This window comes from Grammomys surdaster, unplaced genomic scaffold, assembly GCF_004785775.1.
Source record: "Grammomys surdaster isolate TR1022 unplaced genomic scaffold, NIH_TR_1.0 126546, whole genome shotgun sequence".
Taxonomy (NCBI): Eukaryota; Metazoa; Chordata; class Mammalia; order Rodentia; family Muridae; genus Grammomys; species Grammomys surdaster.
Window position 1 is genome coordinate 2,814,976 of NW_021621338.1, and position 72,089 is coordinate 2,887,064.

Below are 72,089 nucleotides of genomic sequence, written 5' to 3' on the forward strand. Positions count from 1 at the left end.
ACTTAAGCTATGTGACAAAAATTAGGACATTTTTGCTTCTTGTATTTAGGTGGAGTGCCATCCCTTTCAGAACAATTCCATAGATGGTTTCTTTGTTTTCTAATTTTTTTAAAATTTTTAAAAGTTCTCTCTCTCTCTCTCTCTCTCTCTCTCTCTCTCTCTCTCTCTCTCTCTCTGTGTGTGTGTGTGTGTGTGTGTGTGTGTGTGTGTGTGTGTGTGTGTGTGTGTGTGTATGTGTGTGTACACATGAGTATAGTTGTCCAAAAAGGCCAGAAGAAGGTGTTGGGTCTCCTGGCTCTGGCTCTGGCTCTTGGAACTTGAGCTGTTTTAAGTTGTTTTGGCTATGCTAGAGTCTTTCATGCATATGAAACTTAGAATCAACTGATCAGTTCTTCAAAGAAACCCATTTGGGTTTTAACTGGAATTGGATTGAAATGTGCAGATTAGTTGAAGGTTGTTTATTTCTCTGGGTTTTGGACTGCTTTGTGCACAATGTATTCAAGTGTTTTGGAAATGAGCTTCAGAAATCTCAACAGGAGTGAGGGAGAGATTTTTAGAATTAAATTTTTAATGCCAATTCAAAGGTAATGAATATGCATTTAACATTAAGCACCTGGATGCAGGAATCTCAGGATCTGATTGATAACCAGATTATTTTCACAAAGGAAAATGTCAGTTACTGCTAACTCACTGAATATGATCTATACTCAGAAAGTAGAAGCTACATTTGTAAAATACTTAATTTTTAAATGTTTTATTGATTCTTGATGAGTTTCACATCATGCTCCCCGTCCTGTTCATCTCCTTATTCCCTCATATCCACCCTTTGCCCTTGTGACCCCCCAAGATAACACACATATACACACACATACACACACACCAATAATAGCAAAAAAGCATAAAAAACATCTCATCCTTGAAGCTGTAGTGTGTCACAGCATGTCTCACAGAATATCCCTCCATTCATACATCTTTACTTGCAAATGTTTATTGCAATGAGTCATTGTTCTGATTCAAGATCTCTTATTTCTGCGATACTATCAATATTGGATCCTCATAGGGACTCTTCCCAGTTATCCTGTGTCACAGATTTCCTTTGGAACAACAGGACTGGCCTCTTCATGTGTCCTAACGTAATTTTGGGGTGGGCCGTCTCAGAGCCCTGGATCTGGGGCTGCATGGTAAGAGAGCTTGTCAGCCTGCCGATTCTTCATTATCTGGACCACTAGGGCAAACACTTCAGCACTGCTCTGACTAGGCCACTCAAGGCCACCATCAATAGGAGGCAGGGTCATCTTTCTGTTCTCATGTCTTCAGACAGGCTCGATGACACACACATCTCCAGAGCCAGATCTACTGTGCTGTCCAATCAAAGGAAGTGGTCTACGTTCTCCAGTGCTGCAGTCTGTGAGAGGCTAGACCAGTTCCCCTGCTCACACACCATCTGGGCTGGCTCACCATGCTTTTGCTATCAGGGCCAGCTCCACTCGGTTGCCCAGGTGAGGCACAGGGTTGTTTTCGAGTACTATTACCAGTGATGAGTCGGGGCTAGCTCTCTCGATCTCATGCCCTTGGGGCTACTCTCTGCAGATGACTAGGGGTAAGGCAGGGAGAGAGCATCGCCCCTATACCCATACCACCTCACAGCAGATGAGTGGCAGGGAAATATTTAATTTGTAATAGAAATCCATGAGTTGGCCTCCTCCACCCTGCTCTGAAAATGGGGAAACTGAGGTGTGAAGAAGGTAGGCTTTGAAGATAGTAGTTAGTAGGAAGAGTGCCATTGAAATGCAGTCTTGTTTATCATAGCTCTTAGAATTCCCCTTACCTTCATGGTTTCAGTGTGTACTACTTCAGGAGTACCTTTGGATACTGTTGGAGCCTGGGACTGAACATGTGGTCAGGGAAGAAGTTTTCTTACCTGCTCCCAACAATCCTCTCATGTTTTGTAGAGGTTGGGAGGAAGAAAAAGAAAAAAACCAAAAAACCTAAAGAAACAAAGTCAGAAGCAAAGCAAAACAATGAAAAGGCACCCCTGGTTTTGTACCAGGTTCAGGAATGACATCATTCTGCTGTCTGCTGAAGGATGCTTCTGAGCACCCTGACAGTTTTAAGCCTGTTCAGAACTGCCCAGGGTTTGCACCAGGACAACAAGTTTGCTTTTCCATGGGGCTTTCAACTCCCTTGAGGTTTCAGAACCTCCAGCCTGAGTCTGAAAGCTATCGGTCCCCCTGTGTTCATCAAAGGTGCTGAATCTCAGCCCAGGCTGATGTACAGTGCTTTAGGTCGTCCATTCACCCCATAAAGGCTCAGTTGCTGTACTTGCCAGTTTCAGGGGATGCCTTCTTGGTTCCAGTAAACTCCAGTGTCTCTCAGGCAGTTCCTCCTGGATCCCCTCCTCTCCATTTTCCTCATCAGTCTCACCCTTGGCAGACTCCCTGTGAAATTCAGCCACCTTCATCTTCCCCCTTAGAAGCTGGAACACTTTTATGCTGAATTCCTGATTTTTCTCGCCTTTGCCAAAACCCAAAGGCCCACATCCAACTTGTGCCAAAAAGGAGAGGTTGTTTGGAAGAATGCACGAATGACCTTGAACCTTTATTCAACACTCCAGTGACAGGTTCTCTCCTCCCTGCCACACCCAGCACACATGCTTCGTGTGGGATCAGAGAATGTTTCCTGGCCTCTTTTCCTTTCCCCTCGCTACCACCCTTCATGAACACTATTCAGTTGTTCCCTCCCTGTTACCTCTCTTCTGCAATATTAATCAGAAAGCTGACATCCCAGAGCAGCAAGGGGCTTAAGGAGGACATTTAACCCGGACTCCTGCTTCCTGTCAACAGCCAGTCTTGCCTAGGTAAAGGACTCTTTCTTTCAGAAATATATTTTAGAAATATAATCATTATGAATCTCTGTTTTTCCCCCTTTGTATCTTTGAATTGTAATTTTAAAAATGTTTGCTTTCTTAGTATGTCCAAGAAATAGCATCCCTCCCATATTATTTACAGAACAATTCACAAGAATGGAGATTTGGAATCTACTAGATATTCAAAAGCAGATGAGTAGGTGAGGGAAGTGCCATATGTATATACAATGGAATATCACATCACCTTATAATAGAATGGGATTCTGTCGTTGAAAACAACATGCATACATGGATGAGCAGGAGGATGCTATGCTAGCTGGAATAAGTCAGGTGTAGAAAGAGACATACTGCATGTTCTTACCTATCTGTAAAAGCAAATACCAGAATAGTGATTACCAAAGGCTGGAAATACTGTGTGTGTTGGGAGTGGGAGTGGGAGTGGGGGATGAAGTGAACCATGCAACTGAATGGAGGAATAGCCCTACTCTTCTATCACAGAGTGTAACTACACATGATAAATAAATGATGTGTTTCAAATAAGTGGAATTTTGGATGTTTTCAACACAAGTGAATGACCAATGTTTGAGATGATATTGGCAATTGTCTTAATTGATCATTTATCTCAATTTGACTATATATATATCACTGTATATTCATAAATATACATTCCAATAGCAAATTGAGAACTTTTCAAGGAGTCATTGAGATGGCTCAGTGGGTAGAAGCACTTATTGATAAATTTGATGATCCAAGTTCAATTCCCAGGACCTACATGGTGGAAGGCCTCTGTTAACTCTTGCAAGTTGTCCTCTGACCATCATATACATGTTATAGAATGTACTTGTTCACAGGAAGGAAGGGAGGGAGAGAGGGAGGAAGGAAGGAAGAGAGGGAGGGAGGAAGGAGGGAAGATGAAACTGTGGTACTCACTCTTTTTCTGGCAGATGTTCACGAATGAACCCTTTTCCTGGGTCAGGCAGAGTTCTTGGGGCATCAGATATGACAATGAGGTTTTAGAGGTAAAGACCACAGGCAGCCAGAGGTAGTTCAGCTGTGGAGCATGTGTCATCCTATAGTCGGATGGCAAGAATGGAGGCTACACAGGAGTTGTTGCAAATCTACTATGAGGCCTTCTGAGATGCAAATGGACTCCATGCTTGTAAGTAACATCCTGGTAACTCAGCTCTAAATCCAGCCATTGTAGGAGGAAATAGTTCAGACTGAGAGGTTAATGACTGATTGATTTTGATTTCCTGAGCATTGTTTGATTCTGTATCAGGTAGTAGCCTAGCTCTGCTCTTCTGAGGGCTAAGCATAGACATGTGAGATTCCTTCCCCAACCTCCAGGGATCTAAAGGGATGAAAGGGTCATCTTTCTCTGATGACCTTGGGTTCTTAAGAGAAAAGACACCAAACCCTCTGCCTTCCTTGGTGGGGTTGTCTTAGGGTTACCGTTGCTGTGGAGAAACACCATAACCAAGGCAACTCATATAAAGGCAAACATTTAATTAGGGCTGGCTTATGGTTTCAGAGATTTAGTCCATTATTGTCATGGTGGGAAGCATGGCAGTGTGCAGGCAGATATGGTGCTGGAGGAGCCAAGAGTTCTACATCTTAATCGAAAGGCAGCCAGGAAGAGACTGTCATCCACACTGGATAGAGCTTGAGCACTAGGAGTCCTCAAAGCCCACCTACACAACAAGGGCACACCTATGTTAACAAGGCCACACCCCCTAGTCATGCCACTTCCCATGGGCTAAGCATATTCAAACCACCACAAGGGCATATGTTTTGAAAGCCCTCTCTTTCCTTGTATTTATCCCTTGTAATTTGTCCTATTCCTTTAAGGATTTAGAAGTGCACCTTTCTTTACCATCCAACCACATTTTTAGCATTTCAAGTTTTGTTGTTTTTAAAGATTTATTTTTATGTATTTATGTGTATGTGTGTGTGCATGTGTATATGCCTGTGCATATGTCTCTCTGTGTGTAAATGCATGTACCACATGTGTGTGGGTACCTAAAAAGGCCAAAAGAAGGCCTCAGGTTCCCTGGATCTAGAGTTACAGGTAGTCATGAGCTCCCTGATGTGGGCAAAAGGGGGTGGTGGTAGTGGAGTTTCTCTTCTGGCAAGTGTTTGTTGAATGCTGGGGTAAGCAGGAAGTGGCCAGCTAAAGAATGTCAGGTGATAGACATCTCTCATGGCTGTCCTTTCTTAGATGCCACAGAGCTGGGAAGACAGGAATGTGGGAAAACATGTGGAAATGCAAACTAATATTGTTTCAGAAATTATCATTTAACCAAAATGGACGAACTTTACAGAATACCATAACCCTGGCATGATTTACTTATCCCCAACTTTTATTTATTTATTTTTTGAGCTAGGTGAAAAGTGGGCATAGTTAACATTTTTATATTTTTTTCCTTTTGAATAGGGGTGATGCCATCAGGGGGTATGGCCTTGGAACAGTCACTGGTGTAGGAAAATTTGAAGCAGAAGGATGCTGCAAGGAAGAAATCCGTCTTCAATATGAGGCTTCAGAAGTGTTTTATTTGTCAACTATTTTTATGTCCACATTATTCTCAAGATATGACAGCAGCATGTCCTTGGAACAGGAAGATGGTCATTTTTTTGTTTCTTTTTAGTCTTTCCAAAACTGTGTGATTCTTACTTCTTTCTAGTAGCTGCCATGTCATCTGCATGAAAACGCTTTTTAAAAATAAATCACATTTGATTATTATTTCTCATGTTCTGATGGCCTTTCTCTAAACAGTATAATACTCTCTTGTTTTGTCTGATGAGCCAAACATGCTCTTAAAGGTAGAAGTGGGTGGCCAAATATTCTGACCAGTGCTGTCCAATATGGTAGCCACATGTGATTATTGGGCGCTTGAAATATGAACTATGCAACTGAGAACTGAATTCTTAATTCCATTTAAAAACTGAGACACGCACACTTCATTTTCTGTAGTAGGTATGAAATAACTCAATAGTGTTCCAAGTATAAGTTTTAGAAGCTTGGAAATCAAGCCTTACTAAAGATTTCAGCACTTAAACTGAATTGTTCTCATTTAACAAAATACACACCAGGCTTACTGGGGTAGTAAGAAAGGAAGGACATAAAATATTTTATTAATTTTTAAAATATTGGTTACACACTAAAATAATATCTCATCTCCACTGGATAAAGTCAGATGTATTATTAAAATTAATTTCAATCATTTCTCTTCTTTATGTGGCTACTGGAGCATAGAGAACTGCAAATATGGTTCCTATTATGTTCTGTTGAGCAAGGTTGATCTGGACTCTGTCCTTTCCCTGTTTCATGACTGCTCTGGAATGTAGTCACATATATCGTCTATCTCTACAGCAGGTTTGGGGTTACTATGAAATTAACAGTATTATTCATAAAGTTTGCCTCCAGATCTACATGTGTACAGCAATTGTCTTTGTACCTAGACTTTTCTTGAATGTCTTTCAGTTCCTTGAATTCACATATATGATTTCTGTGGTTTTGTGTTTTTGAAATAGTCCATCTTGGTTGTTCAAGAAAGGCTCAAACAACCTTCCTGCCTCAGCCTCTAGAGTAGCTGAGTGTTCAAGCACGTACTACTGAGTTTGATTTGTTAACGCTCCAACACAGGGAAATAGCAGGACTTCCAGAAAATACATGCAAAGGGTTCATGGGAGACATTCAGAATTGTTACTATAAACTTCTTATTTTCTACAGATAAACACGTGGTTTTTAGATTTGTTCAAGTTAAGTACTGCTCTGCAGTGGTACCCCAAGACCACTGCTTGTCAGTGTTCTTCCTATTATATTGCACTCAAAGTGACTGGGACCACAGACAGCCATGGACATTATGACAGACCATTACAAAGCACCAGACTAGCACATTATTAATGAAAGCCAGATGATAGACCACAAAACACGTCATCCAGCAGTTGATTAGCTGGAATGGAACACACAAAGTTGAAAGATGGCAGGAGCCTGGAGTAGGAGGTAAGACTTGAAACTCTAACTTTGCTCTGATTGGGTTATGTCATTGGATAGGTCATCCCTCACACCCCACCCCTCTGATCATCTATCAAAGGAGAAGGTCAGAGCAGGAGGTCTCTAGGGTTCCTCCCTGTTCCCACAAGCCAAATTTCAATCAGTCTAATCCTGATCTCCAGCTGCAAAAATACCAGGCCAGCCCCCCTGGGTTTGTAAATGCTAATATTACAGGCTAGCAATCATGTCTTGCAGGGTGTGAGGTGAAGCACTTGGATAGCCAGCAGGCATTGTGACTCTGCTTAACCTCACTCCTGGCCAGGGACCTCCTCCCTACTTCTATTGTGTTCCATCACACATAGCTTGGCTGGGTCAAGTGAACTTATATTTTATTGAAACATTTTTCAAAAGAACACCCTATAAGTATATACTAATATCCACTTACAACCGTGCAAGACAAGGCCTATTTCTACATATAGAGCATCTTAACTCATATCCAACTTAACCATAAGTTCATCTCTTATGAGCTGAGAGTGTACATATTTCACCTGAGTATTATTCTACAGGTTCTGTATTACTAATTTAGAGGAGTTTTCTTTACATTTAAATTGTTAATACTTTCTTACCATTTATTTATTTATTGTGTGTGTGTGTGTGTGTGTGTGTGTGTGTGTGTGTGTGCATGCGCGTGCGTGTGGAGGCCAGAGGTCAACCTCAAATACAGTTCTTCAGGATCAATCTGCTTTTTTATTTGAGACAGAGTCTTTCACTAGCCTAACACTTACTGAGTAGACTAGGCAACTTGGCCACCAGTGCCCCAGGGATCCGCCTGTCCGCTGCTTCCTCAGCCTTGGGATTATGCTATTACATTATTATTTTACATGCATTCCGGAGGTTGAAGCTGGGTCCTCGTTCTTTCAAGGCCAGTGCTTTACCAATTTGGCTATTTTTTTCAGTATCTTGTAATTTTTAAAGTAAGTTCCCCCCAGTGTATGACTCACTTCATATTTTTGTTCATAATTTAGCATTTTATTTTATAACAATTGATTCATGTGTTTTTTTTTCCTTTTTACTGAGGGTTGAACTTGCATGTAGGCAAGGACTTATATCCCCAGATACATAGCATTTATTTTATTCTTCCTGGCCACATAAGGTCATACACATTTTCATGTACTTATATAGTATACTTTGAACATATTCTTCACTGCATGTTAACATTTTAAATTATATTTTTGTCAGTCTATCTATTGTTTAAGCCCTTTCTCCACTCCCCATCAAATAATTTCATGCATTAATAGCTTTGTGTTTTTCTCGTTGTGGCCTATGATATTTCATAAATTTAATTTGATGCTTGACTGAGATTGGCTGGTACATGTAGTAAGCAAATAAAAAATCCTCTCTGGAATCAAGGAGAGTTTCAAGGTTGACCAGATAACTTTATCATTGTGTAGACAAGTGGCCTGAGGAGTCTGAATGTGGTTTGGATTATTTCTTCCTGATGCAGATGAGATGGCTTTACTAAGATTGACCCAGGAAACTGAACATACAAGATACATACTCCACTATTGAGCCACACACACAGGTACATATAACTTTAAAAACATTATTATTATTATTATTATTATTATTATTACTACTACTACTACTACTACTAAAAGTTATACAAGGACATATCCATTCCTGTAGTTTTGTGCCCAAGTAGTTTTACTGGGAACACAAAGTCACAAAAGAGGGACAGCCACTCTGCTGGTCTGTGGGTCAATTACCCTCTTTACAGAGAAGGATGCCAGCTGCTTTTCTGATCAAAGCCAAAGTGCTTATAAACTACAAAGAAATGATGGGTCCTACAGATTCATCCAGGCCAGGGAAGTAGGGCTCATAGAACATCTGGCCTACAGAAAAACTCCCCAGTCTTCCAAGTTCAATATGTCTGAACCACAGAGGCTGTACCCTGTGTTCTTTCAAGGTTAGAATTTGCTTTAATTGAGGAAATAAAACACAACACAGCCTACTCACCCAGCACATGGTCCAGGAGGTTCCAAACTACCCCCAATGCTCTCAGAACAGTCTGCAGAGACTTCTGGGATGATGTGGTTGGTATCAGTTGGCCCCCCCGCCCCCCGCCCCTGGACTCTTTTTCCTGGAGCACACTAGCTCCTTCTTGGAGGCACCTAATCGGGTGCTCGGCATCCTTAAGTGTGTTGTTGTTCCTTTGGACTCAGTTTGCACAGCATTTCTTCTATGCCAAGAGATGTAGGAAACTTTGAATCAATAAGACTTGGGTTTGGTGAAGGAAAATCCACTTGATTACAGAGCCTTTGGTTGTGAAAATGTGCCATACTTTGTTTAGCATGCTTTCTGTGTACATCTCCCAACTTGCTCTAATCCTCACTGGTCACAGTGTTCCTTCCCATTCAAAACTCTTACCAAGTAAACATCTAAAGAACGTTCTAGTTTATTTTATTTTTATTTTTATTTTTTTGGCCTTCATGTACATGCCCTTCCTGACTCAAGATTGTATGTGAAAATCTAAAGGGCTTGTACTTATTTTGCATAATATCTTAAATTTATATGACTTTTCTCTGTATAATCTTCTTGGCTACAGAGTTAACATGTAACACACATCAGAGTACCTAGCATGTTTGATCTTAACTATTCTTTTATTCAAAGCACATAGAAAACAGTGAGCAGCCTCATCTTTTTGAGACGGTTTAGTTAGCAATGCATGGAGAGGCAGGAGAATGATTCAGAAGGCATCGACATGTCCTGATAGAGATGAGATGATGAATGGTCTGGAGCAATGGACGGGGGCACTGCAGATATCTAGGGCTATTCTGAGGAGACCTTCATCTCTGATTGACTCTTAGCCTTCAGGATTTAATGATAGAAAGATGGAACCAGGAAGATTCATAGGACTCAAATTTAATTTAAACAACGTGGGGCTGTCTTATGCGGGGTTTCCATTGCTGTGAAGCGACACTGTGACCATAGCAACTCTTATAAAAGAAAGCATTTAATTTGGGCTGGCTTCCAGTCACAGAACTTTAGTCCATTATCACCATGGTGGGAAACAGTGCAGAGTACAGGCTGGCAGACTTGGTGCTGGAGAAAGAGCTGAGATTTCTATCTTGATCCAAAGGTGGAAGAAGGAGACTGTATCTACACTAGGTATAGCTTGAGCATACATGAGATGTCAAAGGCCTGCTCCACAGTGACATACTTCCTCTGATAAGGCCCCACGTCCTAATAGCGCTACTACTTATGAGTCACACATTCAAGTATATGTGTCTATGGGGGTCATTTCTATTCAAACTGCCACAGGAATATTTAGTGGCCCTTGACTTTGGTGACTCTAGGTGTACAGTTGGTATTGTGCTCAGATGATTAGGTTTCAGCATTCTATTGGCTCCATTCTCAGGAAGATTTAGCGTTTAGTGAGATGATTCCCTTTACCTAGCAACTATTAGGTATCAATAGCTCCTCAGGGAGAGATGGGGCCTCATGAGTCCCTTCCCTCGTTCACTATTGGATGTTGACAAGCCCCATTTTGTGCAGGTCTTGTGAAGTCAATCACAATTGCTCTGAGTTCATGGTTGCAATGGTCAGGCCAATAGTTTCAAACAATTCCTCCCCATCCTTTGGCTCTTAATTTGTTTCCTGCACTTTCTGAGATGTTCCCCAAGCCTTGAAGAGGATGACGTGACTGACACCATTTTGGGGTTTCAGCATTCAAAATATTCACTATTTTCAACACTTTGGCCAATTAGGAATTCTCCAGTAACCATCACCCTCTATAATCAGGCCCTTTCTTAAGGACCCCAGGTGCTTTAGCTTCTCTCTATTTTCATTGTTATACCAACAGTTCTATGGGAATATGTTCAGGTTTATTAACACCCCATTGTAATGGCCCACCTCCAACGACACTCCAGAGATTTCAATGGCAAAAAATCTGTCACTTTCTTCAAATTTGTAATTTTACTTCCTTAGTACTGCTTAGGACTCCAATTTCTTCCTAGAAGCAGGTCAAGTTTGGGGCTTTTATTTAACAAGTAGCTTAAAAGTTCTGAGTTGTTTTCACAGAAATCATTGAAAACTACTTTTAGAACTCAAGTTAAGACCCTAGAGTCCTCTGTACTTCCTCTGTACTACCTAATCAATGTCACCTTCAAGCACAGAATGTGAAAAATCCCCACTCTAGGCATTTGATGCCAGTTGCATAGACCATATTTTATTTGTTTGTATTTTAGGAAGAATATGAGCAAGAACAGAGAGACCCTGAGCATTGAACTGAACCAGGTTGTGAAGCTGGGATCTGTCAGTCTGTGTTGGCTTGAAGGATTTAGGACTCATTAGCCAGCATCAGCCAGACTTTCATCTGGTGGCACTGGGGAGGTAATTATTTCAACTCAATAGCTTTCAAAACTTAGCTTAAGTCTATCCATAAGATTTCATGGTATCTTTTCTTTGTTGTTGCTTTTGTGGGAAATTAAAACTATCGTCGAACAATCTGTAACCTTCCTGTCAGTCCCCAAAGTGTGTCAATGAGCTTTATTTGGAAATATTTTCTATAGATGGATCTCTGGTTTTTACCAGTGTTACAATACTCTTTATTTGATAGGATCATACCAAATACTATATCCTTGTGACTAATTATGTTAATGGACAAAATGAATTCCTATCATTCCATTAAAAAATTGTCCTAGGGCTAATGAGTAAATTGCTTTCTGTTCAAGCATATGAGGAGGACCTGAGTTTGAATCTGCAGCATTCATATAAAAAGCTGGGCTTAGCAGCATATACCTATAATCCCAGTGCTAAGAGGTGGAGACGGGGCATCCCTGGTGCTGGTCAGGCAGTAGAACCAAATTGATGTGCTCCAAGTTCAGTGAGAGATGCTGTCTAAGAAAATAAAGAAGAGAGCAATTGAGGGAGACACTTGACATTGTGCTATGTTTTCCACATGCATGTGTAAACACTTGCACACACCTGCCCATGAACACACACACACACACACACACACACACACACACACACACACACACAGGCACACACATGCACTTGCACACATGAACATCAAATTCTTAAGGTTCATTACATATATAATGAGTTATTTATTTTTTAGATCATTTTCTCCATTCTGCATATTAGAATATGATGAAATAAGTAGATGCATACATATAGGCAGAGAAACATGTGTGCGTGTGTGTGTGTGAAATATACAAAATACTTATAGTCTGAACTATAAGTATTTCTTGGAGGCCCCCATGTTAAATGCCTTGTCCCCAAAGCAGTGTTGTTAGAGGTACTTTAAGATGTTGGACTTGGTGGGAGGTAATTGGGTCATTGTGAGTTTGCCTTTAAAGGAGATTTTAAGGTCCTATTATCTGATGTTTTTATCTTTAGTGTCCTGCTTGTGGGGTGAATAATTTGCTTGGCCACTCATTTCTGCTATGATATCCCATCATGCCATGGGTTCTAAGTGACATGACTTGAAATCTCTGAAACTGTGAACCAAATTAAGCACTTTGTCTTTATATGTCAAGTATCTTGGGCATTTGTTATCATGAGAGAGAATGGACAAATGGACATCTCTGTAGTATATGTGCATACATACGAATACAAAGCAAAAATCTTACAGTAAGTTGTGATAACATTACCTTATTTCATGTAGATGAAATCCTTGCAATCAATATGTAAGTTCTTAAAATATAGACATTGGAGAGCTGGAGAGCTGGCTCAGTGATTAAGAGTACTGGCTGGTCTTCCAGAGGACCTGGGTTCAATTCCTAGTACCAACATGGCAGCTCACAGCTGTTTGTAACTCCAGTTCTAAGGGATCTGGCACCCTGATACAGACATACATGCAGGCAAAACCTCAATACATATGAAATGAAATAAATGTATTAAAAACCAAATCATTAGTATGACTTATTTTTTCCTCAGTAAATACACTTTGACAACTACCACTAAAACCAATTAATCATATATTTAGTGTCTAGAAAAGAAATTCAAAGCATGAGTTTTTACTGTTAAGCTCACATGTTTTGATTTCTGGAACCAAGTTAAAAATCGGAGAAATTGGTTCTCTAATTTTTCATTCTTTGGGCCTTTTTCTAATTTTCCACATCAATTCAACAATCCTTATCTATGTGTCCGAAAGCTGTTCTCTCAGGTCTTATAGCCTCTCTTCAGTTAACACTGTTAATCCTCAGCTCAGGAGCTTCCTCCAAACTAGGTCTCTTTCAGTCTGAGGTCCCTGGGCTCTGAGTTCTCAGGTGGGCTGTGCTTCGTGACTCTCACAACCCAACCTCAGCAGGAACCTTTCTGAATTTAGACCACTCCCAACCCAGTCTGTAGACATCCAGCACCCCAGCCACTCCCTGCTTGGAGGTCTGTTGACCTACGCTGTCTTGCTTCTACTTCCCTTCTACTGGTAATATAGGAAACATAGAGGGGTATATTTGATGGCAAAGAAATTAAGTGGGTTTCCATTCCAGGATTACATAAATGAAAAAGAGAAGGAAAGAGAGAGAGAGAGAGAGAGAGAGGGAGAGAGAGAGAGAGAGAGAGAGAGAAAGGAAGGAAAGAAGGAAGAAATGAAGCAAGAAGGAAAGAAGGAAGGAAAGAAAGAAAGAATCTAATTATAGGGTAAAGAGAACTTTACTCATGATCTGACTTCTGTCACTGTCTACATTGGCCAAGGTAGACAGTCCACAGCTGCCAAGTCACTCTGACTTGTCGGAATGCCACAGAAAGAAATGTATTGACTCTTGTAGGCCTGAATGAGTAAGTAGATCAAGGTTTCACTCAACCACAGTTAAGCATTCGACTCTGCTAGGGAAGGGATATAGGCAAAATAGTTTTGTCCTGGGGCTTCGTAACTAGATGAAGAGATTATAAAAAAGAAGAGCAGTGGGAAAGATAAGTGGGACCGTTAGGCCATGTGCTTCACGAGTACCTAGGGGATGCACACAAATATGTCTCCAACTACGTACAGGGGCAGCTGTCCTGGGGACTTTTGGCCTATGAGGCAGAGGGAACACCATAGGATTTAAAGTGAGGAAAAGCAGACATATTCAGATCATGGCTCAACCACTTGCATTGGTCACTCTATTTTACTTCACAAAGGCTCAGCTTTCAGCTGGCATGTGTAATGACGTCCCCAATGCGTGCTTTGTAATACATTTTCCAACTGAATTGCACTTATTAATTCTCTTGGCAGTTCCGTCAAGTGTGAAGTATTATAAAAAAGTTAATTCTTCTCATTAAATACTGGAACCATGTCAGAGAATGTTCTTCAGGGAGAATCCTCAGAGCTTTCTTGTCTTCTGTCCAAAGGAACCATTTCCATCAGGCTGCAGGGAAAGCTTCCTAGAAGACCCGCTCCTTGTGGAGTCTCCTGGTATCTTGTTCCACTTTAGCTCTTTTCTGTGTTTCCCAGATATACAGATGTGCAAATGTACAGCCAGAAGGATGAGCTCAGGCCTACGCAGGTCATCTGGCTCGGCGTATTGGAAGAATTTGTGCCCCACAGCCAGTCCCTGAAACAAATTTCCTTGCACTTACTTACTTTGACATAGGGGTGGAGAATGTAACTTGAAAACTCCAAGGTCTGGGTCCAACTCACAAAGCCAGGGAGTGAACATGGAAGATATAAACAAGAGAAAATTCATGGCTTTGCTCTGGGAAGAAGAGTAAGTGCTTATCGTCCATGTGAAACGTCATCCCAACCCCCACCTTTCATATCCATTGGTTACTTCTTCTTATACTGACTTCATAGTTTCCTTCTAGGAAATGTAAGATTCTTTTTTGTCTTTTCAGTAGTCATGGCCAGAGGCTGAACAGAACAAAGATATTTCCAATTTTTACAGAATGAATAAATGGGGTTGTGCTGTCTAGGAGAGATTTGTAAGAAGCTGATCTGCCTTCATCCTTACCATCATCAACATCTCCTGGAGATGGCGCTGATCTTGATCACACAGACGTAACACAGATGCTGGCTGATGTCTCCTGTGCGTTTTCTAGATGCCCTTTATTCACCAGGTATTGTGCGTGAATTAAAATAATATATTTGTATAGGAACCATTCAAGATAAGCCACATAAAGATCAGTTTTTCACAAGCAAGAGGAACAAAGTTCATACAGATGAAATACAACTCCATAAGTTCTAAACCCAGCCTTGTCTGTCAATGTTGCTTCATCCCACAAAGGTGGAAAAAGAAAGCACTTTACCTCTGTCTCTAGCTCTGTTTCCTGGAAGTCTTGCCTTATGACAACTTTGTTGTGATCCCTCCAAGCGTGGGACTCCAGAGAGACCCTATGGACACTTTGTTCCCTGGCGCTACCCGATCTCTCAAGAGGTGAGTTGAGCCACAATCTGTTATATCACTGTCAACCTATTCCATCCTCATTGACTTCTCTCTTTAAGCCCATCAGCCTCTTCTCTACTCAAAGTATGGTGCACTACTTCAACAGCAGCATCTCCTGGGGATATGCTGAAAATGCAGTCTCAGCTGCAGCCTGTATGTCTGCTGAGCCAAATCCATGTTTTGCACAATTCCCCAGTGAATCCTACATATGAAGCTTGAGAAGGAGTCATGTAGCTGCTAGGCAAACATTCACAGCTCTGCCATGTCCCTTTCTTTTCCTTAGAATTTATAGTGACATAGAGGCATTTTCTATGCTTTAGAGAATGTTTAGAAATTGTTGTGAGTTAACAATTTTGTATTAGCATTACATATGTCAAATAATTTATAATTTTCAAACTCTTTCAGAATAACTTCTTAGTAACTCTATGAAATATACAAAGTAGATATTATAAGCCACATTTCCCATATGAGGATCAGAGGTGTAATTAAGTAATCTGGTTCTTGTGCCTGGTTGAATGGATTTGAGACTAAAATCTAGGCTCTGGAGCTTATTTTCTGTCAGGTGGAAAGAGCTCTCAATCACTCCCCTATCCAATGGTTCCCATGTCTGTGTTCCTCAGCAACTGGTATATATCCAGTATCCAACAGATCACCAGTGATGGAGGATAATCCTTAAGTAAGTAGATTCCTGGACTCTACCCAAAGACATAATGGATCCCTCATGGTCCTTAAAATTTGAGAGTCCCTTCCTTAGGTAATTAGAGCAGTGGGGCTTAAAGAAGACTGGTCGAGGGCATCCAAGATTGATTCATGTTAATGAGGCTTAACCTCACAAGGTGGGGGTAGGGGTCTTGACATGGAGTGGGAAGAACACTTTCTCTTAACTGCCCAGCAGCTGAAAGGCTGCCAAGAGGGTTGAGAGAGAACAGAATTGGTTATGACATTAAGTATTGGTACTGCCCTGGGTGGGGCAGTAAAACAGAAAGCAACCAGCTGTGGAAAGAGAAGTGAGGGTGACATTCCACAAGCTAGGAAAGAGAGGGGTGAGAGAGAGCAGGCATCTTTGGAAAGTAGAATGGGAAGTAGCATAAGTAACCGAAGAGGAAAAGGAAGGACAAAGCAGTGTGAAGAAGGGGAGGTGATTGTGCGAGAGGAGTGGCATATGGGCTGGCAGGTGAAAAAGTGAGAAAGAAAATGGGGGTGGGGGAGGTAAGCCTCAATGGGAGTCAGAGGGCCTTTCTTTGGGGATACCTTTGGCCCAGGTGTCTGGTGACTGGTCCTTGTCACTGCATCATAAGCTTCACAATAAGATTGGCAGCATGTGGATCTGTAAGGCTATAACTCCCTGGATACTGTTGGGATCCCAGCCAAGTCTGAATCTAGACACAGGGCTAAGTAAGTTAAGAACTATAATGCTTCTGTAAGGAAAGACAGGACAAAAAAATGAAACTTAGGATGAAAAAAAATAAGACACAACATTTAAGGACAGTAAACAATTAATTAAATTAAGATTAAATGCTCTTTTGAAAAATAATGAGAAAAATAGAAATAAGCCACAGACTGCAGGAAAAAATTTACATGCCAAGGCACCTTACCCTGAGTTTAGAATAAATTCTTAAGTCAGTAATAAGACAATAATTAACTTTTAGCAGGATCAAAAGACCTGATCAAACAGTTTATGGGGAACACTGAAGAGGGAAAACATACCATCATTTGCCACCAAGGCAATTTCAAGTATAAATAATAAGATACCAGCACTTATAATAAATGAAGCCTGACATCATCAATGGGGACAGTGTACAATGCTAGTTCTTATTCACTGGCTGTAGGAAGACAGGGTACTGAGGTAACATCAGAATGAAGTTTGTAAGTTCATATGCAATATAGGTGTGATATGATACATGCCTTAAGTCTCAGAACTTTAGAGGCAGAGACAGTCAGGATTCTGTAAGTTTGAAGCCAGCTTGTTCTGCAGAGAATGTTCTAAGCTAACTATAGTTATATATAAGATTCTATCCAAAAATAAAACACACATACAACACACACACACACACACACACACACACACACTCACTCCAGTATTTGTATTTGTAGGTATTCACCCATCTGACCCAAATACATGCTCACAGAAACCGATATGAGCATTTCTTTTAGCAGCTTTATCTATAATACCACTAGAGATATCTTTTAATAGACTACTGGGTAAACCAGCTAAGACCCTCTGTATAATGGAAGACTATCCATTTGCAGAAGAGAGTGAGTTATTACTCATAGTTAGCCTGTGAATCTAAAAATGCATATTGCTAAGTAAGAGGAACATGCCACCGCTACACAATTGTCTCAAGTGATTCCATTTATATGACATTCTGGGAAGATAAAACCATAGAGATAAAAAGTAGATCAGTGGTTGCCAAGGGTGGGGGTAGAGGTTGACTCGATGAGGTGCAGAGGGTTATATTTTCGGGCAGAAAAGCCATTCTCTGAGCTACGTCACTCATGGATTCAGGACACTATGTATTTACCCAACCACATGGAATTTTAGAGCCCAGAGAGTGAAATCTTAATGCATGCAAATTAAAGAAATTCAATTAGGAGACCAAGAGATTCCAGGATGAAATGCAGAGTGTAATGAAAGGAATCTAAGTGCATTACAAATGTGTGACATAACCCCACTGAACAGAGTATGAAGATGGAGCTGACGTGGGCAACTTTGGAAGTAGATGTAAGACTAAGCAAGGAGCAGTACATGACTACCCCAGTCTGGGTGGTAAAATGTTCAAGTCAATGCACTGGTATAACAAGCTGAAACAAATCAGTAACGGATAGGAGTTCTGAGGACCACACTGCTAGAGAGGATTAGTACACAGAGCAAGAGGGAAGATTAGAATAAATCATGAGGTTCGGATCAAAGCTGGCACCATCAGCATGGATTCATGTTTGGCCAGATAGCCAGGCAGGTGAATCAGGTTATGACACCTTATAAACATACCTTCTCTAACTCAATGTGCTGACAGAGTCTGTAAGTCACATCACCCAAATACACCAGTGAGCACAGCTGCTCCCTAGATCTCACTGTTTAAGGACATTTTCTAATAAGAGCTAGAGAAATTCCTTGAAGAAAAGGCCAATTCTCAGACTCACTTGGGTAATATAGAAGAGGAGCTGGGAGCAACTCAGACTGCCAGGAAAGAAGCCAATGCTCAATTAATAAAGTGTGAGAAGTATATTGAAAGAATGCCAGGAACAACCAAAAGAGCTCCACATGGCCAAAGATGAGACAACTTGAATGATAAAAGATGCCTAGCAGTAGTATTACTGAAGTATAAGAAATTAATCGACCCAGGACTTCCTGTTGACATAATTCTTTTTTTTTTTGAATCAATGAAGGAAAAAAGAGACTACATGCCTACGAAGTCCAAATACTGTTTGCAGTCACCCTTCCCTGTCTTGTAAGGATGAGCTGTATGCTGTGATTTACTCTACAAAAGGTGAATTTTCTAGTGGGGAATCTGAACAGTGTGTGCTTTTATTTTTCCTTTGTTGTTGTTGTCTAGAATTCTCTCCACATATCTCATCCCCTCTATGTGTCTTCCCTTAGCTACTCCATAGGATGCTGTGTTTCCATTTCTCTAAGATGATGTGGTCAAGGTACACAAGGAGAGTAGCCAGTACAATTCCATTTAAAAAATTTTTTTGTAAATATTCATTCATCATGGGCTTGCTACTTTTGATGCATAAGAATCTCATGCGGCCAAAGAGTTACAGTCTAGAAAGAGATGGTTGATTAATTACTACTCCATAGAAATTATGGATGCACCTTTAAGATAGTCCCTTAAAGTAGTAGCCAACCTTTGGCCATGAGTATGTCTGTACCTTTGCATGTTACATTAGGTCTTAAGGAAAAGACCTAGTGGAGTGAACAGCATGGACTAAGGCCTACAGCATATTCATAAATGAGATCGCTGGATGGTAGGAGATGACCCTGGGAGGCCAGATATGTGGAACCATACCAAAGAGTTAAGGAAGAGATGTTATGAAATAACAGGTATGAAAGAACTGCAGGTTATGCAGGGGACATACTCAAGTAATAGCAGTCATTACAACACAATATTGTCTTTATTTAATAATATTTTTTATGAGAATACAGGACCTCATGATACTCCTGACTAGCCTAGAGGCTATGTAACCTTTGATAATCAAGACTAGAATCCCCTTCCTGGAAATGGAATTAAGGAATGTACCTCCACAGCCAGTGCTGGGGATTGAACCCAGGGCTTCATGCTTCCTAGGCAAGCACTCCACTAACTGAGATACATTCTCAGCTTAAGAACTGTTTTGAAGTCTACTTTAGCTCATGTGTGTGTGGGTTGAAGTACGCTCTTTCTTGGAAGAAAGAGCAAAGCTATTTGCTGTACTTCTTCAAGAAATGCCACAGCCTTCTCCATATATAAGAATGAGAGAAATCCTTCTAGCTTTCTGTAGCACAGGGCATGTGGAGATCCTGCAGAGAGCAAGAGTCATGTGTGGACTTGAGTGACAGCTCCATGCGGGCTCTGATGGTTCCAGGTCCTGCATCTGCCTCTTGGGGTCTCCTACATCTCACATCCTTGGTGTCACCATGTCTTTATTTTCTTTCCACAGCCTCAAAAGACAGACATCCCTGAGTTAGGCAGGAAAGTGAGTTCTTGTCTGTTGCTGCATCTTCCTATGATGCCTACCTGTCTCTATGATGCCTACATGTCTCTCCTCCCTCTTTCTCCATAGGTGGCAGAAATGTGAAGACCATTAAGTCCAGAAGGGACTGTCAGGTTCTTTGGGGAAATAGAAGACATCTCATTTATATTATCCAAGTGGTAGGAAGAGGCTGCCGGAAGGGATCCTTTTATTAGACATGAGTGGTCAAAGGAAGTAGATGGTTTTCTCATTAACCATTGACACAGTCTGATAGTTTTGTAGATATTGTCTGGTGACCAAAGAAGTACCTCTACCCCCAACCCTCCCTGGGTATTAGAAGCTGCAGGGACTCAGAGGAACTGAGCAACTGGGCCTTTGATTCTTGCAGTAAGCACATACCTACAGATCCCAACCATCTTTACATAAGAAGAAGACACATGAGACCTAGTTGCACCTGGAAGAAGGAGCAAGGAAGCAAGGGAGTTCATTTGTACAGAGACAAGGACTATAGAAACATGGAGAGGACACCATGAGTACTGAGGTCTACATGAGAAGATAAAGTATATCCCCGTTGTGTGTGTGAGGAGAGTGTGTGGTAGTGAGGACCTAGGGTTAATAGTCCTGGTAGACTGACCTGTGGCAGTCTGTCTCCTATAACCCAGACACCTCTGCCTTGCTCTGCTTTCCTGTTTTTCCACTGTGTCCTAGTTACTTTCTTATCACTCTAACAGAAAACCCTGATAAAGGCAAGTAAGAGAGAGAAGATTTTAGCTTACAGTTCCAGAGGGATACAGTCCTTGGCTGCAAGCAAGCCACTGTAGCAACAGAAAATGCATGGTGGCAGGAGCAAAAGGCTGCCTGGTTACACTGTAACCACCTGAGGAAGCTGAGAACAGGAAGTAGGGCTAGGTTATAAAGTCTCCAGGCCCCCCCCCCCCCCCCAAGTGAAAATTAGTTTCCTTTGAAGTCCATTGTCTTCAGAACACTGGGCAGTTTCTAACCACTCTTCACTCTGGCACTGTTACTTGCTTCCGCCTCTCACCTTATTTGGGATGACTTCCATCTCCATGGATTTTAGTTGCAACCTGAGACAGAGGTGCCAATGAAAGAATCAAATAGATTTGGACCTCAGTTCAGTGTCGCCTCCTTTGAAGTCTGGTGGGTTCTTGCTTAACTTTGGGGGCCTGAATTATTTCACATCACATGCAACACTGTTATGCTGTGTTACATTATATTATATGATGTTATGATATGATGTTATTCATGGTGTTATTATGAAGGTAGATGAGATAATGCCTATGAGATTGCTAACAGATTTCTGTGCATATTGTAAACACCAATAAGTTACACATGTATTGTTCTTGTAACATTACACAGTTCAGAGGCTTATCTCCATAACATTCCCCGTTTTTCAAATGTCATGTATGCCCCCCTTGTCCTATACTTCTTTTCTAGAGAAATCTAGTCCATTTAATAAATAGCCAGTAGTTTTTAGTCACCCAAAGATTTATCAAACTTACGATTATGTGACTTATGACCGCTCACTTTCCCCACACCTACAAAGCTCTAGTATGAAGAAGATATTGAGCCAGCAATGAGGGCAATATATCTCCCATTTCCCTTTAGCTGGTTGCTATGGGCAAACTGGTTTCCCTTTTGTGCCTTCAGTGCTGTCAGTTGTAAAAGAGAAATAATATTCCCCCCACATATTTTATAGGTCTATCAAGAAAGCTCAACAATGCACTGTGCAAAGTGTATAGAAAACCCTATGTAAATGCACTATAAATAAAAGGCATTGTTATTATTAGGAGCTTCTAAGGAGCTTTAAGATTTAGATCTGTGATCATTTAACTTTTGATGTGGAACAAACAATGAGCCACACACTCTGTGTCACATAACAATAAGCATTGATTTTCTACACACCTGTAGAGGTGAGCTATTCCAAGCTGCCCTTGCTTGCATATGTCAAGGCTTCTGGAGTTTAGCTGAACATGCTGGGCTTGGCTGAAGCACTGTAGCTCCACATGTTTCTCAGCCTTTTCCTAGGATTGGATCAAGCAGGTCCTCAGAGCAATGGGGGGATCCTAAGAAAGCCATCCTAGCACATGTGGCCCTTGACATCTGGTCTTGGAATGGCATATCATCTTTCCATTAGCCAGGAGAGTCACATGACTGAAGTCACTGGTGGGGGTTAAGCACTTATCTGTGCCACTAGAATTTTCTGTTTGTATCAGAACATGAATTGAGGGAGGTATAGTATCATTTGGCTCATTAGTACAATTTTCCAAATTGTGTTTCTTGTCTACTGTGAAGACGGGGATCTTTAGAGATTTATCAGAGGCTCAGTGTCTTCAGAAAGAAGAATGAAGAAACCTGCTGACTGGTTCTGGAACCTAATGACAACACTCCTTTGCTTCTGAATAGTTTCAGGAGTGAAGGGAATGAAAAGAGAGATGTCCCATTTCACCTGGGATGTTACTCATAGTTATTGCACTGTTATACAAAACAAACAACCCAAGGCCATTACTCTCACAACAGGGGAAAACTATTCATATTTTTCTACTCCAACCCTTCCCAGGATTCCTGTATATTCCTGTGAGTTACTGAGCTATGGGAAGAGAAACACACCCACCACAGGACTGTGATATTCTTGTCACACTCTTCAATCACACTCCCCCCTCCACACGCAAATAACTCTCTTTGGGGACAATTATGTTCCTTATGGTATCAGATCACCACAAATAGGTGAACTCAGCCATCATGGGTTCCAAGCAATAAAAATTTCCCTGGAATATTTATTTGTAAATGATCTCAATGAATCAAGTAAATTATGCCAATATAGAAATTCTGGGTTAGATGTTTTCAAATAGCAACATCCTCCTCAAAGGAAGAAGATGAGGAGGAGGAGGAAGAGGAGGAAGAAGAAGAGGAGAGTAAAAACAGTAGTAGAAGGAAAGAGAAGAGAAGATGGAGGGAAAGAGGGGAAGAGAGATATGAATTGATGGATGGAGAAACGTTCAGGGTAACAATTATCTTTCAGAAGGAATCTACCAATTATCTGAGTCCTAGTCAAAGCCAGTGAGAAAGAGAAATATCTGCACCATTTGATTGGATCATCCTCAATTTATTACAAGTGGTTGCTAAGAAGATTTGAAAGACAATGTTGATGTTGTTCAATGTTTTTCTTTATATTCCCAGACATAAAACCCAGGGATGAGAGTCCTTCTATCCAGGTTACCTCCTGGTTTGACCTTATATGTGTGGGGAGGGCATGCACATGTGTGTGTACATGAGCATGTTGATACACTTGCCCGTATGTGTGCCTGTGGAGTCTAGAGGTTAATGTTGGTTATCTTCCTCTGTCACTTTCCGTCTCTCTACTGAAGCTAGAACTCATATGGATTGGCAGTGAGCCCCTGTGATCCACTTGTCTCCACTTCCCAGTATAGGGGTTACAGGAGAACGCTACCACACCAAGTTTTTACGTGTGGGTTCTGGGGTACCAAACTCAGTCACGCTTGCACAGCCAGTTTTTATCCACAGACCCATCACTATAAACTTCTTGTTTTAGTTTTCAATTAAAATATCTGCTTTTCCAAAAAGAGTGGAAGAGAACAAAATACTACGAAACAATTATTAACTTGCTCTGAAATATATGTACATCTAGGTATTTGTATATCTATCTTAATGTAGAGTGTTGTTCACAGAAGAGACTGAAAACAGTAACACTCCAGTAAGTATGAGCACACCAAGTCTAAGACCTTGGTCACTATGTATCATTATTACAGAAGAGGAACCACACTGGTGGTAGTGGAAGCCACACCATTCTAGATGAGCCTGCACTGTCTTATTGTGCTACTTTAGAGAAATGAGTGGTCAGAAAAGTGATGGGTAAGAACCAAAATGTGAGACTCACAAGGAATCCATAAAAAGTTAAATAAAAAAAGAAAAGGAAAAGGAAAAAAAAGACTCAGAACTAGTGTGGGAAGCTCCTCAAGTTGTGGACGTTAAAGCATCCAACATGAAGATCAGTCGTACTTTTTAACCTACACGTCATTCTTTCCTAGACAGGATAAGCTAAAGGTCAGCAAACAGGAGCAACACAAAGATCGACATCTGAAGTCTCTCAAGGTAGCTTGGGTTGCACACAGCTCCTTACTGCACCAGGACCTTAGAACTACTGGGCCACAAGTTCCATGTGGTCAGAGGCCAAATGGGCCTTTATCGTCCATCTGCTACAACTAGCAATTGTGTGGTACACAGTTGCTGCCTGTTGTGATTTGATCGTGAGCTATTCTCCTAGGCTCATGTATTTGAACACTTTGTTCCTCACTGGAACATTGTAGAACCTTTAGGAGGCAGAGCTTGGTTAGAAGAACTGGGTCACTGAGGATGGGCTTAAGATTTTATTATCTAACCCAACTTCCTGCTGCTCCCTGCTTGGTGCTATGCCCAAGGTGAGGAGGTGAGGTATCTCAGCTGAACAAATCTGCCATCGTGATGCTATCTGCTGCCAAAACTTTGCATGGAACATTGAACAGGACCCTCAAACTGGGAGGAAAAATCCCCCTTCTTTCTTTATGTTCTGTTTGTTAGGTATTCTATCACAGCAAGGAGATAAAGAATCCTCAGCTCAGTCATCCCAGTTGATTAAGTAGCTGGAAGAATGAATGGGTGAATCATCTAATCATCATCTAACGCACCCAGACCATCGAATCACTGGACTACAAGGTTTGAGATGTGCTATCCAATCAAGCTTCTGTTGCTTAAAGAGACCACATCCCCCAATCCAACATAGACCAAAACAAAAACCAAACAAACCTCACAAAACCCAAACAAACAAACAAAAGGAAAAAAAACAAAAAACAAAAAAACTTCCTTAGGTACAAGGTCTCAGGAGTTTATTAAAGTAAAACACGGAGTTGGAGAGATGGCTCTGTGGTAGATCTTGCACTGGACCTAGATTTGGCTCCCTGAAACTACATGGTGGCTGAGAGCTATCTACAATCCAGGTTCCAAATGATTCAGTGCCCTCTCTGGCCTTCACAGTCACCAGGCACACATGTGATACACATACATACATACATGTAGGCACACATTCACATTAAATAAAAATTAATAACAAAATAATCAAGTAGAACATATTTGGATCATTCCCACGAAAAGAGATCGTCCATGTGACAATTAGATTCACAAATATCTATCATAGTAGAGAGAAGGTAAAACGGAAAGGGATCTATGTGCACAATATCCTACCTTTGCTCTCAATGGTTCAGTAACAAAGCACTAACAATCACTAATAAAAAGCCTATATGGATCTAGTGTCCATTGTACACTGAGCATATTTTATCATGCTATTTATATTCAGACGTATGCCAGTATCACAGCCATTTCGCAACAAGGGAACTGAAGCTCAGAGAGGTTAAGTAACCTATTCAAGGTTACAGGACTAGTAATCTGTAGAACAGGCTTCTATGTCTTGACACAGTCCATATCAAAGTAGATTTATTGTTAGAAAGATCTTCACGGTATACTTAACTTTATGTCCTTTTAGTTTCCACTTAGAATTAATTCCACTTTCACCAAGCCACAAAGACAAAGTCTCTTCCTACTTGAAAAACCAATGACTGAGTTCAATTGAATGGAGTTAACTAAGCAGTTAGCAGTCCCCCATTTCAGCTGTACTGTAGCTGTATTTGATCACAATTGTGGGTCTGCACTAAATATCTCCTCTAGTCTATTGCCCTTCACAAAATTGCATGGGAATTTTATGCTAATTATTGAAGCTATACAACCTGGTGATTTTTATGCTTTCTGATTAATTTATCCCTGAGCCGTAGCACATCACATACTCTCTGTTTTGAGGCCCCTTTCTATTCAGTTTCTGCCTCTTTGGGTGTCTCTTTTCTTAACAAATATTTATTTCGAGTTTCAGACCTACTGGGTAGCAAACTTTGGAATAGCCATGAATAGACACAGAGGGAAAGATAAAAAATGGTATTGTATTTGGAGGGGACACACACACGCACACGCACACACAATTTTATAATATAACAAAATTTCATGTTGATGAAGAAGGTGTGAAGTGTTAAATGTCACAAAATAGCATCCCTCAAGTCTGTCACAAGGAAGGTTGGGCTGATCTTTACAGATGAAGTCATGCTTGTGGCTAAGATGTTTTAGATACAGTGGAGATGGGACATGCATGGGAGACAAACTTCATATGTGAAGTCCTGAGGTGTCAGGTACAAAAGGGTACAGCAGGTTAAAGTATTTGGAAGAGTCTGATATGGAAGAAAAATGAGGTTCTGGTGAGAACCTGGGGTGCATACAGGGGCCCATTCCCATAGTGGTCTGACTGTTAGGTTGTTGTTAAACTTTATTCCAGAGGACATGAAGAGTAGTGATGAGCTTAAGCAACCTATAGGCAGTACAGATTTATGTCTTCAAAACATTCACTTTAGGGGACCAGAATTTACAGGCTTTATTTGCATAAAAAGACATGAGTTTCTGCAGAGTAATAAAAAGGGTGGTTCAAATCCAGAGGTGTAGATCTGTCATCCCAGCTGTCCTGCAGCTGGAGCAGGAGGCTTGACAGTTCAAGGCTAAGTGAAGACCTAACGGGACCCTGTCGCAAGATAATAAAGGACAAGGAGTTAAAGATATAGTTCAGTGACAGAGTGGTTACCAAGTATGAGCAAGGTCTTGGGCTTGGTCTTCTGGCACCTAACCTTCTACCTCGTACGCTTGAGAAAGTTAGGTGAGACATCTAAGAGGCAGGTGAGAAGAGATTTAGTTACTGATTACATTGGGGCATTAAGAAGGCAGTTTAAGGTAACATAAGTTTTCCTTTGGCATACATGATCCTACTGTGTGTAGCAGTGGTTCTCAACCTTCCTACTGCCCTGACCTCCAGCCATAAAATTACTTTGTTGCTTCTTTATAACTGTAATTTTGCTACTGTTTGGAATCATAATGTAAATATCTGATATGCAACCCCCCAAAGAATTTGTGACATACAGGGTGAAAACCTCTGGTGAGTAGCCATAAAAGCAGAGGACGCACTGGAAGTGGCAGTGGTGAGCACAATGTGCTTGGAATTTGGCATAAATTAGATCTTATGTCATTCGGTGGTGGTGTTCAGGGGATGACTATGGGTGCAGAAATGGAGTCTGCCTGGAGCTGCTCCTTCCTTCCTCCTTCCTCCTTCCTTCCCTTCCTCTCTCCACTTCTTCTTTTTTTCTTTCTTTGTTCTTTTTTCTTATCTCACTTCTTTTTCTACCGTCTTTGGAGAATAATACTTATGAATATTTATATACAGAGTGAAAAAGTAAAAAATAGCAACCGAAGGCAAAGTAAAAGGAAGAAAATATTTAAGAAAATGTTCTCTTCTGCTTTCTTTCTCCATCTGCATTTTTGCACAGGCAGTGTGCAAATAGGAGATCATGTGTACATGGATCCTGACCATATATTCAAGTTCTTACTCTATGTTTGTGGGAGAGGTTCATCCTCAAATCACTTCGTGGATTGCAAACTTTGCTGAGAGATAGGAAGAAAAGGGGTGTGTGTGTGTGAATAGCATGTGCCTAGAACAAGAGATGTCTCTTTCCTGCCATGAAATGAGAGAGTAGATCTGGTTAGATGTAGCACATGCTTCTTGATTTCCTAACAGAATAATGTGGATGGGTATGGAAGATGGTGTTTTAGGGCAACACTTGAGGTGCTCCAGGTGAGAGTGCTCCAGCTGAGGGTGCTCCAGCTGAGGGTGCTCCAGCTGAGGGTGCTCCAGCTGAGGGTGCACTGGCAAGTAACAGTTGGATTTGCCAGAGGCCCGCCATCTGAGTGCATACAAGAGAGCAGTCTGGGCTCTCTCCCAGTTTCCACTTGGCCAGTCCACTGGAAACAGCTGTTCACTGGGCCGCTGAGTTCTTTCCGAAGAACAATGAAGAACAGTGGTTTGGGGTAGGTGGGGCTAGGGACTGGTTGGTTGGGCAAAAAAATCAGACACAAATTTAGGTCTCATGGCCCAATAGTTCTAAGTACCAAAGAAGCCTTTTCTGGAAGCCTTGACACTTGTACTAAATAAGGGGAGAAGAAACAGGAAATTAAACAGCACAACTATGACACAAGCATTCCATACATAATTACCCCTTAGATAAACAGATTGTCTTCTCCAGGATGAGATGGAAAGCTATTCCAATATTGCCCCAGTTTCTGACAAACATGGCAGAAAGACTCTCAGTACCGGACTATTCGCTGTGATCATTTGGCTAAAGCTTCATGTTCAGTGGAATTAACTATAGTGGAGCCTTAAGAAGTCTGTCCTCTGCCTCCCCATCTCTAAAGCCTCTTTAGCAGTTATTTATATTATGGAATCCAATGGAGACTGAGTTTCAGCAGGGCATGTGATGACATCCCCAGCAAACTCAACTCGGTCCTTGTGAGTTTGCAGAGCCTGGAATTATACAGAAGATTTCTAACATTTCTACTGGATACCTGTGGAATCTAGAAACACAATCCTATTATCCTTTTACTGACTGAAAATGACCATGGAAGTATAATGAACGTTTGCCTCTATTTCCGGCTCATATGGATGGAGGTGGCCAGTAAGATTCATAATGCTGACAAACAGCTTATTATTTCTAATATTTACCTTTCATTCACTCTGTCAAGTAAGCAAATTTTAAACCATATTATATGTGAGATAGCATGAAAAAATAGAAATGTACTTCAGATAAACTTCCCTCAAGCAATTTATGGGGAGGTACACAAGAACAATATGTACACACTCATAAATTAGTCAGAGTGGAGCACATGCATGTCCTTGTCCACATTTCACAGTGTGGTGTGTGTCCACATAAAGTCTCTTTTACCTTATCAGTGGCAAAGCACAATTCTAACATAAGCCAGATAGGAAATATTTATTAAAGTGAAAGGAATTATTTATTAAAAGTAATTAGGGGATTATTACTTCACACAACTAGCAAATTCAGTGGCTTTGGATACACTCAGACACAGACACATAGACACACACACACAGAGAGAGAGAGACAGAGGGAGAGAGAGAGAGAGAGAGAGAGAGAGGGAGGGAGAGAGGGAGGGAGAGAGGGGGGGGGGGGGAGAGAGGGAGAGAGAGAGAGAGAGAGAGAGAGAGAGAGAGAGAGAGAGAGAGAGAGAGAGAGAGAGAGAGAGAGAGAGAGATTACCTGGAATGGAGCTAGAAGACAATGGGATTCTGGAAGTCAGGTGCCTAGCCCATGGCCTCTTTCTCCACCTCTCCTAGCAGATCTCTAAGAAGACATTGCTCTGGCATTGCTACAGCATCAGATATAGGGTAACCGCCTCTCCTTGGAGGAGTCACGTCTTATTGGTCTTGCTGGAGCAGGTGCCTACCATGTGAATGGAGTGTGGGAAAACTGAGGGCCCATCAGAAAGAGATGTTAGAGCAGTCAATTCTAATGGTTATTAGTGAATAGACGGAACAAGGTATGAAGAATAAGGATGTCTTTACAGAAAGAGAGACATCACAGGGAGATGGGATTTGACCAGTAATATGTCAGTCACAGAACTGACTATGTCCTCATGTTTATAGAAGGGAGCAGAGGTATATTTCACTTCAAGGAAAAGTGGAAGCTCTATATCCCAGCTAGAGTCTATTCTTTAAGAGGATAAATAAAAGTTAAAATTATTTATGAACTAAATATAACTAAATTATTTATGAACTAAAGCCAAGCAAATAAACCTGGCTTTAGGAGTTTTGCTGTTTTGAGTTCTTTGCTGATGGAGAGAAAGAACTTCATTGCTTTTCAGCAAACACAAATTAGCCACAATGTGGAGTCCTTGAATGCAAATAAGGTTTTGTATTTACTGTCCTGTCACCCCTAGAACAGATGCAAAGTTCAAGTTGCTTCTAGCTCTCCCAGCTACATGAAGATCATTGATGATCTGAACCTAGTTATTGATGAAAAAATTCTGTGTTACAACTGCAAGGGTAGAGGTGCTGGTAAAGACTCTAAGAAGAGTCAAAGACACCTGTAAACACATCTTCCAGGTAATAGCTAGAATGAAAAACTGAATTTGAGCCTTCAACTTTCAGCTATATTTCAGCACTGGATGTTCAATATCTGTCCTTCATGAGATCTAGGATCTTCAAAAGAACCACACATCACTGACTCCTGAAGGTAGCATTAGGTACTTGCTGTTGATGGGCCTGCAACTTTTCACAATCCCTTTGCTACTATTTCTGCTACAGGGGGAAGAGATGTTGCACGTAGGCTAAGAGAATATTCACATGTCTCCAGGAGAGTGAGGCAAGGCTCAGCTTAAGACCAGGAATGCACTGAGAAATGGAAGAAAGTCAATAGAAGATATACTATGTGCTTAGGCTGGAGGGACTGGCTTGGGAAGAGAGGTGGAAGCCATCTGCTGACAACACCTGAAGATGTGTCCTGGTGGAAAGGTACCAGCACGTGACAGGATCTTAACTCTAGAGGTAGGGCTAGATTTTTACTGTGTTTGGCAAAGACAAGATCAGAGAAGAGCTAAGGAAAACATAGAGCCAGAAGGAAACTGTTTAATGGACAGACCAGTTGGAAAGCAGGGGTGTCCACTATGGGACGGGCAGAATCAGAGAGGTGCTAGAGCTGGACACAGATAAATTCAACTCTGGACAGTGTGCTATGTAGGCCAGGGAACCCTGGCATGAGGGAAAGTGTCTGCAAAGGGTGTTTATATTCACTGCCTCATCCGAAATGTTTTTCAAATTAATCTCATCCTTTGTTTCCCCAGTAGGTGAGGATGGTACCAAAACCTGCAGAGTATGTTAAGGTGTAGGTACAAATGAGTGATCTTCCTTCCCACTGATGCCTTTGAAACTAGGCTACCTCATCCCAATGAGACTCTCCTTGTTCCCAGTTCTTTGCCTAATCACATATTTCAAGGCATCTCACAGTCACCTTGGTCATTAGAGTCTCTCTAGAACCCAGGATTAGGAACGTTTTTAGACTCACATCTAGGAAATCTCTGAAGTTAATTCCGAAGTCTCACTAGTAATGCTAGGTTTCTCCCAGGCCTCTGGTGAGGTTATAGTGAAGAACACAAAGCCAGGGAGGAGGACAGAAGACATCAATTTTGTGAGGATGGTACCAGACCTTTTTTGTACTTACCATTATCACATTTGAAACTAAGAGTATTTTTATTTCATATTATTGTTATTTTCCAGATGTCTGGATACTAATGAGAGAGGAAAAAGAAAGGATGTGAGTTTGGGTGGAAGGATATAGATTAAAAAAAAAAGAGGTGGAGGATATCAGAGAAGGTGGGGGAGGGGAATATATTTATTGAAAAACAATCTATTTCAATGAGAGAGAGAAGAAAACATGTCCTTGAATAGATGAGAATAAATAAACAGTGAGTAAATGGATTTTAACCCACCATTGTCTGACTCCCAAACTCATGTTCTTGAGAGGGAACAGTTAGAAATGGGAGTGTCTATAACGTCTGAGTCTGAGGAGTGGCAAAGAAGCTATATTGCCTAGACCGGTGTAACTGGGACTCTTAGAATCAGGGTGGATAGAGACCAAGTTGGCTAGCCCCTGACTTAGAATCCCCTCCAATATGCCCAAATGCTGCTCGTTGTAAACCAGGAGGGCACACTCACATAGCTGCCTGTCCTAGCTTCCCCACAGCTACCCCTGAAAGTTACACAATGTGAATTTTGGAATGTCAGCATCAGTAGCTGCTTGCTCTTCCTCATGTTCTGGATTCTGACTGAAGTCTCCATCGCTCTCCTCATTGTCTCCCACTTCCAATGCCACCTTTTTCTTCCGAGGAGCCGAGGCAGGGAATAGGGAACAAGCTGTGTCTATTTGTGACTACACACATCTGTGTCCAGTGTTGTTGTGTTAGGAATGACTAGGATGGAGAGGCTTAAAGAATGAAGTAGCTCTGGGCGGTCTGGTGACAACTTTGAAAGCCCAGGGTGTATAATGTATCTACATAGACTCTGAGGAAGAGGAGAGTTGGGAGTTGTAGAGAGATAAGCCATGATGGTCTCAGAGTTAGGTTTGGCTGAGGCTGTGAAGATTACTTGTTTAGAACAGATTTTGTATAATATCTCTAGGGCTTCTATACAACACTCGGGCCGAGTTCTTACTGCATTCCTCTTGGTTAAATTACTCTCTCAGCTAGAGAGAGAGCCTGGACACAAGCTGACTGGGACAGTCTTGAGTTTCTGGAGAGAGCACAGGATTCAGAGAAGTTGGGCTCAAGTTCTGCTTGGGATTCAATTTGGGTTGTCCACTGAAGACAGAAGTAGACATAAACAGTGGCTGAGCCGAAGAAATTTGCCTGGGTTAGTTTCCCATGTCAATGAGTGTTACAACACCCATCACATCAGGCTCCAAGGCTGACAGAGATCACTTGAACAGAGGGCAGCAACCCTACATTGCACACCATAGGTGCCAGTCGATGCTCAGGGAGGTGGTGTGGCCTGAGCTGAGAGGCTGTTGCCCTATGGATTAGAGCTAAGTCCACTGAGCTGCCTTCATTTAAAATCTCAACAATGGTTTTTTCTTTTATCATAAATTTTTGTTCTTTTATTTTTTACAATTTTGTTAATTTTTAAATATTTAAATATTTATTTATTTTAATGTACATGTGTGTGTGTGTGTGTGTGTGTGTGTGTGTGTGTGTGTGTGTGCAAGTACTTATGATGGCCAGAAGAGGGAGTCCAAACCTACAAGAGCTGGGGTTATGGGTGGTTGTAAACTTCATGATGTGGCTACCTGGTACTGAACCCAGGTTTTCAGCTAGAGCAGCAAACATTCTTATGCCCTCTCCAGTCCCTAAGTTTTTTAGTTTTAAAATGAATACTACATCGAAATAGTTTCCTTCCTGATTACATAATTTTTTCCAATAAGCTCTTTAATGATCCTTTGTCTCTTATAATTGTGTATTTTAATTTTCCATGATTCGGGCTTCTCATTTATAAGAAGGGCAAAATGGAAGCATCTACCACACAGGCACTAAAACGGCTGGGTCTTAATGTCTCATCTCTGGGTGCAGCAGCTATTCATCTTGTGAGCACCGAGTGAACATCATCCATCCCTCTTGGTACTGCTGCTATTGTTCATGCTTTTAATCGTTTCTCTGCCTGGAGAGAGAACATCCCAAGGGGAAGCTCTGCTCAGAATGGGCCAGAAGAGACTCTGGACAACAGTGAATGAGATTAGGGAGCCTGGGGTTGTCAGGGCTCTGAAGGCAGGGCAGGGTTCTGGGGGTCTTCCACAGAGACCCAGAAGCCACATGTGTTAGGGAGAGAGAGAGAGCTCTGCCAAGCCTATGCAGAAGATTCTTGTGGTGCAGCTCTTCTTTGGAGAGGCTACACATCGCCCTCATAGCTTTTGCTTTCCGGACTTGTTTAACATTTCAAACGCAAATAAAATAAATAACTGCAGTGTTTATGGAAACCTAAGCCTGAAATGAAGACAACTTAGGAGAAAGCTCTGTGGAAGGAGGCCAGGGGGCCTTTAGAGGACACCCCTTCCTTGACGTCAATGGTCCTGTGCTCCCATTTGTCAGAAGTTCTTACTAGGCAAATGCAAACCTCCCCTAGCAACCTCTTGCTAGGATGCACACATACATATATGTACAGAATGCATATGTAGACACACACACACACACACACACACACTCCTCAATGAGAAATACACACTTCAGACACTAGCTCACATGGATCTCTCTCTTCCAGAAGTGCTGCAATTGGCTTCTACTATATGCTTAACTTTATTTATTTTTTAGTCTTACTAACTCATCTCTACAAGATGGTTTAGTTGCATCACTTTTAATTCCTTCATTCTTTTAAAGTTTTTGGCTTTGATCTTTGTCCTGACAAAGTAACTTGCCCTTTTGTAGTAGTCATTCCAAAGTCAAGTTCCCAGGGTTTGAGCAAGATAAAGGGATCAGATCTCAGGAAGGAAACCTTTTACATATACTCTGCCTAGATCTGCCATCCATTGTTAGATATATATGGACCATTTCATTTGGCTACAGTTAACATGACTCTTCTTTGCTAACCTATTTTGTCTGCCAGACTTCCCCAGAGGAGAGTGGTTTTCCTAGAAATGAAGGTGCTTGGGGGAACAAGATAACAGTGTGTGGGAGTTTCTTCGAAGCAGCTCTGGGTAGTTTCCAGCCTTCCCAGCAGGCACAGCTCTTAAAACCCTATGTACTGTTTCTGATGTAGCTAATATGTTTTTCTGGGAGTCCTGCTGACCACAGACTCAGGGCACCTCAAGGGTGACTGGACTAAGATGCTGGTGACAGCACACATGCTGGACTCCGAGGCTGTCTCTACCACACATGCTGGAGTCCTCATCATCGAGCCCTGGCTGGTCATCAGAACGATTCCTGCTGTTGGAAAAGCTCTGATCTGCAGAAACTAAGAGGACCGTAGGGTGGTGACTGTCAGGGAAGTGCTGGAGAGCCATACTGCAGATTTAGAGAACAGAAACCTTTCCTGAAGACTGAGAGCCAGACCTCACAAGGGAACTTAGGGGCAGCTAAGCTCATGGGTGATCTTGAGAAGTTATCTTTCTTGCTTTTCAAGTTTTTATTACCATATATTCATTTTACATCATAATGGGTTTTGCTATAACATATTCATACATGTCTAAAATGTATCTTGGTTCCATTCACTTCCCCTTCTCCTTCCACTCTTTCCCCCACTAACATTTCTTGCATCTCAATTTCTTCACCTCTAAGTTGTCAACTCTTTATCATAGGCTTCTGAGTATTACATTTAAATGAGTTTTTTTTTTGTATAGGAGGACCAGTTGTGTATAAGATTCTTTAACTACCTGCATCTCCCCCCACCCTTTCCTTGCTGAACAGCTGTTGAAGTGGCTACAGGGAGAGGATCAATTCTGTCAAAGGCTTCTGAATAGTGTTCTGTGATGAATGCTTAGCTATGAACACTGTGTGAAAAATTCATACTGGCCAATGAACAAGGCATGTAGTTTTAGATCCCTAGGCACTTAGAACCACTCCTGTGTTTCAAGCCTTCATATCCCCCCCCCCCATTTTTCATCCACCAAGCAAACAGTGGGAGATATTAAGTTCTCCCATAAATGCATCACAAATCCATCTTTGTGCTGGTTTGAATCATCTGTGTTCCTGTCTGTTAACTACATACATAGACTTTCTAAGGCTTCAAAGTCAATAGATGACCAGATATACCCTTGTCAAACACGTTGCAAAGAGAACCATTCCGTGCAAAACACAGGAAGTTCAGACCATGGCCCTGTTGTTGTTGCTGTTGTTGTTTGATACCCAGGTCATACACAGAGAAGTGCTATACCAGTGAGCTTCTTGTATCCCTTCATTTTCACCAGCAAACAAAGTTACCAATCAACATGGACCTGCTGGCCATAGACATGGAGGAAGGCTCTGAGTTACAACAACACAGAGAGTATAATCACATTTGTCCAGTAGCAGGTATGATGACTATCAGTAAGTGCAGAAGGGCAGCATGCTATTAGCTGCATGGATAGGTATATCTGAGGAGGCAGAAGGTTGGGGAAAACAGCTAGCTGAGGAAACTGTATTGTACTGGCCTAACTAACACCTAAGGCCCTCATACCATGTCTTGGGAAACAAGTTTGTATAACTCCTCAAGCCACTCACCTCTTCTTGTCTGACTCTGTGTCCCAGAGGGTGCCTCTGGACTCTACTGATGGGCTTCCATCAAGGAGAATGACCATAGGGGTTGTCTTCCATAAGTTCTCCCCCTGTCAGGCTATAGCTCCAGTGGCTATTCTTACATTCCAGTGCTTGCTGCCCTCCCTTCTTTTGCCTATCTGAGTTAAGATTGGCAATGGCTTCTTGTGGGTTTCTGGAGATCAGGAGTCTTTGGCATTCTTTATTCTTGTCTTGAATTGTCAAAAGCCCCATTTTGTACTTGAACAGTGTCCCAATTTGTGGACTCATTATTCACAGACTGTGGCTCATGTAGATGATTCAGATCCATAGAATGAAGACTATTAGGTGATAGACCAGGAAGGAGCCTACAGGGAGTCACTTCTAGCTCCTGGTAATCTTGGCATGATACAGTCTTGATACTCAGCACATAGCAAGTGATCAAGCCTATAGAGAGCTAAAAGCTCCAGCTTGACTTTGAAAAGAAGGCTTTGAAACTATGCTCCTAGGGAAATAATCTAGGTCAGAGAGGCTGGGGTGGAAAGGGTGCAGTCTGCGCTGACAAAGCAGACAGTACCCTTCCTGATACGGTGCCCAGCCCAGTGTGGCGGAGTAAGTGCAATCATTCCAAGCCCTGTAATTCTGTCCTCTAACGAAGCTGGTTTGACTCAGCTCTGCTGGGGAGCCACAACACATTCCTCATTAGCATTTATGGGTTCATTACCAGCTTCCCAGAAAAATACCAACAAAGGGGCTAAGTCTCTTCAGAGCAGCCTTCTAGATTTTTCTTTTGTGAAAACTCTTAGCTTCAAGTAAAGTTTAACTTTCAGAATTCAGACATGGCCAAGCAGCCCTCCATTTTCCTATTTCAACTCTTTATGGAATGAATTTGGGAAAGAACTAAAAGTCCTATACATTTCTGAACACATAATCTCACTACTGGTTACTGAATAGAAGAACCGGAGGCCACTAAGGTTAGTAGAAGAAGTCAGAGTGCTACATCGAAGGTATCAATCACTTCCCACCAAAATGCTCATGCTCAGCAGTTTTAACATTTGGGGCTCATATCTCAGTCTCTCGGAGATTTTGTTCCCCTGTCTAAGAAGTGAGGAGCATATGACATTCACTGTCATATTGTAATGGATACATGGATGGTTGCCGAACCAGAAAATTAAAAAGGAGATGTGGAAGCAGGCAGGCAAGATCAAGGATTTCCATGGCAGAATTGAATTTCCTTCATCACCCAAGGCAATCTGCCTGTGGGATGGAGGCTAACTGTGTTTTGTGTATTTTTAATCAATAGAGAGCTGTATATACAGGGATTGCTCTGAAAAGAAGTAGGTAGTCAATGCAGCTTAAGCAACAAGTACAGGATATACACCCAAAGCTCAATTCATTCTCCTTGCCAGCTCACCTCCTGTGCACACAGTGGAGAGAGCTTGTGTTCTTTCCATTCACTGGCATTTCTTCCTGGCCACTTCCTTCCTGAAATTCCACTGATGCCAGTTACCAGAGTCTTCCTAATAAAACCAATTCCAGAAATATGTGTCAGCTGTGAGCCAAAACATTCACCTGGTTCTCTCATCATTCTCCAGTAACTGTGAAATTGGATGCCATGACCCTCTTATAAAAATGAAAGAATCTTAATACCATGTCACGTAATCAGATCGCATTGTCAGATGACTAGACCATAAGTCCCCAGTATGATCAATACCATGATTTCTCATTGTACTATTGTTCCTTTAACTCATCCTAAGACACAGGTAATCTCATGGATTCATAAAATCAACCTGACTCATAAAATCAATCACCTTCAAGAAACTTAGATGAAAATAGACCATATTGTAAAACTCCAGATCCATTCTCTTAGCCACAGCCTGGTTAAAAGTTAGGCCATTAATATCAAATAGATGTCTAAGTTTGATTCAGTGTGTTCCATGTGCTAGACATTCATTCCAACACATAGCATGGGTTACTTTATTTAAATGACACACAGCATGTCTGTGAAGAAAGTACTCTCATTCCCACATGGGATGGCAGGACTAAGCACTTCACCCAATTCCTGATGAAAGCTGAGTAGTCATCAATACAACACAGGCACTTGCCCTGAAGTTATATCCTCATTCAGTAACCCAGGTAAAACTGATTTTGTGAGGCTTCACTCAAGTAGTAGGAAGTACTCCACAGGTCCATGGACCCCAAAGTCTAATTATATGACAATTATCCATCAACTCACTGTGGTCTTTCCTTTTCTGCCAAACCATAGTCTAGAGTTGAATGTCAAATTACAGGGTATTTTGTCCATACTTATTCTTTAGTTTCCAAGGTAAATAATTACTTTGAAAATGAAATAATTCTGATTAACCAGTGAGCACCATTTGATTCACTCATTTAAATACCATGCATTGGCTGTTTCATACGTTTAAGCTAGGATATTAGTTGACAATATAATCTCAATGAGCAATTTTCTTTCTGTGACCCACCTTTCAAAAATTCTTTATTATCTGTGATAGTTAACCAAGGTCCCAGTCTTGTTATTGTGTGCTTCTTGGAATGATGCCTCTGGTTGGCCAGAAGACACTGGATGGGGGCCTTTGGGTAATGTTGATATGCAAACCCATCCAAAGAAGTAAGTCCTTATGGTCTCAAGACAGGGCTCAAGAGGAAAGGCATTTAGAATACATATATTAGTTTCTCTTTGCCGTGACAAAAATATACATCAACCATGTTGGGTATAAATATACAACAATGTAAAGAAGGAAGGGGTTATTTGGGCTCATAGTTTGAAGATGTCATTTATCATGGTAGAGAAGTCATGGCATAAACATGAAGTAGATGGTCACATTGTTCTTGCAACCAAGAAGCAGAGACATGAATGTTGGTGTTCAGCTCAGCTCAGCTCAGCTCAGCTCACTTGGTTCTTTTCTATCTTTGTTGATGGAGTGTTGCCACCTACACTCAGGGTGGTTCTTCAGTTATGCTGCTATGGAAAGGCTCTCATAGACATAGCCAACATTTTGCTTCACCAATGCCATAAAGATTAAGTCCAACCAAGGTTACAATCTCAGGAAGGTTAGACCTTCAGGTTAATCCTGAGGTTAGACATCTCAGGAAGCCATCCTTGTCCAAAAGTTTACCTTCTTCCCTCCAAACAATAACTCTAACACAGTCCTCAAAGCCAAGGGTTGTGTTATACTACAAGTCTATTGATAATGCTTTCCTGCCTGCTTGCCCAGTACATCTTAAATACTAGTTGCCAATGGAGGACATCCATGGAGCTTGGAGTTCATCTACCAACAGTTAAAAACTGCCAGTCTTGAGCTTCAAAGGGTCCTAGATCTGAAAGTCCAAGAGGTGGATGACAAGCTCCTCTTGGGCTTGAGAACATAACTAGATTAAGATCAGTAGACAACAACAGAGGAAAGAAAGTGACAGTCCCCAGAAGGGTGATGAGGAATTAAGAAGTTATTCATTTTTAATTTTAAAAGGTATATAACCATGGCAGGTACATTATGACTGTGTGTTCTGTCCAGTGCACCTTGTCTTGATTGTATTTGATCTTCAGAGAGCATGGTAGCGTATTCATGGGCTCCAGAGCTGCCTTATTTTATGAACAGTGACCAATGTTTACTTCAAGTTAAGATAAAATTTACAATTGTATTATTAGAAACATCTTGATAGGACCTATTTAAAGGGGGTATAGTATTTAATCTAAGAACATGCACCTTTAGAAGCAGTGTAGAAACTTCAAGGCTTACTCTTGGAGGACTTGAAAATATCTTCACAACTTCAATGTTCCTTCTGGGCCCTATAGGCAAACAATTATACCTGGGAGGAGTGTTACACTCTCAGTACCAGTGGAACTAGTCTTTGAACTGAAAATGACAAGCATGTGGGTGGCCAAGCTGATTCAATCTGACCTGGGAACTTTAAATGAGCCCTCTCTCCCCCACTGTCTTCTTTCTGCCACTAATCAGTAATGATAGTAATAAGAAATTGCATTTCAGGTTCAGGGTCTCTCTGCCTTTGTGGTCAGTGATAGCCTAGAAGGTGACTGTGCTACATGGGTATAGTCACAACGGTCCTTTCTGTAACTTTATGTGGTCTTTTAATCACTTGCAGAGAACTCTATTTCTTTCTGGTCTAAAATTCAGTAATTGAATAGACCTTGAGAGTATGAATTGAAGCACCCTAAAGCCTCACTAGTCTTGACACTGAAATGTGTATTCTTTGAAGCTACACCATGCCTATAGCTTTAATTGCACCATGCCTATAGCTTTAATTGCACATCTTCAGAGGACTGAGAAATCTCTCTTGTTCTCCCTCCTGTGATGTGTCCCTAGTTTAATCATCCTCTTGTAGACATCATCAAATTTTTCTAAGCATCTTGGATTCACAACAGAATGATTCCTTTTCAATGCCAACCCAAACAAATACCATCAACTTGCATCTCAAAGAATATTGAAAACAGAAGAGTCCCCCTGGGATTCTAACTGGCTTTGTGTCTTCCTTGGGGCAAGCATTGGTCTCCAGCTTGTATTTCCTAGTTATCCAAAACGTGGGTGGGCCTAGTCCCACCAGAGCCACGGGTGAGCTCAGAAGACTCACTTCATGTTCCTTGGTCAGCAGTGATTCAGTGTGCTGTGATGGTTTGCAGAAGGCGCCCAGAGTAAGCCTTGCATAGGATCCTCCCAGCAACCCCACGAATCTAGGGCATAAAGGCATGGTGTCGAATGCTAACTTGTATACGACACTGTCATTCTGTCGATACTGGAATAAGAGCAGCTTGTGTAAACATATAAACATTTGTGCAAATTATTCTCTGATTAAAATACGGCCAGGCATTTTGGGTGAGCTACTAGTTTGGGTTATTTTGTGTCCTCTTGTATCATGTCTACGTGAGAGCTAAACACACTAGCTCCACAAACAAAAGGTGATCTCAAGGAGGTGAACAACAAAGGACTGGAGTTGAGGGGAGTTACAGATCACCATTGTTGCTGGTCAATTCTTAGCAAAAGTGCTGTGTAAATACTTTATCATTTTTAAAAAATGAGAGTGTGCACCAATGGACTGCTTACCGCATCCCAGAAGCTGTCCCAGTGCTTTATTTATGCCTACAAAACAAGTTTGGAAGCCTCAGGACATTTGTCCTTGTCAGGTCCTCTCCTGGAATTCCTCCCCAGACATACATTTTAGAAGTTCTTTCCTTCCTCTGTGTGAAGTAATTCATCCTCCTTTGTCATCATTATTGGTACTGGTTTCTCTTCTCAGTGCTGTGACTTCATCTTTGACACAATGAAACTTAGTTGAAGGAGTTATTTTTGACTCATGGTTTAAGGGGATACAGTCCATCATTGTAAGGAACGCATGGTGGCAGGAGAGTGAAGCAGCTAGCTCTGTTACCTTGGCTGATTGCAAATGGAGATTAGACAGAAAGTTAATCTGACTACCAAACCCCAGCAGCCAGTCCCCAGTAACCTGTACTCCTCCCACCAAGGTTCCACTACCTGAAGCAGTGACTGTTCTCAACCTGTGGAACACAACCCCTTTGGTAAATCTCTATCTCCCAAAATATTCACATTACATTTCATAACAGCAAAATTTCAGTGATTGAAGTAGCAAGAGAAATAAATTTATAGTTGGGGGACCACAACATGAGGAACTGTCTTAAAGGGTTGAAGCATTAGAAAGGTTGAGAATCACTGACCTAAATGTTCTACAGTCTTCCAAAACAGTGTCACCTGATGTGGAAGCAGTGCTCCAAGACACAGGCTTATGGAGTGGGGAGAGGGTAACGCATTGCACAGTGAAGGCTTAACTCTCTTACCTGCTTCCTTTTTAATTCTGGCCCTTCTGGTCACTAGATTACTGTATTCGCTTGTTAATCTGTGTCTTATGTGCTATTTCACCAGGATATAAACTCCTTTGGAGCAAGGTTGTCATTTCTTCCCTACGATATCCTCAGCACCCAGAGCAATGTCTCGTCCACAGCACATATTTCACAAATATTTGCTGTGGTATCTCTTTATGAGTGAAGAAACTGAGCCTAAGACAGCAAATCATGGGTTTTAGGTGACAAACCTTAAGTTCTCCCTGGCTTTCTGTCTCAGGATTCTCTGGCCATATGGACATGACCTTTATCTTGCCTTCCCCAGCTAGGCTTCCCAGACCAACATAGAAAGATCCAGATTTCTGCCTTTGTCCTTTTCCAGGGAGAGGAAATGGCTTTTGCTTAATTTGCCCTCTTTGTCTAGGTCATCCCAATCATTCCCCTTCCCACCAAACTGTTTACACTTGCAGATCTGTGTTGATGCATATCACAATCTCCTTAGTCATTGTTTAACCATTATGCTTTGTTGAGGCAATTTTCCATTCTTTTGTTTGTATTATACTTTTGCCTCTCTCTCATGGGCTCCTCCTTTCTGATCTTTAAGGGCGGTCAAAGACATGTTTGGTAACACCAGTAGTAATACAGTTATAATTGCAATGGAAACATGTTACCAAATGGAGGATTTAACTGTGGTGTGTTGGGTTTCATCATGAGTGGATTCCTAAAAATATAAATGTGTGACCCTTTCCCAGGCCTCCCCAAACAGCACTCCTCAGTGGCTTCTGTCTCTATAGGAGTAAGTGCCAGCTCTGAGGAATGTAAAGTGGACACAAGGAGCATCTGTCTAGGAAGAAAACTTTAAAAGGAGCCTTCAGGTTGATACAGGAATATCACACATCTCTATCCACATCCTCTTCCATGGTACTACTGGGGACCCAATACCTTTGGCCACCACATCTGTCAGGCTTCCAGTGGGACTTCAGTTTATGCACTGCCTGACTTGGGTTGCTCTGCCTGATGCTCTGCCTGGGGCTCAGTGCGTTTTCTGACTCGTCAGATTGGTCGAGAACTAGTGGCAGCACTAGTGACAGAAATGAGTTTGGATGAGACTTTGCTCTGTGAACCTTGGGAACTTTCTATGCAGCTCCAACTGACCAGCCCTCTAGAGCTCACATCCTGTTGTTTCCATGGCTGGAGGAGAATGCTGGCCAGCAGAACACAGTGGAGACAGAGGCAAGAGGAGTATGTGGAGTCTGTCTTCAGCAGTATCTTGTACTTCTTTGCTGTGGTTTCTGGACTGACCACTTTCAAACATTTCCCAGGCTCCTGAATGGAGGGCTCCCAGCAAAGTTCAGCCAGGGCCACATTATTTCTCCTTCATTTTTCCAGCCTCACTTGGGTCCCTTGTAGCAGCAGCTGCTTTCTGGCTTCAAGATCTTTCTAGACAGGTGTCTGGGCTTCAGCTCCTGCCTGATGACCCCACCCACCCACTGGGTTCTGATATCTTCATCTTCCCTTTGTCTCTGCAGCTGGGTCCTGCTGTTGGTTGCCTCTGATTTGCCTCATTGTCTACTGTTCTGCTTCTTAGCAACTCCATTGCCTGGGAAACTAATTCCCTGCACTGAAATCCTGCTTTAGACTCTCAAGTACAGCTTTCATCCTATTCAGTCAGACATCGATTGGCACAGAGAGATTTGTGTTCAGATCTAAAGCTGGATGAGCGTTTTCTCTGGCCAAGTTTTTATTTTTCATTAATCATGAAGTGACATGGCAAGATAAGCAGGCGGGGCCTCAGCAGAGGGTCACATGGTTACATACGTGTGGGATCTTTAGGGTTTTTTTTTTCTCCCACACTGGGATTTCATTTAGCAAAATGTCCAAAAAATTTCTTTGTAAGTAAATGGCTTTTAAAAATGAAAACAAAATTTAAGAGCAAAAATATAAAAATAAAACAAGATGATTAGATACTTTCCTGTTTTCCCTTTTTTTCACTGAAATCAGTGAATTTTACTGTACAGTCAGAGTTGGAGTCAAACTACTTCATTTTTACTTCCAGTGATGGATTAAAGAAACAAAAGTGTACAGGAGAAGGGGAGAGAGACAAGGAGAGGGAGGAGAGGACAGAAGAGAGGGAAGGAGAGGAGGAGGGGAGAGAGACTTTGATCTTAACATCCAGCAGGCCCTGGGTAGGTAAGCCTGGCACAGGAACACTGAGCTCTGCTAAGAAAGCTAGGAAGCCTCCTTTCTACTTCCTATTGGATTCTGAGATCTGACTTCAGTGCAGTTCCATAGTCATAGAAAGAAAGAAAAAGAAGGTGAAGAGGGAGGGAGAGGAGAGGTCCTCCCTTGGCGACAGGGACTCTTCTTCCTTTCTTTGGCAAGCAGTTGGTTTGGAGCCTTCGGTGGGTGCTCCCTTTGGGTTCCAGTGTGAAGTTGGCTTAGCAGGGGTGAGTTTAGCTTGCTTGTGTGTTTTCACGAATGTGTCAAGCTGCTCAGCAAATTCAGTGTGGCAACATTTTAGGTGAGTGGAAGGGAAAAATTGCATAGGCAAAGTCCATTAGGCAGAAAGTCAAAGGATATAGCCAATGGAAAAAAAAATCCTATGTTGGTTTGTAAATTGTGTGTGTGTATGTTTGTGTGTGTGTGTGTGTGTATGTGTGTGAGTGTGTGTGTGCATGCACTCACACACATGCATGTGCACACACTTGCACTTGCTTGTCTAATTTAGAACAGCTGGGGTGATCTCATAAGAGCCCTCCCCCAGGGGAGGGGCAGAGCAACCATTCTTCCATGGAGAACACATTTTCCCTTGGAAATGTGTACTCAGGTGCAGCTAAAGGGCCTGAGGTCATGGCTGAGGCCGTAGCCAAGACCCTCCCAGGCTGCAAACTCTGTTTCCTCTAGAGTCCATAAGTCGAGAGCCATCTTTTAGTGGCCAAAGCCAGACTATGAGCAAGTCATACATGCATGAGGACAGCATGTATTATCCTCTGAGAGCTCAGTTTTCAGCATCTTCTTGGAGGAGCTGACCTCTCACCCTTTCTCTCCCACTTCCTATGACTCCTAAAAGCTTGGGTGTTAAATTACTCTGGGGAAAATTGCAGGGGATCTCATTAGAGAAGCAGAGGAGACAAATCATCCCGAAACAGTGGACCACTGCCATACCTCTGGTGGGCCAAGCATTCATTGGTCATTCATTACACGTGACTTCTGCAACCAAGAGCAAAGACAAGAAAGGAGCAAAAGAAAAGAGAAGAGGGATTTCTTGGTGTGGGGTGCATTATAGACTCCTGTGTCTAGAAAGGACTAAAACTATCACGCTGACCAGTTTTCTATATTTTCTCAAGAGGTTTTTCTGAACTTATCAGGTTACTCTGAACCCTGAAGTTGGGGTGGGGGGAGCTGTCTTAGTTTCTCCTGTTCCCTGTTGCATCTCTAAAGGAGCCCAGTGTCCAAGATAAGAGAGGGGACAGAATCACCCCTGAAGATAAAACTGAACAAGAAAAGCCAATTTAGCAGGTCAGAGTCTGGACTCAAGAATGAGATTCTATGCTCTGGGGTTAAAATTGTGAAAGAGGTTGGCTGGGAACCAAGCAGACCGAGCAGCTCATGTCTGAGCACGAAAGGGAGAAAGAGCTTCCTGTATGCCAGGCAGCAGTCAGGATGGGAACATTTGGTAATATGGGCTCAGAATGGCCATATCGTCCTATATTTATGGGTGAGCCAGAAAGTTGATGTTTATGTGAACTTTCTTGATTTTATATGTTGAGGACTAATTAAAAAGTTAATGAAGTTGACAAAATAAAAAGCGCTTCCAGGACAGGATCCTTCCTGATCATTTGTTTGTTTTTTGGCCTTTGTCCTAATTGAAGTTGGATTGCCCATTAATAATCCACTGACTACACAAATTATTTTATTTATATTATTTGCTATAGCATATAAGAGATACTTGCATGGGTTAGAGGAACAAAGAAAGTAGTGGTTCAAGGGTGATGCTGAGATATTTTCTTACTTCTGCTTATGGTTGCTCATTAGTTCTCTAAAGTTCCTCAATTTTTCTGGGTTTCCCCCATGGCATCTATCATATTGGACACAGAGAAGGGCCCACACTAGGTTTATGTTGATAAAATAAATGTGTCTTCCCTTTCAGTCTAAGTAAAAAAAAAAACCTGCAACATTTAAAGCTGAGGCAAAAAATGATCTAAATTACAGCTAAGTTCTTTGTCTCTAATTTTTTGAGGCTTGTATTTGAAATATATTGATATTTAACCCATCGTTCTGAAAACAATGTGCTTAAAACAGCATACATTTTTATTGTCTTAATCATCTGTGGGTCAGGAATTTGGGTTCATATTATTTGTTGCCTCTTTTTAAAATCTCCCATAAGGTGCAGATTAGATGCGAGGCAGAGCTGAAGACTCACCTAAGGATCCACTCCAAACTGCCTCCCCAAGCTGTTGGCAGCACCCAGTTCTTCATGGTGTGTTTGGCCAGGGCTGCCATCTTTCACTGACTGGTGGTCACAGGCCACCTTCAGCTCTTTGTTACATAGACATGTCAGTAGGGCATCTCCCATGGTAGACTGGCTTTTATGAGCATATAAGGGGATAATGGGGAAGATAGTAGCATGCAATATGGCCACAGCCTTTTTGTGAACAAATTTCAGAAGTCATGTCTACTCACTGTTTTCATATCCTAGTGATCTCAAGAAACTGAGTTCATTTCACAGCCAGGAAGATAGAGTTGCAAAAGCTACCTGATGGTGCTTATGATGACAGAGCCATTGGGTGATGGCTTGAGCCTGCTTTTCTATATGTATTTCTCAGACTTCCTTTCTGATGAAGAAGAGCTATGAGGCCCTAAGAGTCCTTGTCTCATCTCTGTCCAAGATATAACATAAATTATAGGGATTAAAAAAAATTAGGGCCAGGCATGATGATGAATCTTAGTATTCAGGAGGGAGGGGCTTCAAAGTCAGCCTGGTGTACGAATCAAGTTCCAGGTCAGCCACAGCTGTTACACAGAGAAACCTTGTATTGAAAACCCAAACCAAACCAAACCAAACCAAACCAAACCAAACCAAACCAAACCAAAACCAAAACATAAAGCAAAAGCAAAATCACCTCATTTCAATATGAAAGAAAAAAATAGAGTTGATGACTGGAAGGTTTTGGAGGATGCACAAGAAAGATTAAATTCCTGGGTAGTAACAGTAGGTTTTGAGTCAATGGAGCGTGCACCATTTCTATTTGCTATCCAGGTCAGGGGACTTGGATCTATGGTGGTGAAGCCAATCTTGGTGCTATCACAATGGGACCTGATATATATATTCATATATATATCAACAGGTCTGAATAGGGAGTAAGGGAAGAAATGTCAGAGATATGACTTCAAAGACATGAAGTTATCATAAAGACCAAACGGTAGGATCACCACTGGCAGGGAAAGACAGTGACACCAAGATTCAGAGCATCACTTCAGGCAAAACTAGGGGAAAGATCAGTAAGTCAAAATGGCAAAACTGTGGCATCCAGACAATATGATGGATACTGGATCAGAGGTCAAGGCCAGGGCATTACTACTTGCTGTTCCAAAGAAGGGTTTTTTTTTGGGGGGGGGGAATTAGGAGACAAGACTTGGAAGAAACTTGGCTTTTAGACTGGCTTAATGAAGAGAGAGGAAAGAGACTGGTTATTGGGGACCAGGAGATCTTCATCCAGTAGCAAGAGAGCAAGAACTGACCCAAAGCTCTCCGATGCCAGAAAAAAGACTGGTGCCTGGGTTTGGCATGAGGCTGAGGCTACTGGTTGAGGTCAGATGGTTTTACTTGCCAGGAGTAGAGTCATGTGAGAACCCAGACCAGGCTGGACATAAAACTCAAAGACCCTGTGTACCAATTTTCTCTGGTACCTCTTGGGAAATTCCTACAAACACTGTTCAGAGAGGCCATTAGGTTTCACGATTTCCTCCCTTCATCTGGTCTTCAGAATGAATTTGTGGCCTGACTTCCAAGCCTTTGTTGCCCTTTTCCTTGTACAGGATAGGGTGAGAAAAAGGAAACAAAGTCAAACCAATCTCAGGAAGAAGGGATGTTGTTTTTAAATCACCATTCTTTTGCTTTAAAGAAACACCATGACCAAGGCAACTCTCATAAAAGAAAGCATTTAATTGGGGGCTTGCTTACAGTTTCAGAGCTTTGTGTTTTATCATCATGACAGAGACCATGGTGGAAAGAAGGCATGGAGAAGGAACTGAAAGATGTATCTTGATCTGTACGAAGAGAGACAGAGAAAGCCTGAGCCTGGCACAACCTATTGAAACTTCAAAGCCCACCCCAGTGACATGCTTCCTCTAACAAGGCCATACCTAATTCAGCAAGGACACACCTCCTAATCTTTCTAGTCCTTCTCAAACAGTGCCACTACCTGGTGACTAGGCATTCAAATATATGAGCCGATAAGGGCCATTCTCATTCAAACCACCAGAGATGTGGGTGATGAAGATCCATGCCTCCTACTCTACTTCTCTATTAGCTATTCTCCTGCTTGGGAACAATCTTACCTGTTCTATCCAGTTGCATTCCCCACTGGACTCAAACATTTAGCTTTCCTTAGGGCCTTTCCATGAATCTTCGCAAGCCTTCTTGTTTAATTTCTTTGCCCTCACCTCCTCCATACCACCCACAACGCTCCCTCCCTGTACATCCTACATCTTGCTTTGACTTACATTAGTTCTTAGAATAGATGCTGTTTTCTTTCACGTTCTTCCCAATCTGCCTGCATTTCCCTACCCTATCCTCTGCTACCATGGGATAGAAGTACTCATGCTTGGTAGAACATGGTTTCTGTGTCATAAATAAATCAGGACATAAAGCTAGTCTTAACCTACATACTTTCTGGATAAAGTAGAAGCCACTTCATGTCCAGATTGCTCCCTTCATCTTCTTGATTCATGCTAGGTTTGTTGGGGTACATATGGGTCTGTAGTCCTGTCTTACTGGTGACTCCCTGCATCCCCCATATCTTTTGTTGATCTAAATGACTACATGAGGAGCCATTTGTAGGTAGGGATCAGAACACAAAAGCCTCTGTGCTTCTCACAGAAATCAGCCTAGCATGGCACTCCTCACAAACAGAATAAGTCCTTGTTGAATCAAATGGAATTTTCCTGAACTGAGTGACTGGAGCCTATCTTTAGAGCTGTGCTTTTTGTGATAAAACAATCAGGAGGTATGGTTGAATTTCCAGTATTTAAACTGCCTATGTTGGGATCATGTAGAGACAATCTTTCTGAACATAGTGACCTTTAAGAAGTACATCTCCGAGGTCACTCTGAGGTCTAAGCCTGCTTGGTCACTAGTCAGTGGGCAGATTTGCTTACATTATGCATTTTGCTCTGTTCCTCCCCGTGGGAGGAAAGATCTAGGGACAGTATGACTCTAGCTATCTGAAATATTGAGCTATGAAACCTTTTGAAATGCACCTTTTGGAAATAAACTTATTTTTTCCATAATTGGTAGAAAAACTAGAAGAATGCCAAGTTGAGGAAATTTTCCATGCAGGCTCAGGATGCTCATAGAATTCCATGCTGCATCTTCAAAATCTTTCCTAAGATGTGTGGAATCTGAAGATAGGGGTAGGAGAGGCAAACTCAAGAAATTCTTGCTGTTGCTGAATGCACAGGCTTCATGTGGCCCACAAGCCAGCTTTGTTTGTTAAAGATTGTCTTGGAGAAATAGAGGTTACAGATAGGTGAGGGTTCTCAGCATTGCCATCCTTGGCTCTCGTCCCACTGAGTGCCTGTCAGTCTCATGTGAGCAAGACACTGCATCCTGCTGTTTGAGTTGGCTTTGCCTTGCTCTATGATTTCAGTTTCTTGTCTCTGTTTTCCAATGCGTGGGATCGTTTCCGTCTTCAGAGCATGATTGTTTTTCTGACTTGAACAATCCAGAAAACGTTGGTAATATGACCTTTGTAACCATCACTTGTGTTTCTAATAATATATGTCTTTCTCATCCTTCATACTTGATGACATCAAATTGCAGCTGAAGTAACTGCCTGGGAAAAAGCAAGAGTAATGACAACAAATCACTTCACTTTCTGGATGGAAACCTGTGATTGTACTAAGAGGAACTACGAAGAAGAACCTGCTTATGTTGGACAAGTTGGATAAGGGCCTAAGAGCAGATAACCATTTTACCATCTCATGCAAGGGATAGTAGGGTATTAGGACGGTTTAGTGTGTATTTACTGGACAAGAAAAGTTGTGAGGCCAGGTCCAGCAAAGACCTATAATATGGTATATCAAAGGTCTGGTTTGACTGGCATCTTCATGCTGGACTCAAGGTTTTTGTGGTGGTGGAAGCCCCTTCTAGAACAGTGCTTACCTTGCTTCCTGGAGGTGGGTCAGCATTTCAGGAACCTTATTGGTGAAACTGGCCTTTCTTAATGTAAACTCAGAACTGAGGTGTGATATGCAGTTTGGTCACAATGATCTTGAACAAGATGAAGCTGTGGGAGCTTCATTACAGCCATGATGGAGTCCTCAAGGAGATGGGAGAGTGGCTCTGCTCAGAGCACCAGGGCTAACCACAAGGGATATCTGTGTTCCTTGCCTCCTGCAAGCATTTCCTTATTTTTTCTGGATTAACATCCATATTTTCCTTAATGAAACTATTCTTTTCTTGGTATTGGAACATAGAAAGGCCAGATGACATCACATGATCCAGATCTGGCCAAGCAGCCAATCCCAATCCCATGTTTGTATCTATTCTAAGTGACTTAGCAATAAGGATAAGAAAATTATTCAGATAGTTTGGGTTTTAATGATGTAAAGGCAAGCGATTCTTGATAATACCATTCATGTACCTAAGTTCACCTCTTCCAGAATCTTTGTCACCTAGTGAACCTTGTTATTCATTTAGGTAAGTTCAGGTTGATCTATTCATTATAATTAAAAGAAGAACCTGTGGTCATATTCAATGCCAGTCACAGAAGTAGTCTATCCCTCCTACAGACTGGTGCTCTTTCTCTTATTAGGATTGAGAAGATGGTTAGTGCTCCAAAGAGAGGATACATATAAGGGCAAATGCTCAAGAATAGAAGGTTCAGTGGTTAATAGCTGGACCACAATATTACTGGTTCCACTGACTTTATTCTGGCAGCAGTCTAGGAAGTGGAATCCAGATTTGTCTAAACCCTGATTTAATTGTAACATTTGAGGGAGAGTTCCAGATATTACATGATCTCCTGTGGGTTTAAGGGAGGGTGGGTGGTCCCTGGAAGTTCTCCGTGGGAATTCCCTTTGAGAATTGGTTTCAGAATGTACAGCCAAACAGGCAATTGAATTAGAGAAGGCCACCATTTTTTTTCTGAATGCTACTGAAGACATTGGATGGAAGCAATTGACACCAAAACATTTTTTTATTACTTAGAGGCTAAGTTTACACTGTGACCAATGAACCTAGGGTTGGGATAAATGGGTGGCCTTGTCAGTTTTCTTTTTTGGAGTGGAGACTATGATACATATTTTAACTTTATATAATTTTTTAAACCTATTGGAGTAAACAGTCCCTAGGGCATTTAACCTTGGACTCTAAATGAGAGAAGTCTAGGAGGTCTTAAACTCAAAGTCATGTTCCAAAGGTCATGCCTAAATCTGAATGTTTCTGTAAGATAATGAATTCTAAGCTGTCCTGGGGTATAAAAGATCACTAGCTCTCCAATATAATGAATCTATTTCACCAAAGCCTTCTCTAATAATCCTAATCAATAATAACACCCTAATCAATAGTAACTTTAAAAAATTATTGTATTATCCATCTATCATCTGCCTATTATCTATCATCTGTCTTTCTATCAATCAATCAATCAATCAACCAATCAATCAATCAGTCAGTCAGTCAGTCAGTCATCTATCTGTTATTTGTGTCTCCGTGGGTGCTCATATGGAGTTCAGAAGACAACTTTTGGAAGTCATGTCAGTCAGTACTCTCTACCATATGGGTTCTAAAGATTACACTTTGGAATATCAGGTCATCATCTGGGGCAAATGCCTTTATCTATTGAGCCATCATACTGGCCTCTACAGTAACATTTTATTCCTTGTATATGCCACAAGGATATACATATCTTTAGAGAGCAATAGGATGTGAGAGTGAGCTTCACATCACTGTAAGTAAGTCCCTGAGTTAACCATGGGAGAAAAAGAGGCTTATTTCTGGGTTGTGGTTTCAGAGTTTTAATTTTTAATAACTTGTTCTGGTGCTCTGGTATATGGTGGCAAAGGCTACCATGGTGGGTGGTATAAAAATAAAGATCGACTCTTAAAGGTTTCATTACCTTCCAGTACCTTCAGGCTTACTGCAAACATTTAAAACATTGGTCTTTGGGGGTTATTCAGAATCCAATCTATAGCATAGAGTTGATTTATTTTTTAACATGTAGATATTACATACATATTATATACTATATTCTTATACATAGTAATTATACTAAGTGTTAGTATTTGATATATTTATCTCATTGTAGGTTAACCTAAAGCTTAGGCCACAAGACACATATTATTCTACCTCTCAGTATGTTCTCCACACGATGTCCTACACAGTAGGTGCTGAGGTTATATCAGTGAGTAGCAGATAGTCCATTATTTATGTCCTTTCCTTTCCTTTCGAACACACAGCTCCTAGGTTTCAACTTCTGGCTTAAGAATGAATATTATAAGCAGTCCCTCTTCAACATTCATTCAGTCAATAATTGCTAAATAGTTCCTAAGGATTGCATGCCATTCTAGTACCAGGAGACCCGCCACCCCAGACAACCCGAGAGAGATCTCATATCTATCCTTAAGAATATAAAGTTTCAAGTCACAGAATACTGGACAACCAGCTATGAGAGAGCTAAGTTAAACTCTCATTTAAAGAGTTAGAGGGACTTGCTCATAACTCTTGGAGTGAGAGGGAACAACATCACCCTAATATTACCAAGAGTTGTTCCTTGATGTCATTGTTGGCTCCTAGCCAGCTTCTCCTTTTCAGTGGAAGGTTTTCCAACATTGGCTAGGGGTTCACTGGGACTTAGTCAAGGCCCATTCTTAAGAGATCTCTGTTTTCCTGTTTACTCATCTTTTCATTTATTTGGGAGTATTACCTTCTTGGCTATCTGTAGAAAGTCATGGTTAATCTTACTTCTTAAGTGGCTGATGTAATAGGCATCCTACAGGGGAGGACCAGGACATGCTGGATGGGATCAAAGGCTCTCTAAATCCTGGTGGACATGGTTCCTTTAAATCAGTGGCTGTGCTGACCACCTCACATCGAGCAAGCCTAGGCTATGGAAAGTCTCTGAACTCTTCTCATCCTGGATCATGAACACCATCATTGCTACATGATCTCAGATTCTGTCTGTACATCCCTGAACCTTTATTCATCCCACTAAGACCAAATAATATAGTTTTCCAGTCTATACACCAATTATATTAGGATGAATATTTCTTTCCAAATTTACTTCCATTCAGAACTTTCTTTAAAAATGATGCCTTTCAGAAATAATCAAGTTAAAATTAAGTCATATTGAACTGAAAGTAGCTGTCTTTTGGAAAAAAAATAACTTGGATTTAGAAGCACATGAAGAAGAATGCCATGGAAAGATGAAGGCAGGAGCTGCAGTTATACTCTGACAAGCTAGAGTGTTGAGAATTGCCAGAACTCACCAGCAGCTAGGAGGAAGTGGGGGAGATCTTCCTTTGCAGTCTTCTAGGGGAGCATAGACTTGCCAACAACTAAATCTTTAACTTTTTGACTCTAAAATTGAAATAAAATAAACTTCTATTCTCTCAAACCACCTATTTACTGGAGACTTATTTCAGCAAACCCAGGAAGCCAATATAGCAACTGATCATTGATTCCCATGAAAGTCTAGTACAGGAGGAATGGATGATGCAAAAATCAGAACCAGATGATATACAGTTTCTTTCTACCCAGTTTTTCTTGATGTGTTCCATATTTTGGCTATGCACTAGACTCAGGGAAGATAATGAGCATCATGTTAAGGGACTGTCCACTCTGGGCTCTGAGGTCATAGCATCTTAGTTCATGAAGTCTTTTAGGATTCAGCTTGAGTCTAATTAACTCTAGAGAAGAAGATTTGAACTTCAGGCTGAATGAAAGTGTTAAGATTTATAGATCATACCAGACCTATGTTGACTCTAGGAGACTATTATAAAGAGCATGCAACTGTCTCAGTGAAGAATGTGATGGCCATAAGGGTCAAAACTTAACTTTCCGCACTGTGTTTGCCTGAGACAAGTGGTTTCTTCTGGAGTGCGGTCCCAGAGAAGTGGCAAACAGACTCAGAGGATGATTGGAAAGCAGTTCACTAACACTTTGGGTTGTCTACCATTACTGGGAACCGGTGTTAAATACTTGTGGAACACTTAAGAATCTTAGGCAACATGTCTTAAAAATATATCCCTGGGTACAATGAGGAAGAATCAATTTATTTTTTATTTATTTTTATTTTTCGGTCAAAAGGGACACTATATCCATTAGCTATCCCTTGCTTCCAGTAGGTAGATGCTCAAGTGAGGAGGCCTTCTTTGTCATCTTACCTTACAGCCTCATGACAGGATGTGAGAGGCACCAAATGCTGGGCTAAGCTGAGGCAGAGCTTTGTTTATTGGCAGAGCAGTGGCTTCAGAAAGAGGTGGGAGCAATCTGAAGACCCAGGAACAGTCCATGAGAAGTGCCCTATATACTCAATGTCATGGAAGCAGACACATACCATTTTTTTTTAAATTGCATTCTTTCTGAGTTTGGTGAGAATATTGTCTCTTAGGCAACGATTTCCTATTAATATAATAACAAAAAGGCTAACACTTTGAAAACTAGGCATGCTGGGAAGGCAAGTGAAAACTCATTAGATGGGGACCTACACCAGCCCCAGAGAGAAATTCAGACAATTAGAGACTTTCAAGGTACAGGTACTCAGAAATGCAGCCAATCTCAAGTAGACTAGGAAAAAGCCACTCTCTCCTCTGGCTGTTCCATCAGAACCTTCATTTTCTGACAGGCTTTTTGGCTAATTCATTTTCTATAAGCCCCCTTGCTATAGGACTGTCCAGTTTTGGTCTGGAGCTCTGTGCTACCTTCTCTCTGCAGTCCAGAACACCAATTTATGATGCCAAATTTAGGATTGTCCCACCTGATATTCCTAGTCAAGTCACAAGCCCCTCTCAACTCATGGACGGACTGCCTTTGGTTCAAGGAGTACTCTCTGGTCCACTTGGCTATATTTGGGAATGGGTTCAAAACATACAAACTTAGAAAATATGATCTGAGATAGAAATTCTCCAGAAGACATCAGAGACACAAAAGGGAAAATTCCAGTAAAGCATATTTGACTAGGTGTAGTGCTCTAAACTGGAAATCCAAAGACTCAAGACTGGTCAGTGTCATACACAGAGCCTTCAGAATCTCAGGGACACTGATGGATCTTCAAGCCTATTTCCAGCCTTTAGACTTGCAGGCTGCTCTTGAAAACAATCCCATCTGCACATGTTAGGGGTGAGGTTGCATTATTATGGTGAGCCAGAGCCTGGGACAATTGAGGGGAAAATGTAATCTTTGTACAAGAGAAGTCCCAACAAAAATCCAATACAGTTTGAAATTTATTTCAGAATCACTCAAAAGGCCCCTACCCTTTCCTCCTTTCTTCCTGAGAAAGGTCAATGTGTAGAGCAGAAGAGTCTGTAATCCCCACTGAGAGATGTCAGGATATCCCAGTCTAAAGCCAGATGTCCCCGTTTTCAGACTTAAACTGTGAAAAAAATGTAGGGATCTTATCTTTTTACAGATCACCTCCACTGTGATCATTATCCAGTGTAAGATCTAGGGATGGAGGATTCCTGAGAAAGCTTGGAGTCACAGCTTTGTGAGGAAAACATGAGCTTAGAAAGGGCACTTCACTCTTTCCACTCAGAGGCTCTGGTGACAGGACTCTAACAAGGGTCCTTTTTACCCCTGTAAGGTGACCTCCACCTTCCTTTTCTCTCCTCTGATTTGAGTTGCTTTTCACCAGTCATTATCACTGTCTTAAGGTTGTAGGTTAAAATGCCCCTCAATTGTCTGAACTTGGAATAGGCCCTGCTGCCATTCTCCTATTGCTGAAGGAAGCCTTGGTGGGGGTCACAGGACTCAACAAAACATTTCTCATTAACAATTCTGTCCTGTGGGCAGTAAGAGCATAGAGAGCTGTCTTGTTCCATGGTGGGAGCCTCACAAGAGCATAACACTTTCAACTTGTAAAAGCAGGAGTGGCCATTTTATGTGGGAAAATGTCCCCTGGGTCATTCGAGTCTACTGTCTAAGTCATATAATGCTACTAAGATGGAGATTGGACCTTTGTTTTGCTGTGGATGTGGGTGGCTCCTGCCTCTGTTCTATAACTCAATCACTTGTGCTGCACCACAGATGGCTGCTTAAGCTGGAACTGAGAGCATGCTCCAGTTTCTAACCTAGGTTATGTTCACACAGGTTAGAGGGATCAACTTGTCTCTAAATCGCCATGGTCTCTTTGACAGTGATTGTTAAGGGTCTGCAGTGCTACACACCAAGAAACTGAGACACACATGGAAAGTCCACTTCTTAAAAACTCAGCCTCCAAGGATAGCTCATATAGTTAGTTTCTCTGTGCTACTGCCCTCTGCCTGGCATGCTCTCCCTCTTGTTAACATTCCTACGAGATCTGCAGCGCTAAATGCAATTTCTCTTTTCCTAAGGGATCCTTTCCTGCTAAGTTCCCGACTCCAGAAACTTTCGGGGGAAAAAGGTGGTCACAAGTCACAGGGGTCTGTATGCATGGCACCGCCCAAAGGAGGGCTTGTATAGTCACTGATTGTTCTGTTGTAAGCTTTACTGTAGAGGAAAAGGCTGCCAGGAAATGAACCTGAAGATTCGCCTGACTAAGCAGAGAATAGGGCTGGGTGAGAGGCAGTGCACATTCAACAGTGTCTCCATTTCTGCTCCACCCTGAATCTTGTCTTTGGTAAAGCCACCTGTACTATTTGAGACTCTTGAAGCTCAAGACTTCCTCTCATTTTACCAACATGGTTCTGGGGTTCAGAGGGAAGAAAATAACTTCTTGGCATCTGAATATGGAGAACTTGCCTTACACTTCTGGCTAGTCAGGTAGGGAGTTCTGTTATACTGTGCTGTATGTGTGTCATGATACATGCTCTCCACTATTTGTCTCTCTGTCACACTGCTAATCCTGAAGCACCTGACTGACTGATCCAAGGTTCTTCCAGTTGGAGCCTGGGCTTTTTCTTAGCCTTGGGTTATCCACCCAACAGCTGTTTGTCCTCTGACTTAAGCTGAATAAGGCTAATTTGGAGAAGAAAGTCGGTTTTATTTTCATGAAGATGTGTAATGACATAGCAAGGCATTATTTGTGTCTTGGAATAATGTGGAAGTCGTCAATAATAATTTAGGCTGTGGTCAGCTCAGCTCTAGACACTATGGCGGATGTAGAGGCACATGGGACATGGAGAGAAGCTGGACAGTCTTCATAGCAGATGAAAAGATTAAATGTTAACTACTGCCAAATGTTCATTAATTTGAAAAAAAAATTGTTGTGGCGAATAGAAAATAAAGGGGACCATAGGTGGCAACCTGGTTCCTGGAGAGAGAGCTATTCTGGCTGGTCTTTGAGGATAAGTAGACCACTGGTAACTACAATTGTATGGGAGTAAAAGGGCATGAAGAAAGGTGATTGTTCTGCCACAGAAGACTGGGCTGCGTGTGTGTCCTGTCTGGTCTTTATTTAGGAGGACAAGTTGAACAATAGCCATGTCAGACTGATCATCCAACCCTCCAGAGGTCAAAACATAAGTCTTGCCCGAGGCGAACCAATACATGGACCTATTCTCCAATTTCTATATCAGTTTCCCACTGGGTACCTTACTGGGAAGCCCTGGAGACAGCTGATGGCTGACTAGACTGGAGCAAGATGAAGAAGGGTCTCAGAGTTCAAGAAAGGGTGTGCTGGGCCATCACAGGTGGAGGCATATGTTAAACAGATTGCCATTGAAGAGGTTGTAAAATATTTCCCAGTAGGGATAGATGGAGGAAGGGGACTAGGTACTGAGTGTTCCCAATCTTTCATCTTTTCTCCCAAGTCTTAGGACAAAGGTCCAAACAAACATGATGCTTTATAAAGATAGCCACATGGCCAAATGGCTTTCAGTCTCTCCATGTGAGATTTTGTGATCCTGTCTAGCATGTCCTCTTTCATCCCTTAACATCACTCATGCAGGACTGAAATGCAAGATGGCCCAGCCTTTCTTCAGTTTTTCCAGCATAGAGCCACCATTTTTTCCCTAAAAAGAGGAAAAATAAAAAAAAAAAAACCCTAGATACGCCATTATTGTAACTGTGTTTCCCTGGGAATGAAGGGTATAATGACAGCTGCATGGCGTGGGTGCAGGCAGCTAATGACAGTTCCATATTCTAATGAGAAACGTGAGATGCTTGCACAGAGGAACATGGCACTCAGTCTTCAGGCAGGATTTTCTGGGTGTTGGATGAGAACTGTGGCTTTGAGAATTGCCTGGAGCTGGCAGTGGCATCAACTCTCCATTTACCCTGTGAGTATTAATTAGCAAGTGGTTTGGACCCAGAATGTGGCCTTGGCTTCAGGTGGGCATAGCAGAAAAGAGGCCAGTCTATCTCCAAAAACTTTTGAAAAGCCTCTACTCTTGTCAGCTTGAGAAGAACGCCCTCCCTAGAGAAGGCAAGGGTCCAGGAGAGATGAGGGAGGAAATCCAGATGGCTATACTGGTGAGAATAAGTCTTTAAACTCAGGGATACCAAAACATAAGATGAAGACTAAGGTGTCTGTGTGGGGATGAATTGGATTACTACAAAGAAAACCAAAAGCTGCAAATAATACTTCTTGAAGCTTCTGTTCTCTTAGCCCTTGTTTTAAAATCGCTGCTACAAACAGCTTTTTCTGGTTTAGCCATGAGACCTCCTGTATCTCTTTATCTGTCCAGGGGTGAGCTAAGGCCATTGGAGATGAGCTGACACTATGAGGGTGAGCTGATTTTCCCTAGAATCTGAGGCTGGTTGAGTTCAAGGGAATAGATCTTCTATTTCCAGTTTTGGAGTTCTTTCTTCCAACCCACAACTGGTGCAATAAACATTCCCTAATTTACCTGCACAGCTGATCTAACAAAAGGGTAGAGTTCAGAATAAGAGGTCAGAGTCTTTGGGATGATCGTTCTATATCCTAAACATCCCTATTCCTGTCCCCAACATTTGCTGCTCTCTTAGGCTCTTCTTGGGTCTCATTGTTGGTGATACTTCTCAGGTGATCTGACCATCTTCTTTTCCTCTAATTTATGGATGGGAAGAAAGGACCAGAGCAAGCCCAGAAAGTATATTATAGGGACAAAAAAAGAGGCAAGGGAGAGAAGAACACAAAGCAATTGATTCTCGCTTAACACATAGCAGGTCACATCACCATAGCTATTTTGCTTAATTTTCAAAATAGTCCTACTGTCATCCTTGAATAACTTTAGAAAAGCATATAGCCAGAAGTAGCAGAAAAGAAACTACCTGGGGTAATGACTGATAGGACCTGGTCCTTTCTATTCAAAACAGGAGAAGGTAAAGAGAAAAGCTACTTGATGACAGGTGAATGGCAGGGGGGAGAGAGAAGGAGGGAGGGAGGGAGGGAGGGAGGGAGGGAGGGAGGGAGGGAGGGAGGACTGTGGGCAGGGGAGAACAGGGCTTGGGTGATTCAGGCCCCTCTTCCACCCATTGTTATTGTGTTCATTTTGTTGTTTTGAAAAAGACTTTATGATGCTGATGATCAAATTTGTGGTCTCACGCATGGTGGGCAAGTGCTTTTACCTCCAAGTCACACCTACTCCATTGATTATATTCACATGTATTGAACACACATGAGATGGACTGTTGTAAGACATACAGTAAATCCTGAGAGCCTCAGGATTTCAGTTCTATAGCTTGGGTCACACAAATGCCATGGCAAGTACTGTAATGAAAATAAGCATGTTCGCATCCCATACAGAGCCTTGAGGGAGGAATGGATGGAAGTCATCTTAGTGACATCACTGGGAATAACATTTTTTGGGAGGAGGAGATATAGGTCAAGACTTGCTTCATCAAAATTACCAACATGTGCTGTTGCATATCTTGGAAATGGAATGATAGCGTTGTCTGCTTCTATTGCTGAGATGATTGACTTCAGCAAGGTGGGAGATAAGGGTGAATGAAGACAATGTGAAGATTGTCTGTAAAATGTGGGAAACCAACCATGAATTATATGATGCTGATGCCCAAGCACTCTTTCCAGTGGGGCTGACAGGACCCATCACACATCTTACAGAAGAGCAGAAAAGGGAAGGGGGACCTGCTGCCAAAGACAGACCCAGAAAGCATGAGCTAGCATGAGGGCTTGTACAAAACCTTTAGTTATCAGGGAAATTGGGGCTCCCTATTCTGTCTCATTGGTAAAAAGAATTTAGAAATGGTCTCAGAAGGAAGACCAAGGACAAATATTTTGTTAAAAATTGGAAGGAAAACAACAGGGCAGGCGAGCTGTGAGTCTCAGCAGCTGTCTAGAGAAGAGACGTGGAGAGGAGGAAGGGAGAAAGCTGGAGCTTTTAAAGTCCAAGAAAGCAGACAGGGTCAGCAGTGAAGGTTGGCAAATAGCAAAGCTTCAGAGAGCAGGTAAGAAATCCCAGAATGTCCAGGAGAGCATGTCTATTAATTAAAAATAAATAAATAAATAACCAGACAAAAATGGGCATGCTACATGGATCTGAAAGCAGCTGCATGGAGGGAGTTTCCTAGAAAGGATATGCACATTATCTCATTAAGGGGATAATTATTTCTCCCACCTCCTTAGCATTTCTTCAAATGAATATATATCCTGCGTGGTAGACTCTTGGCCAGGTGATTGGCAGGCCCAACTGTATTAACTCTTAAGGCAATAGTTTGATATGTCCTAATCTTTAAAGCAGATCAGAATGTCATGTTTCCTCTTAAGTCCAGAATTATTCCATTATTTTGACAGGAGGGCTGAAAATTGGCAAAGATGGTATTTATCTTTTTAAGTGTTATCAAAGAAATGGGAAATGGTATCCAAAGCCTATCGTGAGTCAGGGATGCATCCTCAGCGCACAGAAGGCTAAGACATGCCTAGCTACTTAATACTTTTGGAAGGGGAGCTCCTGTAGGTATATCTTGCCCTTCCTAGGTTAGTACATGTGGAAGAATTGTCTACGATAGATGCTATTGATTCTGATGGCCCCTGAAGGAAGGCAATTCACTGAACTGTCCTAGTCCTTTCTGTTGGTAGCTGAGCCCCATTCTACCTAGGATCCTTTTGCATTAACCACTGTGCAAACATCCCCATGCCAAGAGGAAGTCTTTCCTGTCTCCTCTTGATGTAATGGGGCCAGCAGATGTTAAAGGTCAGTAGCTTGGATTGTCTTAAATGGCAAGAAAGCCGTTTTGTGAGCAAAGCAGAGGCTTCCGGATGGGAGCTTTGTTCAAGCTCTTGGACTAGGGAGAGGCTGGGAAAGGAAGAAGTGTCCACGGGAATCCAGGATAGAGGGTCAGGAAACTGAACACCCTGCATGTGGAAGCAGCAGAAACAGGAGATAGAGTAGAGCGTTTCACTGCAGCTGCAGGCTGGAGAAATAGCAGACTTTGCTCATGACCTAGTCAGGTTTCTCCTTCCTCCAGCACATTCTTCCTCTCTGCTTGTCCTTTTTCTCTTCTAACTCCTTCTCCCCCTGTCCTTTGCCTGACCATCACCTCTCTCTCCCACCATCCCCTCTCATTGTAGCTTTCCTGTTCTGCTTCTTTCACTTCATCTTTTTCTTCCTCTCATCTTCATCTCCCACTTCCAGTCAGTAATGTGTGACCTGTGGCCCATGGGTTGCATGCACCTGCGTGTGGCCAAAGATAGTATGAATGCACACCCTTACAAACGTATTTAAAACATGTGAGATGAAATGTGTGTGTGTGTTTGTGTGTGTGTGTGTATGTATACTAACTCAACTGCATAATTCATGAGCATGAACCTTGTAGAGGGCAGCATTGTATGGCAATACCAAAAGGTTGTACATGTCTCTAATTATCCCAGTATTATCTCACGGAACCCAGAAGTCTTAAATTTGTTTTAAATTTGAGTTCCACCATGTCCCCAACTTTTGGTGTTGGGAGTCCCTGAGTGTCAGAGTTCTAAAGAAATTCATTCCTACTTCAAGATATGAAGCTGGTTGGGAATATTTAAACAGATAACATTTGTACAATTCTACACACAATGCACAGAGCATCCTAGGTGTTTCCCTGATGCTTTTGCCCTCCCCTCAGGAAACTAAGTGGGAGGAATACTTTCCAATGTACACTGTGTAGCTTCCTATGCATTAGCCCCTATTCTGTTCCCCAGATTTCTTCCCTTACCCACCTTTTCGAAAAGCGCAAAGTTACATGCTTTAAGTCATGACTCCCAGTTATTAGAAGCTATTCTGGCTGCTGCACAGTTGTTGAAGTTGTTGATATAATGAAAGAAAATACAGCACCAGCTTGAACTCCCCACTCCTCTTTCTGTCTCCCTTTCTCTCTCCAGGCTGCAGGAGCCATCGACTCGCCTATCATAGGGACTCTTGCTGACCAGTCCTAACACTCATGTTCACTGAAAGGCTCCTGCCCAAGCCACTTGATATTCTCTGATTTCCAGTGTCAAATGTTGTCTTGGGGGAAAGACTTTCTCCAGTTCTGTATGTTGGGCACAGATAGCATTAAGCTTTTCTATTTTTATATTTAAAAAAATCTTGATTACCCTTTACAGAGTTTGGATTGGCGTACAACACATGGAAGAATGTATCCCTCCCAGTTCACCTAACTGATTTCCTGTTATGGAACTATGGCACCCAGCACCACTGACCTCTCAGAAACTGGAAAGATGAGCCACTGGGTGTGACACACACAAGTTCCACTCTCTACTTTTCCTTTGTAGCCCGATTCACAGTGTATAATTATGTGTTTGTGTTTTTCTCCACTCCACGGCTCTAAGGCTCTGCGGGGGTAAGAATCACACGTATTCCGTTCACTCAGTTTTCATTACGCATCCATCATTGTACGTTCTACAACAGCATAGGGCAAGTCTAGCTGCACATTAAACCACTAAGGGAGCTAATAACAAGAAAATATTTCCCTCAACCCCTCTCTTTCACACACACACACACACACACACACACACACACACACACACACACACCTCTACCTCAACACCAACCACCACATATATCACCACCACCACTACCAACAACAAAACAAACAAAAAGTACCAACACTTATGCAGACATTCTGTAGCAACTGGTCCAAGCGGTACCTCCATATCATCAACCCTGAACACTCTGCATAGTGATGCTCCATTAAAGCCACTGTGCTGTGCCTGGGCTTCATGCTTTGCCACTCTGAACTTGTTGCCTACCTGTCTCCTTTCCATAGCCAAAGCTTCAGCTCCTGCTTGCTGGCTGGCCCATTCCCTCACGAGCCTGTTTTGGCCTGACTCATTCCTGGGCCCACCCTAACACATTCCTACTTCTCTTTAAATGACTATTTATGGCCTGTTACCTCCAGGACACAACTCCTGATGAAAACAGTCCAGACCCAACGCCTGCTGTGTAATTTAGAATCCAGTCCTCCTCCTTAAAATTCTTTTACACTGTTTTCCGTAATCATGTGCTTCTGTTGGCAGCCCCATAAGTGTAATTGATCTGGACTGTAAACTCCTTGAACATGGCTGTAGCCCAAGGGCTGAGATGGCAGGAACAGCTTCTGTACCACCAACTTGACTCATATAACCAGCAAAGTGAGACAAGATACAGTTCTGGTCATATATAATTGTGAGACATGGGCAGACAGAGGCAGCCCAGCTGGGCATTAGGCTCTCTACTACACTGAAGATACTCAGGAAGACTAAGAATGGAGGGATGGGTGGCTGGCTGTTCTGGTCCTTTCCTGGAACTCAATGAAGAACCAGTGGGAGGTCAGACCTGTGCACTGTGGTAGAAGATAGCTGAGGTCAATTCAGCTTCATGGGAGGATGGGTGTTCTTATTGTTCAAGCAGTCCTGGTTGGCCTGTACAGATTTTTAATATCAGAGATTTGTATCCCAGTTTCTAAGACCCTGCCCCACCATATTCCTACCCTACCTAGCTATTATTTATCTAATCTTTTAATTTACCCAATACTTCCATTGTTTCCTCATTTTTATTTGTTCTTTGAGAACTGGTATGTAGTGAGTATTCTATATGTATATAGGTAATATGTAGGGAATGTTTGTATCATATGTGGCATGTGATATGTTGAACACTGTGTGTGTATGGCTTATGACCCATGTATGTATGGCCTGTGAAGCACATGTATACGTGTGGTATGTGGTATGGTGTGAGTGTGTGTGGAGGGTGTTAATAATGAATAAGCACTGCAGAAAAAAAAAACCTTTAGGGAAGATTTCAAAAGTGGGAGTTGAGCAATTAATCCAGACAGATCTCTCTTATTGAAGATGTGGGAATACCCCACAGGCCTGGAGCTAATTAGAGGGAACTTTCCAATCAGAATCCAGTTCTCTGGTTAAATATCTTTCCATGATATACTGTTTTTTCTTGATAATTTATCCCTATGACCTCTAATTGGAAATATAACAAATCACACATCCATCCTCTTTCAGCTTGAGTTTGTGAAGTGTGATCCATCAGCCCAGAGACATGAGCACTGACCCAGTGGGCAGCTATGGTAATGTAGAGACCAGGGTGATCATACTTTAGAGTCTGTGGCAATCTCTATATTACTCAGTCCATTGATTCCTTACCCAGCCAGGTCCCTCCCAGCCTCTTCCATAGCTTCTGAACTTTCTACTTCCAGTGGCAAACAAAATACACTTTGCCAGGGCATCCCTGTCTGTTAACTCTCCTCCTTGTGCCCGATGGCTCACAGCTCTGGGCAGTCCCTCCATAGACCACTTTATTTGTTGTTGTTCCCTGGGAAGACTGAGAAGGTTAAGTCTCTTCAAGAGGAAGGCTAGAAAGTGTGTTGTTTTCTCAAGAACAATTAATGCGCTGTGGCTGTGTAACCTCACACAGGCCTTCTCCCTGGAGGCCAGCCAAAGGGAGACCTTAATTCAGGACCTTGGCAGCAGGGTAACACTTGGAAGCAATTACAACTCTTATTGAGAGTGAAGGATCTCTCCACCAGGGATGCTGGCCAGCCTCACATAGTCTAGGCTTTCTCTGCTTGGGTCCCATTGTATCATTTTCCTTTCCTGGGGGCTCTGGTTTGTGTGCTTTATGTTTTCACAACCACTCTACAGCTATTCCTTATTTGTGTATACTTTTTCCACACACAATGTATACAGAATTCTGAGTGTAAGTGATAGGAACTTTGCAAGTGTGAATCCTATTGTCATCTGGACTCATATGAAGGCTTATCATTTAAAAATGATTGTGTGTGTGTGTGTGTGTGTGTGTGTGTGTGTTGTGCTGAAAATAATCAATTAAGGGAATTCCTGTACTTAGTAGATATACTGGAGAAAGTCAAATCTGAAACATGCTTAATATAAAATGATAATAGATTTAAGGACCTTCATTATGACCTTTATGAACTTCAAGTTCAGGGGTTTAAGGCATTGAAGGATATTTAGTGGACCTCCCCCTTCCCCCCTGGGAAAAAGCTGAGCTAGCAAAGTTGTCTAAGAAGCCATCCTCTATCTGTTAGAAATAGGAGACCCAGTTGCTATTTGATTTATTTAAGAATACTTAGGGGAAGAATTAAGCATTGAATGACACACTGGCCACAAGTTATGGTCTGGAGAAAAGGTGGAAATAAGAGGGTCAAAGCCTGCCTAGGCCAGAGCACTAGGGTAGAGGCTTTGCACAAAGTCTCTTTTTTTAAAAAAAATCTGAAACATCAAACCCCACTGGGACCAGTGTACCTACTCACAACCTGGAATATGGCTTTTCTGTCTACAGAAAATGGTACCTTTTGGTCTGCCTTGGTCCTTACCCTACAGTCTCTGACCTGGCTTTTCTCTTCTTTGGAATAATCCTGGCCCCTGTGGGAACCTGAGGCCCTCTGGTCTGCTTGATGAGGTGAGTGGGGACATTTATCCAGAGTAAGTGATGGGCAATGTAGAAATCAGAGGCAGGTCACAGGCCCAGGTTGTTGATTCAGAGGAATTAAAACTGGTTGTTAAGAAATCATTTCCTGCCATCACTATTGGGAAACCCTGTGACGGAGGACAAAGGAAAATTACCCAGGGATTCTTCTCTAAAGAATCTCCAGGAAGAAGGATCTAGTTGTCTGACAAAGAATACTTGCCCTGGGCAAGGGCTGTTTCTCCCGTTTCCTTCCAGCCACTGGATTGTTCTATGAGAAATATTGGCCCCTGTAGACAAGCTGTTAGTGTAGTTCTTCAAAATGGTTTTGCTAAACAAACTAGGCACTCTACACCATCTCCATTGTGAAGAAAAGTAATTGAAGGGCTTTAAAAAACACACATACACACACACACACACATACACAGTGAAAATTCAGTCAGTATCATGGTGAGAGGGGAAGAATGGATTACAGGTAAAGATGGATTAGGGATAGGACTGGCTTCAGGACGTTCTTTTGAAGTACATTGTTTCAATGCCACTGGACTCTGTATTCCTGGAAAATATGATTTCATTTAATCCAGGGATGCAATATGGATTGTAATGTGACCCTACAGTTGAGTTATTAGAAACAAGATGGTGGAGAGATGGGCAGCATCTGGGTGGAAGGGAGGAGAACTGGAGAAATGGGGAGCATTGGGTAGATGAGGAAGTTTGAGGGTTCCAGGGCAGTTTGAGTTCCCTGACATACATACATATACACTGGGGACATGTTGGGGCAGTTTCCAGGAAATGGAATGGGGACCCTTTTCTTTTGGGATAAGACCAGGTTTGGAATGTGTAGGTTTCCTTTACTAACCCTGGCAATCTGGTTCAAGTACCTCTGGGATATCTAAGTCAACGATGCTTAAATGCTTCCTGTAAAATGGTGTGGCATTTGCATGTAATCTATGGATATCTGCCCTTATTCTTTAAACCACTTGTAGGTCACTTGCAATAGCCAATATGAGCTAAATGCTTAAATGAACATTATACATGAGAAAATGACACACAAAACTATTTGGGCATATTCAGTGTACATGCAAATGAAAGTTTGTTTCGATCTTCAGTTTGTTGCAGTCACAGATGTAGAGCCATGAATATGGGGAAATGATTATGTATGGGAGGAAATACAGGAAAAAGATGGAGTACCAGAACATCCCCCATGGGCTGGGCAGGATGTAAACGGAACACATTTGTCCTAGGCCAACACCTCTATGCTCCGGCCTCACTGAGACGTTTATACATGGCTTGGATTTCTGGAAACACTTCCTTTAGTCTATGCATACCTTGGCACTACCCATTTAACTTAAATGAATGTACTCAGAGTGACATGGATAAACCAACCAGCACAGTGAGCCCTTTCTCAGGATGCCAATGGCAAAACTGGGCTGCAAAAATTCGGACACTGAGGGAGGCAAGAAAGAATAATTGACGGCACTTTCAATGAACGGTATATGCTTTCTAGGGGACTTCTAGCCTTTTGTTTGTGGCTGTTATTCCCCTAGGATGACAGTAGCAGATGAAGTATTCAGCAGGGAAGGGATGAGGACTATGTGGGCAGAGCAGGCAAGGTCTGGCATTTATTACACAGTTGCTAAAAAGCAGAGACCAGACAGCTAAGTGGATTCAGTTACTAGTGGATTCAGGGGAAATCATAGCGGTCATGTGTGTAGAGAAGGCTTCTTTTGTGCTTGACATAATGGATCTTCTGACTTGATACATGTTCTGAGAGCTCCTTCTGAAGCTTGGAGTTTCTTAAGATCGAGAACCTAAAGTCCTCAAGACTCTGGGGTGAGGGGGCTTATCTCTCAGGAGATGAAAGACAGAACTGGGGAGCAGTCCTAAACTCTGAGCAAGAACCAGTATTCAAAGCTATGGATGTGTAACTTGTAATCATCTATGGAAAGCAGGCTGAAGGACATATGCAACGGAGGTATAAAATGTGGGATCCTTCTAGATTCCTGAAGTTGGTGATTCTAGATTTCTCCTTACCTCAGCTACCCTGTCTACGTAGAAATCATGGAAGGTTCCCTGGAATCCAGGGTTATCCTATAGAACGGACAAAGAACACACATGTATTTTTTCAGCAAGATTAAAAAGAATTAGTGTGTATTGATTGTGCAGAAGGGTCTCATTATGATATTTTAAAACATTCACAGAACATGTTTTGATTCTGAATTGACTCAGGAAGTATGGGTCCATGTCCCAGCTGAGTGACTATTAGCTGAGTGACTCCAGGCAAGAGACTTGGCCTTTTTTAGGCCAGTTTCTTCTGTAATATAGTGGGTCTTGGATGGATGATCAAAAGACAACCTTTGGACCGTAGTACTGTATAATTCTGTGTTCTGTGACTCCTCTTTTCCTTGAAGGGCTCTTCCGTCATTATTTTTATTACTGTCACCTTCATTCATATTAATAATAACTTTTGATTATCCCTCAGATCACTGTGATTGGAACACTCAGTCATGACAAGGACAGCAGCTGGACATGATATAAGCGATTATTACGACAACTACAATTCTACAGGTGCTAAAGCAGTGATAGTCACTGACTGTCCCCACTTCCTACCCTCAGGCAAGTCCATCCTTGATGCTTAGCATCAAAATTTTATGTTTCATCTGGGCTGCTCTTAACTCCAATTGACCAGCCCTCAGGTCCACATTTTTATGGCTCACCTAAGGTGCAGAAGGAGGAAGGAAGTTTCAAGAGATGGTTTTGGTTGTTTTCCTAGAAAGATGTAATAAAGTTAGAATGTGCCCATTCTTCATAATAGTAAGTAAAGGCTACATAATTAGAAATACAATGAGTTTTCATAATTATATTAAAAAGAGAAATATGATCTGGACAAATTTGTGATTAAGGAAAAGCACTCATTCTAGGTCATATCCCAGGATGAAACCACAGGTGTGCACAATGGTAAGACAAGGCCATATGAAACTATTGCTTTGAATTTATAATGAGCTTATAGAATGAGACATTGTTTTGAACTTAATATCATCATCCTTTTGTAACTCCCCTTTTATGTAACATTTTATCTATGAGATAATTTACTAAGGATTTTTGTATATAAGAAGGCCAGAGAAAAGAAATAAAGATGATGGGGTGGCCTTGGGGGGCTAAGACCTATCCATCCATATATATATATACATACATATATACATATATACATTAATATATATATACATATATATATGTCTGCTTGTTCATACGTACCTAAGTAGGTATATGTGTATGTTATGTAAGCATGCATGAAACTTGTGGAGTAGATGAAACATGTAATCAGGTACCAACAGAATGTGTGTGCATATAAATGTATATCTGTCTGTCTATATGTATGCACACTTAAGAGTAAAAAAGAGTTCAGAGTTTTTCTGGGATTTCTTGTCAGCCCCAGATAAGTTTTGTTCCATCAGTAGTATTGATCCCATAAATTACCCATTCACTGTCACCAGGCCCATAGACTATCAGCATGATCCCCATCACCAATGCTGCTCTTCCATTCACTGCCTACCAGACCTGGAAACCCTACAGATGCCAGGAAAGTCACCGGCAATGTAGTTTGACTCTGTTTCTTTGCTGCAGCAAAGAGGGCGGCAATAAACATAGTTGTGTGGGTATCTCTGCGTAAGGACTTAGAATGCTTTGAGTATATACCTAAGAGTCATGTAGCTAGGTCATATGGTAGCTCAAAGGAGAAAAAGAGGTCTTGTGTGTGGGGCAGATGCTAATAGAATACATGTAACATGAAAGCAGAAGGAGAAAGGGAGAAAGGAAGCCATTAGAAGGAGGGCAAGGGACAGGAGAGGGGAGGGAGGTAGAAGGATCAACAGAAAGAACGTACGAGAACAAGAAAATGCAGTAATTATGCACATCATTTTGTAGAGCTTGACTTTGCATGCCTATTAGAAAATGGCTATCAGAAATCATCTTAGATATGGTGTTGATGTCCTTAACTTCTTTCTTGTTTTAATAATACACATTACTGAGGGAGAGGGGGAAGGTGGTGTGCAGAAGGGAGAGAGAGGAGATTAGAGAGAAGAGAGGACAGGGAAGGAGGGGGAAAGAAAAGCTTATCATTCGTTTATGAGCATGGGTGGCAAACCTGGGTAAACAATGATCAGTTATCCCTACTATGTGCTGGCCCTGAAAGTGATGGCACCTCCCTGGGTTTCTGGTATCATACTTCACATGTTTTTCCTAACTGCATGCCTCCCTCCCTAGCACAGGACTTGCTGCTGTCAGCAGGGCTGCTCTTCTCAGGCTTTCCTCCACACACCCAGCATTCTGCCTCCCCAGCTCTACCCTGGATTTCCTTCCTACATGTTTCTGTATTATGTTCAGGGAACAGATCCAAGCTGGCCTTGCTCTGTGGCCGTTTCCCAGATCTCTCTGATGTTCAGCTCATCTGTATCCTCTAGTTCTTTGTTGTCAGTTCTTTGAAAATTACTGTATTTGACCTTGAGTCATCTATGCATGGTAAATGTCACCCCTGCTGTCAAGAGCTCCCCAAGGCAGAGCCTCATTTCGGACATAGATACTGACCTTTACCTTCTTCTGTTGACAGTTTTCTCCTGAGCTCCAAAAGGGCTCAACAACCTGCCTGTGCAGCCTCCCTCCACTCCTGCAGAGCCAGAGTGGCAGCAGGCCCTTGCTCTGCTGTCTTCGTCATAGTTCATGCTGCCACAGCTGTGTGCATGCTGAGGCCCAGACTACAGCTCCAAACTCAGTTCCTGATGGAAATGCTGACATGCAGCCAGATAGAAGGACAAACAAGATCCCTACGTCAATTAAGATCAAACACAAAATTTCTGTGATTCTAGGATGGCACAGTTCTCATCCAGGCTTATAAAGGAAGCCATTTAAGATAGGGCTAGAATTAAAATAATTTCCGTAACACACAATTATACGTTAACTTTTTTTCAAGGAAATAGGCCAGGGAGCAAAGATTGTGTTAAACATCATTTTTCAGTTGCACAAGACATTTTCAAACCCTTACAGATAAGTTCTTACTGTGTTCTCTTCCTCAGTGGTTTAGAGCATTTGGTAGTCACTCTTATAAATACTGTACACACTTTGATGACATGACGAATGGTAACAATAAAGGCCGGTTGAACACATTTACTTCAGTGTATGGAATGGGTGATAATTTTTTTTCAGAACAATAGATTGGTGTGTAGATCCCAGTACAGATACTGAGGTGGGGGGGTATGTTGGTTTGTGGCTCTACTTTGTATTTTCTAGTGACCCTGGCTGCTACGTGTCCTTGGTGAGTCCCTTAATCACTTTAGAACCTCATTCTCTCATCAGTAAATGAGGTCGATGACACCCACCTTTCTGATTTCCCAAAGCGACTATAAAGATAAAATGAAATAGGCTATAAAGCATACAGCACCGGGAAGACCATAAATCACAATTATGATTTTAAATTGATACGTCTAGAATGTCATGACTTCATCTCGCAGGATTAGTCTGTAGAGGAAACCCGAGACAGGGCTCTGTTACCCTGATTCTCTTTAACCTCACCTGATTACCTGCACTGCTTTCCTTGGGTCCCCATCTACCAGTGCTCGGTTTCATGATCCATCGACACAATGTGAAACTGTATTTCTCAGTGTATCCCTTTTCGTATGCTTGTAAGGATTTGGGTGGGTGGGAGACGCTCTAAGGCTTCTTATTCCTTACTCTGCTTAACCACTGAGAAGGATTTTGTCTACCAACTTAATCTTGTCACCCTCTTCAACTTTCTCACTTAGGGCCAGCCTGCCCTTTCCTCTGAAAGTTTTCCTCCATGGCTTCTTGTTATCTCAGCTGCTTGACCTGTTTGTGTCACTTCCTGTTGCATCCCAGGCTCCACCTGCCTCCTTTCCTCTCCCACACTGATGGGAACTCACAGATTATCTTGCTGCTTCCAGGTCCCTGTAGGCCACACTCTGAAGGACCTGCCTCTTCCTCTCTAGGTCATAGTACCGGGGACACCATCAAGAAAGGAAGGCCCCACCCATAGCTTTCCTTCTGTCTCCTTTCCACTGTAGTCATTTATTGTACTTGAAGGGAGAATAGGCATTTGCTAGAAGAGTCAATAAAATAAAAGAGTAGATGTCACGTTTCACGGTGGAGGACTGTGGGAACTGCCATCTGAAGGAGCCCAAAGGAACTCTGGGTTCACTTCCCTCATTGCTTGGGTTAGGATACAGAGATGAAAAGTGAACAGATCTCATGAGGTTTTTGTGATCATTTCCCACCTCTAACAGGTGCTGGGTACCAAAGATAGTGAAAACGGAGGATTAAATCTTTTGTGACTATTGATCAGGCTTCAGTCATTTTTAGAGAACCCTTCCCCATCGTACAGAAACAGTCTCCTTTACCATCAAATTCCAAATGTCTGGGGGTGAGGGGTCTCTCCAAACATCCTTTTCCTGTCCCTAGA